Below are 72,089 nucleotides of genomic sequence, written 5' to 3' on the forward strand. Positions count from 1 at the left end.
ACTATTCTTATCCTTACGTACTATTGGGTAGTACGTAGCTCTACACAATAAATCCCAAGTCAGTACTATAATCTACAGCTTACAGTACAAACATCAAGAATATTGCAAAGTTACTATGATACATCCCAATAAATCAAACTTCTCTATATCTTATTTCTTTCAAATCAACTAATATCTTAAACTTATTTTGATTATGGTACCCACTGACACCTATCAGCAGTAATACCTTTACCCGCATCTAAGGTAGCTATATTACTATAACTTACTTTTAGGTTCTCTTGCCTTACCTAATTAGGCTTACTAATTAACTTTACAAATTCTTGTATGCTAGCAAATATTTTTCACAGACAAACTCTTCCAAAATTAATTTTAAAAAGACTAGTTACTAACATATCAAAATTTTTTTATACATATACATATCTTAATTAAGAATTGAGAAAATACCAGCCACAATGTAAGAAGTCTCATCCTCGTCCCTCTGTCGCATAGTGTATACTCTAGCTAGAGCATCACCTTGTCCTGGCTAATTCACAGTACTCTGACTTTCAGGTGTACTACCCCTGCCTCTGCCTCTGCCTCTGCCTCTGCCTCTACCTCCACCAACTGCTGGTGAACTCTTTGGGGTAGAAACTTAAGCTGATCCTTCTGACGTGATAAATGATCCATAACGGCGTGAACTTACGCAATCCTTAACAAAATGACTAGTCCTTCCACAATTAAAACATGCCCCTATAGCTCTATAACATACTCCACTATATGGTTTACCACAAGTCTCACAAAGTCGATCCGACAGTGTATTTCTGTGTGTCTGCTGAGTTTGCTAATTAGATCGGGGAGGTTTTTGTCCAGAAGATCTACCTCTACCCGATTCGCGTGAGCTAGATCCTCAAAAATGTTTTCTCTTTCCCGAACTACTTTCTGTAGTTTGACCAGTAGCTTTTTCTGTTTTCTCTTTCTCTTTTGTACTTTTTTTCACTACCCCTTCTGATTCTATCCTTTTCAATTCCAGGGCTTGTGAAATCAATTCAAAAAAATTTTGGTATCGGAACCCCACCACTTGCATTCTCAAGTTAGGCCTCAACCCAGCCTCAAACCTCTTACACCGGTCTTTAGGGGTGGTGACCAAACTTCTGGCATAGTGTTTCAGTCGAGAGAAATCCCACTCATACTCTGCTACAGTTCTATCCCCTTGCTTTAAACTTAAAAACTCTTGCAACTTCATGTCTACATAAGTATCAGGGACCCATTTTTGCCGAAATTCCCTCAAAAAGTCTGCCCATGTGAGGACTGGTAGCTCTACCAGGCTGTGGGGGATGGTCTTCCACCACTCATATGCATCCCCTTGCAATAGAGAAACAGATTACTCGAACTTCAGCTCTTCTACACACTGCAGCTTTCTGAAAACCCGTTCCATTCTCTCTAACCACTATTCTGCCTCTAGTGGATCCACAGTACCCTTAAACTCGGTGGCCCCAAATTTCATTAATTTTTCATATTGCCGAGCCGAGGGATGTGGTTGTGCTACAGGTGCTTACATCTGAGGTGGCATATTTCCTGCCATTTGTTGGAAAAATGCAGCCATCTGTGCAACCGAAATGAAAAGCATGGTCGAGTAGGACACAGAGTGGTGACCCACTCACATTCTAGAGTGCTGGGGCTTCCCCTTGGACCTCAGCCTCGACAGACTGCTCCACGGAATGATCTCCCTCTTCCATTTCATTTCTCAAAAATTTCTACTTCCTGAGATCAAACACAAGGAGGTTGACCTCCATTAGTGCATATTCATAATGTAAATATGTCATATGTATCAATTAAAGGCACTTGAGCAGTTGTACTTATGAAAGAAATATTCACATACATAGTCAAAATTTATTACAAAACCATGCTCTGATACCACTAAACATGTAACATCTTACCTCTCTGTAAGGCATAATATGATCTCATAGAATACCTAATAAACTACCGAACTTCACCTATCGATAACTCATTAAGTACCCTACAAGGGATTTTAAAACCATTTTCTTAGATTTTGGAAGTGGTGAGCATTTTAGTAGGAATTAAAAACATTTAATTAAAGTTTCAAAACTAGTAAAAATTTTTGTCCCATTTTATTTTTCCTCAAATTTTATAAAAATTTCGGCAGAGTGCCGTCTGTATTTTGAGAAAACAGTTCTTCGAAAACCTATAAAAACACTTCCAATAATTGTTTTCACAACTCCCAACACCAAAACAACTCAAGTCAACAGAATTCAACCAATGTTGTCATCTCAAACACTTCATAAATTCTTTCACATTGCATATAGTACTTAATTTACAAATACAGATCTTAATTTACAAAAAGAAAATTCAAAATAACAATATTACAATTTATTGTACAACTGCTTAACTTTATATTAATAGATATGACATTATAATATTTACATCAAATAGCTACAAGGATATAAATAAATACCCGTACAAGAAGATCAGTGAAGTCCCAACAATCAGTAGCTCACTTTACTGCTTTTTCCTTGTCTCTGTCTGCGACAGCAAAGAAAGCTATTGCTGAGTATAAAAATACTCAGTGGTGCATAATAAAATACAAAATGCATAATATAAAACATTTATGAACAATTCATAATTCAAAAATCTCACAATCATATTTCACAATTTTTCAAATCACATTTATAGCAAATCATAATTTTCAAAGCTTAATATAACACAAATTTGATCAAATAATTTAATAATCATAGTGTTGCCAATCAATAACACAACTTAGGTCATGACACAAAATTTTCAAACATGCCGTGTTGTACACAACGACAAGGCAAACTCACCCCATTAATCGAAATCAATGAGGGAGGTGGCTAGCTAGCTAATGAGTACTCATCTAAACTTACCCCTCAGACTGGAAGCCAGAGAGGGAGGAATATAGTCAAATTCACCCCATAAATGGAGGAGGAGCATAGTGATATTGCCATGCCAAGTGTAAATCAAAAATAATTTAAATCAAGTTATTCAAATATTTTATGCGAAACATAATAAATTTCCAAAGTCAAATTTCCATCCACAAAGTGGCAACACAGTAGTTTTCAAAACCCATAATTAACACAATAATTTCACAATGTATAACTGAACAGGTTTTCTATGAGAAAATGATAAATTAGGGTTTATTGTGCACAAACCTGCTGTGAGTCGCCTCTTGGCCTTGACTCAGTTTGCCCTATCCTTTTCTAGGTCTTTTTCAGCTGAAACACAAAATTTATAGTGTTTTAATATCTTATCTCACAATAATTCCAATAATTAATTTATATATATTCAATTCTAGCTCCAATATGCTTCAACTTATATTCTTGAAAATTTTCATGTTGAGGTTACTATTTATGGTACTATTCAAGTCAAAATATTAACTTTTTATACTTAATAGGTATGGGAAATCCAATTATACCCACATACCACATTTTGGTTACTTAACTTGTTGGTTTTGGTCATTTTCTCAAAACTTAAGTCTTTTAGGTAAACTTTCAAATTTTCAGTTTTGGTGACCTATTTTGCATTGTTCCATTGGTCATGTTGCTGTTAGAATTTGACTAAGGTTTTTTCATAGAAGTTGTTCCTTATTGTCTTAACTTTATTTCCCTTTTTGAATAACTCCATTTGGAGTTTTGTAGCTCAAGTTATAGCCATTTGAATCATAGCTGCCGAATTGGTCTAACCCAGATTTCTGGGCACCAAAACTGGTTCTGACAGTTTTAGGTCACTAACTTTGGGTGGCTAAATGACTTAGTTAAGGGCATAATTAGGTTTGTGTTCTTCATAAAAATTGTAGATCTATATCTTAGCTTTTTACTGGTAAAATTTCAGGTCATTTTGACCTACCTAGCCCAAGTTATGGCCAAATAAATAAACACTATTAATTTGGTCATTTTTGTACATAGTAGAACACCCATTTTTGGATTTGGCCAATTTGTTTACTATGCTATGGTCACTTTTTGGGCATGATTCCTAATGAAAAATGTGCCATTTTGTGTCTAGTTTCTTTCCCAATTGGCCTCATACCAATTGGGTTGGTAAATTTTCAGTTTTGGTCCCTGAAAGGGACTTTGGTCTTGCTGCCTACAGAATGTCCCTAAGCAATCTAAATTTAAACCTAATTCTAATACTTTCAACATACCACAATTAGTCACATATGACCATTTTTCAGCTCAAACAGTGTCAAACATACTATTTGACTAATTCTCCAATTTTTGTCTTTCAAAACCCTAGGTTCAAACCCTAATTCACTTGATTTGTTATATTTAATTGATTCCAAGCATACCAACACCATTCTCAACTCATTCAAGCTTACATATACTTTTAATTCATTTAAAATACATCATATTTTCATACAACTATGGCTAGCCGAAATTCACATATAGTCCTCCAAAGTTGTTTTCATTTCATTTTAAGTATATTTCTAGGTTTATTCAACTATAAACACAATTAATTTAACTAGAACTTCAAGTTTAGATTACTAACTTTTATGCAGAATTTTTTTCCTCTTCAAACTTCTTCCTTTCTTCTTTCTTTCTCCTTGAACCTTCTTTTCTAGTTGCCCAAACAAAGTTTAGTTATGGTAAATGAAGTTTCTATGGTGAGATTTTGTTGTCTTCAAGCTCAAAAGTGAGCTTCCATGGAGTTTTGGGAGAGAGCTTGGGAGAGAGAGATGGGGCGGCCTAGATGGGAGAAGAAGACCAAAACTAATTTTTCTTTTATTTTGTTATTTAATGTGTATTTATCATAAATTGACTTGGTCAAATTAATTCATTAATTTAATAATTATTTATGAGGTCATCCATGATGTCATGGAAGGTCTTTTTCCCTTTTTTTTCTTTTTCTTTTGCATTTATTTTTTCATTAATTCTTTAATTTAATTCTTGATTCCAAAATTTTCTTTTCTCCAATTTTATTTGATAGTTAGGTCAGGAGTCAGCTCTAGGGGTGAATTGACCAAATTGCCCCTCGCCGGTTCGATCCGGTTTGTAAATAATTTAATATTTCTTCCGGATCCCTAACCTAATTCTTTGATCAGCTTAACAATTATTTTTTGTGATTTTCCCTTTTCCACTATGTTCGCAATAGTCCTAAGGACCGCGGCGTCACATTTTACGGTTTGAAATTTGAGTTTAAATCGACTTCGCAGTCCTTCCCGAGAAGGTCACCCATCATTGTGACTCCCGGCTCATTTAACTTCTCGTGTTCTGTTCTTCTTATTTATACTTAACTAATTGACAATTACTAATTATTTGCATTCAGGGCTTAACTAGGTGTCTTATACGTGGTTCTACTTCTCTTACTTGTCCGGACCGATATCGCTCATCAAAATACTAAAATATACCAGGCTATGCCAATAAGGGTGTTACATGTTACATATTGGAGTGTTTTTCTACAGGTTTTGAAGAATTATTTTCTAAATTTCTAGCCGGCACTCTGTTAAAATTTTTGTAAAATTTTTAAAGGTTAAATTAATTTCAGATAAAGTTTATAGCATCAACTCAAAATTTTAAAAATGCTTAATTATTCCTAAAAAGATTTATAATAGATATTAGATTTGGAAACACTTAGTTTTAAATTTTATCACCACGCCAGATTATTAATTGGAAATGGTTTTGTCAAAATCCCTTATAGTATATTAAATAGATTATCGGTAGGTAAAGTTCAGTAATTTGTTAGGTATACTAGGGAATCATGTCATATCTTACAGAGAGGTAAAGTGTGACATGATTTCTATTAATTTTTATTTATGGCTTTTCAAGATGACTTAAATATGGTTCTAAATATCATAACTATCTGGACAGACACTAGTCACCGGAATAGCAGAATGTATAGGCTACTTAGTATGAGGGTGTTACAGATAGGCATAAAATGTATCACGATAATTGTAGGGTAAATATGTACTTTAAAAATGAATTGTGAACATTTTAACTCTTTTCATATTTTGAGAAGCACAAAAACTTATACCTTTTTTCTATTTCTCTTTACAGGTCTAAATCTAGTTAATGAAGCATTTAGAAATTTATTTTACTCATAATGCAATTTCTAAAGCTTATTTTGAGTCACATTGGCTATGTTAATTTTCAAATTGTAGTGGATATATTTAGTTTATTATAAATTTTATCCTGGACATAATTTTATGTTTAGCTTTCGTAATTTATTAATTATAAAAACTATGAAAATTTTATTGTATATTAATGCTTATATAATCTATAATGTTTGTTAATATTTTTACTAGAATTTATAAATGCCATGAGAAATTAATTGTAAAGGAAAAGTGGTTATATTTGCCTTTTTGAGATAATTGCAAATGCCGCTAAATTTAATATTACATGGAAAAAATAGTTGTATGACTCTTTTGTGGTAATTATAAATACTGCTAAAAAAATGATTGGTGAAAAGTAATTGTGTTGAACTTATGGTGACAATTACTCATGCATATAAAAATCAAATGATTGGTGGGAAGAAGTTTTGGTGGCACCTACAAATGCTACTAAAACAAAATCAGTTGGCAAGAAGGAGCTTAATGTCATTAAAAGTAAAATCAATTGGCGGGAAGGAGCTTTGGTTGTATTTACAAATATCGCTAAAATAAAATCAATTGGCATGAAGAAGTTTTGGTGACACTTACAAATGCTGCTAAAGACAAAATTAATTGACAGGAAGGAGTTTTGGTGGCTTACAAATGCCGCTAAAAAAAAGGTTGGTAAGAATAATAATTTCACTTTTTATGAAAATTGTAAATGCCATGAAAACGCCATATGTGTTAGCTAAATTAAGTTCTTTCCCAGTGTGATGGCAATTGAAAATACTACAAATAACTGTTGCAATTGCATTCATCTTGTAGTAGCATTTAAATGTACATATACCAATATTAAAAAAAAATCCGCTAAAACTTTAGCGAAACATAATTTAACGGCAATTACCTTAATGCTAATAAAGATAATAGCAGCATTTATAAATGCAACTATAACATTAAACAAATGCTAATAAAATGCAATTTTATTGTAGTGCATATCCCACATTTAGTGACATTAGCAGCCGCCTCTTCCATTTTCTTCCCTCACTCCCTCTCTCCTCTTGGCTTCTGTCAACTTGCACTCTCCTTCTCTTCTTGCCCACTCTCACATTCGACCAAAGATATTCAATAGAAGCTAGAACTAAGGTTACTTCATCTCTCATTACTTCATTGCTCAAGAGACTCATTTTTGGTTCACCAAGTTACCCATGTTTTTTGTTTACTTCATCTCTCTTTTTTGCTTATGAAATTTTGTTAGTTTTACCTTGTATTTTCTTCTAAATGTTGGCTTAATATGCTTTCTATTATGCTCAGTCAAATCTCCAATAATTCCTTTTTTTTTTATGAAATGCTTAATTATAGTCGCTGTGATTCATCTAATCGCCTCCCAGCGTACAGGAGAACCAATGCTATTAAAGAGGTTACTGCCATAAAGATTCATCATCTCTTCCGTTCTTATTTGGTATGAAATTCTCAAAATTTCTATCTGTAATTGGGCAATTAACATATCTTGTAGAAGATGAAAGCTTGACAATTTAAAGAATTGATTCTGAGAAGATCAGAATGTGAATTGTTTGATTTTGTTGTTAAATAGCAAAGGAAAGCATTTTATTAAATTACATTAATAATTTTCTTATAATGGAATCAGGTGCTATTTTTTTTTAATTAATTTTGTGTAGTGTATTATTGAGATCTGCACGTCTAAGGTTTGTTTTAGATTCATAAGATTCTTATTATTTTCCTATAATTTTTTAGCTTTCAGTTATATCGCAATTTTCCTACTCACATGATTAGCACACAGGAAATAAAAAAAAAAAATTCACATCATATACTTAACATTAGACACTCAAATGCTTGGCCAAGGGTTTGTCACCGAATGTGAGTTTGTCAATGTCTAAGGTTTGTTATTAACTGAATTTTGGCAAAAAATGATTTCTATAAGTATTCTTAACAAAATATTAAATTTGTTTGTGCTTTAATCCCAGTTTAAATTTTGTATCCACTTAAGCAATGTCGTGTATTTTTTTTAGCAAGTTGTGACTAATGAATCTTTATCTTGCTTGCTCTCATTTAGTAATTTTTCATGAAGTTGAAATATTGCTTAAGTATGCATTTTTACTAATATATGCAATGCATAAGACTTGTAAACATTTTTTTTCTAATGATAATTTATAATTGGCGAGCAAAAGGTGGCTAGAATCCAGAGGAGGTATGTGGATTTTTTGAACGTATTTAACTTGCACAATTATCATAGGATAGATACAAGGTTTGGTTATATGTGTTCTTATTTGATTATTGTTTATTTTTGGTGGATCTTGTCCAAGTTGGCTATTGTATCCAATATGGAATAGCTTGATATACTTCCTTAAATTATTATGGAACTAAGTTCCATTTGTTTTGCAGAATATATATTTTTGAAAAATATTTTTCATATTTTTTAATATTTAGAGTGCTCAAAAAATAAGTTAATAAAAATTTTTTTTAATTAAAGTGAAAATTAAATTATTTTTAATGAAAATGACTCTTATTTTTCGAGAAAGTCATTTTCTAAACTTTAACAAATTTATTAAAATGTGAAGATATTTATATAAATATAATATAAATATATACTATTAACCTAACATTGCAACTAAATAATAAAAAATAATTTTATAAAAAATAATTTTTCAGAAAATAATTTCCATAAAAACTATTTTCCATATATAATTTTTTTAGCAAAACAAGCGGAATTTAAATTATATTGCTATGAGTCAAATATATGAATCATTTTCCTATATCCTAAGTCCTAACCTTGTGTTGATTGATTGTGTAATACCCCTCACCCGTCTACAATGTAGTCAAGTAAGGTATGACAGATTATAAAGACTGGATACACGGGAGTATACTAGTTAGACAACTGTATGTCTAACATGTATATAACGGTCATATCAGGTACAAGGCCAGCGGGTAGGCATAAGCCAGTAATAATAAAAATTGGCACTATGGCCATCAGGCAAGCATAAAGCCAGTAGAATAATCATCTTAGACATATGTTATCTGTCAATGATAATCCCTGTAGGCAGCACTGCAATATGTAGTCCCTAATTGGTATACCAATCGATCCAAGCTATATAAATGAGTCTAGGTATACTTTGTGCAGAATAGTATTATTAAGTATTTATAATTTCATTAATTCATATTATTTTTATGCTTAACAATTTATTCTAATTCATTTCATCTTATATGCCTAGTTATTTTATGGACTTTTCTTTAGGTCCAGATTTGGTGCACTATCTTTACATGGCAAATTGACCAGGGTGTGGCCACTGTTTGGCCACACTCCCTTTATAGAATTTGTTTCTCTATGTCTTATTAATTGGAGTTTTAGAAGTCAAGTTATGGTTAAATAATCATAACTGGTTCACTGTCTCTTTCTAGGTCCAGAATTAGGCAGATTCTGGAGTCTATCTTAGTCTAATTAATTGGACCTGTTAAAGTCATTTTTGGGCTTAAAGTTCTTATAGAAGTTGTTACTCTATGTCTTATAGTCACTCAAAAATTTTAATTACAATTTTTCAAGGTTTGTAGAATTAATTATGTAATGGCCCGGCCCACTAGTGATATCGTCCGCTCTGAGCCGAAGCCCTCACGGTTTTAAAACGCGTCACTAGGGGTTACGAACCATTAACTTATAAACCTAGCATCTCTCTCGTGTTTTGCCGATGTGGGATTTGCCTAGGGTGTTACAATCCACCCCCCTTATGGGACTCAGCGTCCTAGCTGAGGTTTGCCCTACCATCGCTCAAGGTTGCACGCGGAGCGGCTCTAATACCACAAATGTAATGGCCCGGCCCACAAGTGATATTGTCCGCTCTGAGCCAAAGCTCTCACGGTTTTAAAACGCGTCACTAGGGGTTACGAACCATTAACTTATAAACCCAGCATCTCTCCCGTGTTTTGCCGATGTGGGATTTGCTTAGGGTGTTACAAATTATGATCAAATTACTGGCCTGGACTCATGTGCCCTGTTTTTTCAGGGTCCATGTTCAGGTTAGTAGCTTTGACCTTCATTTTAGGGTTCTTATGTTCATATTTCGAAGACCATGTATAAAACAAAGTTGGAGCCCTATTTCTTAGGGTTCTAGATCAGTATGGCTCATCAAAATTAGAGTTTTCTAGTGGTAGATATGACTAATTGAGTGTTTCTAGGGTCAAGTGTAGTTTGGTCAAACTCCAGGTTTTGATATGCTAAATTTTACTAACCATTTAACCTAGTTCCTTTGGGTTATGGGTTTTGGTCAAAAGACCAATATTGTAGAACTATGTCTTATAAAATTTTTTCCATTAGTTTCATTACTTTGGATTTTTATGAACCAAGTTATGGTCATTTTGTCAAAACTGGTCGAGTGGTCTATGTCCAGGAAATTCTGGGCAGAATCTATTCTGGTCAGTTTAGTAACCTAACTTGGGTCAGAAATTTCATTTGGTTAGAGGCATTTCTGGGCTTGGTGTTCTCAATGAAAGTTGTAGTCCTATATTTAATCTTTTCAATGGTATAAAATTCATATCATTTGGACCTATCTAGAGGGAGTTATGGCCAAAATTTGGTTATTTTTCTAGGTTTAGTGTTTGGATATCCAGATTGAGACAGTAAATTGACTAAGATTTTGATAGAATTTAGGCCGGGTTTCTTCATGAAAAATGGGGTATTTTAAGTCTAGTTTCACCTCCAATTGGCCTCATACCAATTGGAGTCACACAACTTCAGTTATAACTCAAATAAGACACTGGACTCATAGGTCCGAATTTCCTACATAAGAGAAGCACTCCCAATATTCCATCCTCCTTACTCCCAACTACAATTCATCATTCATAACACTTTAAATGATCAACAACCAGTCTCAACAAGATCAATCTCAAGCCATAACACCAAGGTACCAAAATTAATTCAAACCCTAACTCAAAATTTCTCAACAATCCTTTTTAATTTCTTTTAATTTTTACTTCCTTATGCAAGCTTAACATAGTTTAAAAAGAAAGAAAGAATTACATAGCACTAACCTTGCTTGAGTCAATTTCCAAGCTCTCCAAATCTTCAATTTCCTCTTTTCTTTTTGCTACTTTTAGCTTGCCCAAGGTGAAAGACTAAGTTTTAAAGAAGGAAGCTATGGGTTTTGTGGAAGGAATTCAAGGTCATGAAGAGAGAGATAGAAGAAAGGTTAATGGAGGTAGAGAGAAGGAAGAGGACTGCTGGAAGAAGAGGTAGAAGATGATAGAATTTTCTTTCTATTTTACCTTATTTTTATCTCTTTTAATTAGGTTTATAATGTGTGTTATAATATGATTGGTAGATGCCTTCTTAATGACATCATAATGATGGCATAATTCAAAGTTTAATTCATTTTTCTTTCTTTTCTTTTTCACTCATTTTTAATTTAATTTTCAGCAATATTTATTTATATTTTATGTTATATAAATTATTTACTTAATTGGATAAGTTAGTCAAAAATCATCTCTGAAGACGAAATGACCAAAATACCCTCCGTTTGACTTAAGGAGTCAAAACTGTCTGTACCAATTTTAAAAATTCTCCTAACCTTTTCTTGACATTTTAATGCTACCTAGGGCTATGTAACTCTTCTCTAGCATCCCAGAAAAATATTTCACGGGATTTCCCTCGGGTTTAGGGCTACTAGCTATCTTCACAGTAACTTCTCATTAGGTCATTCATCGCTAGGGCACCAGCTCATTTAATTTTGTTGTATTTCATTTTTAAAATTTTTCCTTAATTTTTTTTAATATTTATTCAGTCAATTTATCCCTTCTCATTATAATTGAAGTATAATTCCAGTCATCTTGGCTATTCGGCCAGACATTAATTATTAGAATAATAGAATATACGAACTACCTAAAGTGAAGACGTTACAAATTGACTAATTTTGCAGCGTCAGTTCCCAATAGTGCTTTGCTCTTGGATGAGCCTTCGACTGATATTCACTCTTTGCTTTCGTGTGATGTTAAAGGAGTTTCTCATACCTGTGCTCATATTGTTTAGTTTACTTTGAGATTTCACTCCTATTTATTAAAAAAATCTAAAATTAAATTAAAATTGATATTGAATTAAAACAAAAAATAACCTGAAATTATATTAATATATCTCTCTTTTACAAACTGTTTCGGAGGAGTGTTAAGTAAAATAATATTTTTAAATATAAATTTAGTCAAGATAAAATATTTAATTTTATTTTATTTGAAAGAAAAATATGATAAAATTAATATGATAATAATATATTATTTTAATGAAAAGTATGAAAATGTAAGATAAAGTGTGAAATGATATATTTTAATATTTAAATAAATATAAATTTAAAAATTAAAAATATATCCATAATAATATAAATAATAAAAATTTTATTACTTATTAAAACCTTTTCAATTAATTTAAAGTTTTAAAATTTTAAAAACCTCGGATAACTTTATTAAAATCCTCTTACTCCATTCCTAAAAATTCCACTTTTAACTTCCAAAACTTCCTCCAAACGTACTCCGATTTAGGGCTGACCTGATTAGGTGAAAACAGCTGGGCTACGGGAGACTCGCATAGTGGCACTGGCAACTGTGTTGGATGAACCATTTAACGTCTAAAAATCTTTGAAAAGTTCTCAACGCCGCTACTTTGCTCGAAAACAGAGTATAGTATGCCTTTCGTCTTCATCTCCAGGCCATGTATCTTCCCCAACAATCCCCTCTTCTCTGTAAGTAGATCTTCCAATATATGGTATATATGGCTGCTTTCCTGTGGGGGTTTTTATTTTTTATGTATTAATATTATTGCAGGAACTTGTTGGGAAAACAAGGGTCAGTGGATTATGGAGAAATCCTCATAGATTTTTTGTGAGGGCAGGCCCGAGGAAGATATCTTTTGGCAAAGAATGTAGAGGAGCCTTGCAGGCTGGAATTGATAAACTTGCTGATGCTGTTTCTCTCACCTTAGGACCTAAAGGTAACCTGGCTTTGCTTTCTGTTACTTGTGCATTTCTTTTGCTTTCATTTAGCTTATAGTTTACTATTTGACGAAGGCATATGTCACTGTTTTAATTTCTACAAGGACAAAACGAACAGTCAATTTTTACTTAGTTCTTTCCTGTGCATCTCATGACGAGTTACAATGTTAAGTATCAGCTCTGTAACAGTAATTCAGTAGAGAAATAGAAGACAGATGAGGAGAGAATAGAGAAAGAGAGCAGATTTAGATGAGAGAAGAATGGAGAAATAGAAGAGAGAGAATGAGTTTCTGTTATTGATTTTCCGAATGAATGAATACAGATATTGCTCATCTATTTATTCAAGAGCAGTTAGAAGTAACTGCTACCTATACCAGATCCAAACAGATTCTGTAAGCCTATCAGATCTAAACAGATTCTATTGTAACCACCTCTAACAACTCAACAAGGCTTAATTACTCCAGCTACCTTTCCCTCCAATCCCCACTCCTAACTACCTATTCCTCTTCCTCCTATAACAGGTAACAATACAAACCCCGATAGAACCTATCTTTGCTTCAACTTGATAAGGCCCATAGAACCTTGCTGCTAACTTGAGATTCTTCCTAACAGCCATTGAAGTCTGTCTGTATGGCTATAATTTGAGATAAACCCAGTCTTCTACTTCAAAAACTCTTTCCGATCTCTTGTTGTCAACATGTTGCTTTTGAGCTCCTTGCAAATTATCCCTAATGACTTGGGACATATGCTGTCTATCTTGAATAAAGTCAGCTACTGCACCAACTGAGGTATTAGGTATGGGCAAAAAGGTCAAAGGAAGAGGCTTGTAACCATACTATGCTTCAAATGGAGTCATCTTTAAAGCATTATGATGGCTGGTGTTGTACCACCATTCTGCCAAAGCAAGCCACTTAAACTGAGAATGTGGTGCTTGATAACAACAACATCTCAAATAACCCTCAAGGCTTTGATTCAACCTCTCAGGTTGGCCATCTGATTGGGGGTGATAAGCTGAACTGTAAGCAAGCTTAGTTCCCATCAACTTGAACATTTTTTTCCAAAATAGGCTAGTAAAAATTTTATCTCTGTCAGCAGTAATAGTAATAGGAAGCCCATGAAGTTTAAAAATAGTATCCAAGAAGATTTTAGCAACACTAGATGCTGTGAAAGGATGCTGCAAAGCAATGAAATGTGCATATTTTGTGAACCTGCAGATGACCACCAGAATGGTATCTTTGCCCTGAGATTTAAGCAATTTTTCCACAAAATCCATTGTAACATGCTGCCAAGCTTGAGTAGGAGCATGTAGTGGCTGCAACAAACCTGGGGAAGCACAAGTTTCTGCTTTACACCTGGCACATGTATCACAATTTTTAACCCACTCTACTACTTCTTTAAACATGCCAGACCAATAAAAATGCCTACTTAATCTGACAGAAGTAGCATTGATTCCAGAATGCCCCCTTTAATGAGAATTGTGGTAGAGAGCTAATAAATGTACCTTCAAATGCCCATTACCACCCACATACAGCTTGTCCTTACGAAATAATAGCCCATTCTTGTGGGAAAGCCTAGGCTGAGCCTTCTTATCCAGTGACAATTGAGTAATTAATTCAGTAACTTTAGCATCCCTTTCATAACTATTCAGCAAGTGACCCATCCAAGTAGATTGTAAACAAGAGTGAATGGCATAAAGATGACTATCGGAATCTGCAGGTCTTCGAAATAAAGCATCAGCAATCTTATTATCTACTCCTTTTTTATATAGAATTTTATATTGCAATCCCAACAACTTAGATACTCCCCTAAGTTGTAAATTGGTGTGTAACCTTTCCTCAAGCAAATGTTTAATACTTACATGGTCAGTTTTGATGTAAAAAGGCCCTTGCTTCAAATAGTGTCTCCGCTTTGTACCAGCAAAGGTGATGGCGAAGAGCTTTCTTTCATAAACTGACAAGGATTTGGTTCTAGGACCAAAAGCTTTAGAAATGAAAGCTATGGCATGCCCTTCCTTCTGTAACATAGCCCCCATCCTACTGCCACTTCCATCAGTCTCTATAATAAAGGGCTTATTAAAATTAGGAAGTGCCGATACAGGAGCCTGAGACATGGCTGACTTGAGATGGTCAAAAGCCTGCTGAGTTGCTTCATTCCACAGAAAATTGTCTTTCTTCAACATATCAGTTAGTGGCTTGCTGATGAGGTCATAATTCTGAACAAATTTTCTATAATATCCTATTAATCCTAGGAAGCTTTTAAGTTCCTTGACAAATTTGGGAATTGGCCATTTCAAAACTGCTTGAATTTTAGACGGTTTAGTAGCTACACCCCTGCTAGATATAATATGTCCAAAATAGTCAATTTCATATTTGCCAAAGGAGTACTTACTAAGCTTGGCATATAACTGTTGCTACTTAAAAATCTAAAAAATTGCTCCAAATGCTACAAGTGTTGTTCCCATGATGATCTATATATCAAAATATGATCAAAGAACGCTAACACAAACTTCCTCAAATAAGGTTGGAAGATATGATTCATGAGTGCTTGAAAAGTTGCTGGTGCATTAGTCAATCCGAAGAGCATAACAGTAAATTCATAGTACCCATGATGTGTCCTAAAAACTGTCTTATGGACATCTTGAGGATTCATTCGGATTTGATGGTAACTTGCTTTCAAATCAATTTTAGAGAAAATTGAAGCCCCATGAAGCTCATCTAGTAAATCATCTATGATTGGGATTGGATATTTATATTTAATAGTGAGGTCATTAAGTTTTCTATAATCAATGCAAAGCCTCCATGAATCATCCTTTTTCTTGATAAGGAGGACTGGAGAAGCATATGGACTTGTACTTTGCTGAATTACCTCATTATACAACATTTCTTCCTCTAATTTTTCAATCTCAGCTTTCTGGAAATGTGGATACCCATAGGGCCTAATGTTGACAGGCTCTGCTATAGGTACTAATGGAATGGAGTGATTATGACTCCTAAAAGCTGGCAAAGGTTTTAGATCTTCAAAAATACGCTGATACCTAGTCAATAAAGACTTCAAATCAGCTGTATAATCCCCATAAGATGCTGAGAATGCAGAATGGCTGCTGGTACTATAGATTATTGAGGTTGATACACTTGAATGCAAAATAAAGGAGTTTGAAAATCGCTGCCCTGCTTTTGCAACAATTGAGTACTGTCAAAACACTGCAGCAGCTTACACTGAGACACTAAATTCCTAATTCCTTGCAATGTTATTGTAGGAGTGGAACCATGGTAATTGGTACATTGGAGCATTGAATTTCAAAATTTGTCTTCTAGGGTTTCATGCATCATGCATTATGCCACATCTCTTATGTGCCTAATTAATTTTAATGCTCAATTGCATATTAAAACACTTTTAATATGTATTAGGATCTTCATTTGCCATTTAAAATTGTGAATTAACAAATTAATTCAATTAAACCTTAATTTGAGAGAGGAATTTGGGCACTAACCTCTTTGATGCACCATGGATGCAATTGACACCTTTAGGAAGCTCCTAGGACCCAAGTGTTGTCCCTCTAGCTTGTCCACACCAAGATCACCAATGGCAGCCTCCAATTTTGCTTCTCAAGCTTTGCCAACCAATTATAATTTGGAGTTTTGCTTTTAGAGAGGTTATATGTGTGTATAGAACACTAGAAATAATTCCTAACAATTTTAATTCAAAGGGAATGAATGATTCTCTTTGAATTGATGAAGAAAACAAGAAGAGGGAGAGGGAATAGTGGCTGTCGCCACCCTTAGAATAGTGAGAGTTATATTTTTAATTCTTTTTTCTTTCCCTTTTATAATTAGGTCAAATAATCACTTAAACCCTTTGCCACATATCACCACTACATTGCATCTTTTTTTTAATTGACTTAATCTCATTAAGCCAAGTGTCAAAGCTAAACTTAATCTTGACTTTGATCATCTTGCATGATAGGAAGACAAATGGCAAGTTTATATGGTGCCATGTGTCACCATCTTATGGTGGCACATGTCACCATGTGAAATGACCAAGTTACCCTTATGTTGTAATTTTGAGTTCTCAATCCAAAATCATTATTTCTCCTCTTCTAATCAATTTTATATCAAATATAAATTAACTAATTAATATCTATTAATTAATTTTTCATAATTAAATTCATATTTAAACACTTTAAATGTAAATTTAATTTATACTATACATCCAATAACCTAGCGTTGGTTTCAAGCCATTTTAGGGACTTTGCAATCTTATTGCAAACCAAACCTATTTAATTAATCAATTAAACTCTTTAATTAATTAATTACATCACATTTTACTTGGTGATTAACTTGTGTATGTGTGTGACTCACTAGGCTCATCACTAATTGGCAAGGAGATATGATATTAACTCTTAATATCATCAGAACTCTTTTTTACCATAAATAATTTCTCTAAATCATTTTAGGCATCTCATAGACCATGGTTGACAGCTAGCATAGCGTGTCATGTGTTTCGCTATTTTGTGACCACCGCAAGTGCACGGATCGCTAACAAGTAATAAAATGATAAGTAGAGTATCGTTCCCACGAGAAATTTTGTTTAGCAAGTATCAATCTACACAGAAATTTTGACTGTCTAGGCTATCGAATACTTAAGGAATAAAGTTTGTTAACTTTAAACACTAGAATGGTAAACTTAAAATGAAATGATTTATTTGAAACAATTTTGGAATTAAGATTTCACACTTGAATCTTACTAGGGATGTTATCTAACTTATTTACTGGATCGAGGGTCGTTTTCCTTGATGGAAATCAGCCCTGAGCTTTCCTAAATCCTCTCTCAAGGCATCTAGGGTGTATTCTAATTAACTCAAACCCTACTTTCGTGGCGATTAAATTAATTAAAATCCTTTAAGATTTTTGATCAATTTTGAAGTTTCACAAAGGTATCAGCCTATGTCTAGGTCAGAATTCCTAGGTTCAAGATCTTGATTTCTAATGTTAATCTTCACCTTTCAGTCCTTCAATTAACATCTACAATCATGGCTAAGTGGGTACCAACACATAGCATGCATTAAGATCACAAGAAATTAAATCAAGAAACAAATCTCAAATCTAATAAATAAAACTTAATGTTCATCCATAATAATAATTACAAGAGCTGCTCTCCTAAATCCAGAATAAGAAAATTACTCACTTATGGTGAGTTCAGCAAACATCATGATAAAAGGTAAAAACAATAAAAAGAAAATTATGCAGAAGAAATAAAATAATAAAAATCTGTCTAGGGAGATGAAACGAAGGAACCAAAGAGAGTTTGCAGATTTGATCTTGTGGAGTTTCAGCTGGAAAACTTCTTTTGGTACTGATATAGAGCCTAACAGCAGCAGCCTTCAGCAGCAGCCCCACCGTTTTCTCCTTTTTTTGTTGTTTTCTTTTCTATTTATATTGGTTGCTTTAGGGCTAGGTCATTTTTGAGTCCAAAAGGCTTTAGAGTCTCATTTTTATCCCAAAGCAGAAGGGGAATTCGAGTTATAAAACTGACTGCAGCATAGGACACGGCCCGTGTGTCACTACACGGGTTTGGTAATGTAGGGCCGTGTGCTTTGCTGGAGGAGAATTGCGAAATCTTGCATTGGCATAGGAAGTTGCACGGGTCTGTGCCAAGTACACGGGCCTAGTTACACAGGCCATGTACTATTGTTCCCATAAGGTGCTTCAAGCTTGTCCTCGATAGAGACTTACATGGGTCCTTGCAGATTACACGGGTCTACTTACAATACCTGTGTACTTGTGTTTCTCCTTTGATTCTCTTGGCTTTTTTTTGGCAGAGAGTTACATGGGTCTGGGGCTTGATTTACACGACACGTGTACTTTGTATCAGCAGCAATTCTCTGTCTCTTGACTTCTCCAAGCTTTCCTTTGTACTCCCATACTTTGGGGTTTAACCCAAATGCCTGAAATGATGCAGAAAACATGGAATTAAGGGCTTGACAATAGAAATTATGAAAACTAATGAAATCAACTACTATGCATGAAAATACTTGCCTAAGTGCTATGAAATAGTATACAAATGTGCTTAAAAACATCTATACAATTCAAGTGTATCAAATACTCCCAACTCAAACTTTTGCTTGTCCTCAAGCAAAGCAAAACTCTGTTTTAAATCACATTTCAGGGGATACTTAGGAATATAACCAACAACTTAATAAGCACAGAATTGAACTTCTCCAACCTTCATTCCAATTTCCTTCTTTCAAGGCATAAGGGTTCTAATAGCTGCCTGTTTAAAATCTTTACCTCCTTTCATGGTGTTTTGACTAATTATTCCTCTGTACAAGACCATTAATAGGCCACAATTAACCTGTTTTATCGGGATAGATTTGAGAAACACTAACTCCCCCAACTTTGCCTCTTTTGTGAGTAATTGTAGAGAGGTAATTCAATTCCAACTCCATAGGCATATCTCAATTTTCTATCTCCACTAATATAGCATGCACTTTTCAAAAGATCAAAAGGTCTTTAAAAAAAGGTTGTAATGGGGCTAAAGGATAATGACTTGGTTGCCAATGAAAGGTCTTTAGGGAATGCAAATATGAGGATAGCATGTATGCATAAAATACTGACTTTGTATGGAGAGGAAGGGCTTTTGGCTTTTTACAGTGCCAAGCATGCTTCCATGATACTTATCTTGGGACTTCTTCTTCTTTTTTTCTCTCTTTTTTTTTGTTTTTATTATTTTTTTTATGTCTCTTTTGTCCACTCCCCCAAACTCATTGCTTTTGCTGGGTTGGAAAGACAAATTTTTCTTTAATTTCAATTGCACACTTGCACTCTTTCTTGAGTTCTACATCCTCTCTCCACATTTTTTTGTTGCACTTAATATACTTTTAACTTATGCATTTAGCTTCCTCAAAAGGGTAGGGAGGTGTTTAGGCTAGGGGCTAGGTAAATAATATGGGTAAGCAATAAATTCTAAGGGATAAGTATAGGTTTCAAATTGGTTGCAAGAGATATATATTTTAATTAGGATGACTAAGGCTTAGTGAGGTTATATCAAAGAATGCCTTAATCATTTCTTCATCAAGCATATAGTAGGATTTCGTCTTGATAGGTTCAAGAGATATGTTCTAGAGCTAGTGAGGCATTTTTAGGTTTGCTTGTATTTCAAAAATTGTTTTCCTAATTTTACAAGTTCAATGTGATAAATTAATAGTTATGAAAATGTTCAATTAGTCTAGTTCCATTAAAGAGATTAGTTTCTTTACAAACAACGTATTAGAATCCCTTTTTCCCTATCTAGATACGTTTATTCCTCTATCCCGTGGAGTCCAATTATTGGCTTACTAGAATTTGGTTATAGTGCTAAGTTTCACAATTTTTCAAAAATTTTCAAAAATTTTGATACACAAGAATAATGCAGCTGAATTTAAACAATGTATTGATGTGCAAATGTAATGTTATGCAATGCACTTGTATCCCCCCAAACTCAAATAAGACATTGTCCTTAATGTTAAAATAATATGCAAAAGCAGAGAAGATGCACAATGATTAAAAGGAAGCATATTATTTATTAAGTATGGAAAAATTTTTGGACATAAAGCAAATAAAAGAGACCTATGATTGTAGTTTAGGATTAGGGCATGTAAGATATTACAATAAAGTTCCTATCCTATATTCCTAGATCTAAAAGGTCTCTGATGATGATGATGGTGATGCTGGTGATGCTTCTTCCTCATCTGGCTTGTCCATTATCATGTCCAACTTGTTGTGTGCTTCCTGAAGGCTATCCTCGATAGCTCGCATCCTGTTGTTGATTGTAGTCTCCATGCGCTGTAGATATGCGAGTACTGGGTCTGTAGGTGGTGGTGTGTATGGAGGCACTCGAGCGGGGAACTCTTGAAACATTGGCTCTTATCCTTCTTCTTGAGGTTGCGAAGTCTCGTCGGGTCCTTCTCTTGCTTCGTCTCTCCGAGGGATAGCGTTCCCTTCAGCATCCACCAAGTAGCATGTGTTGCCCACCTTCTATATCCCCATGGATATGCAGATAGTCTGATCTATTTTTGACGTTCCAGTGACAAAGCGCAGCCTATTATGTCCTGGAACGAAGCTGAAGTGGAGGGCAATGGTGGTGACAAGGCTACCAAGCACGATGTGCCCATTAGACTGTTGATAGAGCCGTCGGAGATGGTTGCATAAAAAGAAGCCGGTGCTGCACCACTGTCTGGTGACCATACACCACAAGAAGAAGACCTTGCTGGCGTTGACCACTCCAAGGCTGTCGCCACGGCCCATGATGGTGTGGGCGGTGAACCGATGCATATATCGCAATGCTGGACTAGTGATGCTCGTGGATTTGGATTTGCTGGAGTTATAGGGCTCTGTGTTCGGGACAATGGAATTCCAGAAGCTGATATTGTTGTAGAGCATACGGTTCTTTGAGATTTCTTGGTGGTCGGCGCTGTTAAAGCTAAAGATGGCGTTGAACTCGTCTATGTTCATTACCCGGTCTACACCAAGGAGGCGAAATTCAATCCTGCCCCTGACCTCCCTGTCGGTAGGCCAGAATGTGGCCTTGAAACTGTCCAAAATTTTCAGCGTGGTGTCCTTGTACGCTGGGAATTGGAGTTGGGCAACCTCGTCCACCCGATGCTATCAAGTAGCCCATTGATTTCATCTTGCAGCCCGATTTACTCCAAAAGAGGAAAATCCATGTATTTGGTGAAGGATATTTTTCGGGCATGAAGTCGGGTGCACATTGCTTTGTGGGTATCATCACGAAATCCCCAAGGAATAGAGATTTTGGGTTGTGGCTGTGGTTGCAGTTGTGGTTGTGGTGGAGGATGGATTTGTTGAGATGGTTGGGGAGTGACTACCTTTGTTCTTAGGCGTTGGGGTGGAGGCTGAGGCGGAGAAGGTGAGGATTCTCTTCTTTTCCTTGAAGAAGAGCCGATCCTTCTTGCAGATCTCTTTGCAGGAGCCATGGATGAGATTTTGAGAAGGAGAAGAGTAGGGTTTTGGTGAAGGGAGATGAGATTTGAGAGGTTTTTATAGGCTAGGAAGGGAGGAGATAAATGATTTTGTGTTTATGAAGAGTTTCAATGCTAGGGGTGTATTTAAAGAGTCGTTAGGACTCCTTGTTTCGCGCCCCAGGAGTTGTGTCTGCGACATGATACATGGGTCGTGTATCACTATATAGGTCCCGACATGTAGAGCCGTGTAAATTTCTATCTGAAAATTTCAAATTCTGTCGTAGTACACGGCCCGTATAAATGAGCTCTAGGCACATGTAACTTTCTGTCTCTCCCAGGTTTAAAAATGCGGGGAATTTACAGACTTCCAGAAAGTTACACGAGCCGTGTAAAACCAGTACATGACTCGTGTAATTTTCTGATTTTTCAAATTTTTGTCAAATGAATAAAAATTATTATCACAACACTTGAAATGGATGTAAAGTTTAGTAATAGAGCTACTTCTCTGGTTTTGTCCAATTTTCCCTTTTGTGGTTTTGACTTGATGATTCTTTCCCTCTCTTGATCTTTACTCCCCTTTCCAAAAATCCTACAAAATGAAATGCGAATAAGTATGAAACAAAAATCAATATGAAAAGGGAGAAAAAGAAAAGTTCAAAAAAAATATTTTTGGGTTGCCTCCCAAAAAGCGCTTGTTTATAGTCTTTAGCTAGACTTTGCTTGTTTATGGTCTGTTGGTAGGATGGTCGAGGGTGCAATTGACTCCCGTTTCTATGGGTTCTCCCTGAAAGTAAGGCTTCAGTCTCTGTTCATTGACCTTAAATGCACCTGAGGTTTCGCTCCACACTTCTACTGCTCCGTGTGGGAAAACTTGGGTGACCTTGAAAGGTCCGGACCATCTTGATTTAAGCTTCCTTGGAAAGAGTTTTAATCTAGGGTTGAATAAGTGGACAAGATCTCCTTCTTTTATCTCTTTCATTGCTATGCACCTGTTATGCCATCTTTTGGTTTTATCCTTAAAAATTTTGGCATTTTCGTATGCATCCTGTCGGATTTCTTCCAACTCATTCAGTTGCAGGAGTCTTTTCTCACCAGCAGCTTTGAGGTCAAAGTTTAGTACCTGAATTGCCTAGTAAGCTTTATGCTCAAGTTTAACAGGGAGATGGCATGATTTTCCATAAACCAGTAGGAAGGGTGTTGTGCCAATTGGGGTTTTATATGCAGTGCGGTATGCCCATATTGCATCATCTAACTTCATGCACCGGTCCTTCCTGGATCTTTCTGATTTTCTCCAGAATGCCTTGATTCCTGTTTGAGATTTCTACTTGACCGCTGGTTTGAGGATGATAAGGTGTGGCCACCTTGTGAGTCACTCCATACTTTTTCAGTAGTGTTTTGAATTGTTGGTTGCAGAAGTGACTTCCTCCGTCGCTGATTATTGCTCGCGGTGTGACAAATCTTGTGAATATGTTCTTCTTAAGGAACCTTGTGACCACTCTAGCATCGTTGGTTGGTTTCGTAATTACTTCTACCCATTTTGACACATAATCAACTCCAACCAGAATATACTTATTTCCACGGGAAGAGAGAAATGAGCCCATGAAGTCTATTCCCCATACATCGAATAATTTTATCTCAAGTATACCATGCAGAGGCATTTCATTTCTTCTTGAACTGTTACCTGTTCTTTGGCATTGATCACAGCCTAGCACAAAGGATCTTATATCCTTAAACAGATGTGGCCAGTAAAATCCTACTTGCAAAATCTTTGCTGTGGTTTTTGAGGTGCCGAAGTGTCCTCCATATAGTGATGAATGGCAGTGATAAATGATACTTTCCATGTCTTCCTCTGGTATGCATCTTCTTATCAGCCCATCGTTATATCTCTTGTACAATAGAGGTTCCTCCCATAAGTAATATTTTACATCATGTAGGAATTTCTTCCTTTACTGATAAGCCATGTTTGGAGGCAGTACCCTGCATACAAGAAAATTAACAAAGTCAGCGTACCATGGAGCTTTGGAGGATGCAAGTAATTGCTCATCAGGAAATGAATCATCAATTGGCAAATCTTCGAAGTCCTCTGTGTATTCCAGTTTTAGTCTGGAAAGATGCCCAGCTACTACATTTTCGGATCCTTTTTGGTCTTTGATTTCAAGGTCAAATTCTTACAGGAGTAGAATCCATCGAATCAGCCTTAGTTTTGCTTCCTTTTTGTTCATAAGTTATCGGATTGCAGCATGATCTGTGAATACAATGACTTTTGACCCAATGAGGTAAGATCTGAATTTGTCCATTGCAAATACCACTGCTAGGAATTCCTTCTCTGTGGTAGCATAATTGATTTGTGCATCGAGTGTCTTGCTAGCATAATAAATAGCATTGAGCTTTTTATCTTTTCTTTGCCTGAGCACTGCTCTAACTGCAAAGTCACTCGCGTCGCACATCACCTAGAATGGTAGCTCCCAATTCGTTGGCTGCATTATTGGTGCTGATATCAGGGCCTCTTTGATTCTGTTAAAGGAGACAAGGCAATTTTCATCAAAATCAAAGGGAACATCATGACTTAATAAGTTAGTAAGTGGCTTAGCTATTTTGGAAAAGTCCTTGATGAATCTTCTGTAGAATCCTGCATGTCCTAAAAAGCTTCGTACTCCCTTGACTGATGTTGGTGGTTGCTTGTTTTCAATGATTTCAATTTTTGCCTTATCAACTTCAATTCCTCTTTCTGATATCAAATGACCCAGGACTATTCCTTCCCTTACCATGAAATGACATTTTCCTAATTTAGTACCAGGTTTGATTCTTTGCATCTTTGCAACACCTTAGATAAATTAGCTAGGCAATCATCAAAAGTAGTTCTATAGACAGAAAAATCATCAATAAAAACTTTCATGATATCTTCAATATAATCAGAAAAGATAGCCATCATGCATCTTTGAAAGGTAGCAGGGGCATTACAAAGACCAAAAGACATTCTTCTATATGCAAATGTTCCATAGGGACAAGTGAATGTTGTCTTTTCTTGGTCTTCTGGGTGAATAGGAATTTGAAAGAATCTTAAATACCCATCTAGATAACAGAAAGAAGAGTGTTTCGCTAACCTTTCTAACATTTGGTCGATGAAGGGGAGAGGGAAATGGTCTTTTCTGGTGGCACTGTTCAATTTCCTATAATCTATGCACATTCACCAACCAGTGACTACTCTAGTAGGGATTAGTTCATTGCTTGCATTTTGGATAACAGTCGTCCCTCCTTTCTTAGGAACTACATGTACTGGATTAACCCATTTACTATTAGAAATTGGATATATAATGCCTACATCTAATAATTTTAAAATTATTTTCTTGACTATTTTTTTCATGTTTGGGTTAAGTTTTCTTTGGTGTTCGATTGTGGGTTTACTGTTTTCTTCCGTTTTCTTCCATGGGTATCTTATGCATGCAAATCGAAGGGTTGATCCCCTTCAGGTCTTCTATCTTATACCCTATGGCTTTGCTATGGATCCTAAGTTCTCTTAACAATTTTTCCTCTTATAACTTAGACATACTAGCATTGATTATAACAGGATAATTAGAATTTGAGTCTAGAAATGCGTACCTTAGTGAGGAGGGGAGAGGTTTAAGTTCTACCTGTTTGGCGTTTTCCTGGAGCTTACTTTCGGTTTGTTCCTCCTTTAACTTCTCCATCTCGGAAGCCTTAGCTAAGGGTAGGGGTGGAGGAGCTGCCAACTGTTGTGCACAGGCTGCTATTTCTTTATTTTCATCATCCACTGTGTGGCTGTGCACAATACATGCTTCAAGAGGATCTTTAGGATGTGTCTTATGAAATTTCTCTTTAACTCGTTCGTCAATTATGTCAACCTTGAAGCATTCGTCAGGTTCAAATTTGTGGTTCATTGTGTCGAACAAGTTGAACTCCACTTCTTCTCCTTCTACCTTGAGGGTTAATCGTCCATTTTTTACGTCTATGATGGCTTCGACAGTTTCTAAGAATGGTCTTCCCAGGATGATAGGAATTTGAATATCTACTTCCATCTCAAGGACAACAAAGTCTACTGGAATGAAGAATTTGTCCACTTTGATAGGAATGTTCTCAAGTATTCCTATAGGATATTTAATAGATCGATCAACCAATTGCAACGAGATTGTTGTGGGCTTCAGTTCTCCGATCTCCAGCTTTTTGCATATTGATAGAGGCATTAAACTGACGCTTGCCCCAAGATCGCAGAGGGCCTTATCTATTTTCTTGTTACCAATGAGATAGAGTATAGAGAAGCTTCCTGGATCCTTCAACTTTGGAGGCAGTTTGTTTTGCAGAATGGCACTGCATTCCTCTGTTAGAGCTACTGTTCCATAGATTTCTAGCTTTCTTTTCTTTGACAGAATTTTCTTAAGAAATTTGGCATAAGATGGCATCTGAGAAAGTGCTTCAGTGAAGGGAATGTTGATGTAAAGTTTCTGTAAAACTTTCAAAAACTTTCCAAACTGCTTGTCTAATTTGGCTTTCTGAAATCTCTGAGGAAAAGGTAGAGGAGGCTGGTATGGCTCTGGTAATTTCTTTGTCTTTCTTGCTTCCTCTTCCTGATCTTTCTTAGCTTCTTCCTCATTTTTCTCTGCTTGGTCTTTAGATTTTTCTATGGTTTTCTTTGTCGGTTCTATTTCTGGTTGTACTAGAGTTCTCCCACTCCTCAGTGTAATTGTCTTACAATGCTCTCTTGGGTTCATTTCTGGTTGGCTAGACAGTTTGCCAGCAGCCTTACTTGAAGAACTTGCTTGCTGAGCTATTTGATTCTCTAGCATCTTGTTATGAGTAGCAAGTTGGTCCATTTTGGAAGTCAGATGTTTAATCAATCTAGTTTGTTGTTGTTGAGCTGCTAGGAATCCTTCTATCATGGCTTCCATGGTCATTTTCGGTTAAGGTTATTGAGGTTGGAGAGGTGGCGATGCCTGTGCAAAGTTTTGACCTTTGTTCTGAAATCCAGGGGGTGCTGGAGGTTTGTACCCTTGTTGCTTGTTTATTGGCTGGTTCTGCTGATTGGACCATGAGAAATTTGGGTGATTTCTCTATCCAGGGTTGTAAGTATTTGAATATGGATTGTTGGGCTGCCTCTGGTTGAAGTTTCCTCCATTATTCACATAGTTCATCTGTTCTGTGGAGGGTTCATTGAATTTGCTATATTCTGAACTCATGTATCCTCCTCCATAGCTGTCCTCATGTTGACTGTTTGTACCAACTGCGTTGGCTTGCATTCTTTCTAGTTTCTTTGTGAGCTGATCAAACTGAGCATTTATCATTCTTAGGGCATCTACTTCCAGGACCCCTGCGGTTGTCCTTGCATTTCCTCTTTCATTTGATCACTCATAATTATGGTATGCAACCCTTTCTAGATGTTCAAGTGCTTGTGATACTGTTTTCTCCATTAGATCACCGTCTGCAGCTAAATCATCTGTGCTCCCTGTAGAGGATAGTAATCCATTATAGAAATTTTGTACTAATAGCCAATCTTCTATGCCATGGTGTGGACATTCCCTCTGCAGGTATTTATATCTTTCTCATGCGTCATAGAGTGATTCTCCTTCCTTTTGTCTGAAGGTGTTGAGCTCTAGCCTCAGTTTTGTAGTTTTTGCAGGTGGAAAATACTTTGCTAGAAACGCTTGAGAGAGGTTTTTCGCAAGTAGTGAATGTTCCAGCCGGTTGAGAAAGTAACCACTTCCTTGCTCTGTCCCGAAGGGAGAATGGGAATGCTCCGAGTCTTATTGCTTGATTAGACACTCCATTCATCTTGAATGTATCACATAGGGCAAGCAAGCACTGGAGGTGATAGTGTGGGTCTTCTGTTGGTGAACCTGCAAACTGAGTTTGTTGAATCATTTGGAGTCATGCTGGTTTTAATTCAAAGTTGTTGGCTTCTATTGTGGGTCTAGTGACACTGAGCTGAAATCCTTAGACAGATAAAGCTCCGTAATCTCTCAAGAGTCTTGGTCTGTCATTATTATCGGCCATGGTTGGGATTTCATGATCTCCTTGACCGTGCTCTTGATGTTTCCTTTCCCTCCTGATAGCTTTTAGAGTTCTGTTTATCTCCGGATCACAGTCCAAAATTTCTTCTGGCTTTGTTCTGGTCATATACCAGATCGGGCACTTGAGAGAAAAGAAAAGAAATATAACCAGTAAAATAAGATTAAATAATAAATACAAATGCCTAAATCAGCTAAATTGCCTATCGCTTGATATTACTAAAATAAAAAATTTCCCGGCAACGGCGCCAAAAACTTGTTTCGCTATTTTGCGACCACTGCAAGTGCACGGATCGCTAACAAGTAATAAAGTGATAAGTAGAGTATCGTTCCCACGAGGAATTTTGTTTAGTAAGTACTAATCTACACAAAAATTTTGACTGTCTAGGCTATCGAATACTTAGGGAATAAAGTTTGTTAACTTTAAACACTAGAATAGTAAACTTAAAACGAAATGATTTATTTGAAATAATTCTGGAATTAAGATTTCATACTTGAATCTTACTAGGTATGTTATCTAACTTATTTACTGGATTGAGGGTCGTTTTTCTTGATGGAAATCAGTCCTGAGCTATCCTAAATTTTCTCTCAAGGCATCTAGGGTGTATTCTAATTAATTCAAATCCTACTTTCGTGGCGATTAAATTAATTAAAATCCTTTAAGATTTTTGACCAATTTTGAAGTTCCACAAAAGTATCAGCCTATGTCTAGGTCAGAATTCCTAGGTTCAAGATCTTGATTTTCTAATGTTAATCTTCACCTTTCAGTCCTTCAATTAACATCTATAATCATGGTTAAGTGGGTACCAACACATAGCATGCATTAAGATCACAAGAAATTAAATCAAGAAACAAATCTCAAATCCAATAAATAAAACTTAGTGTTCATCCATAATAATAATTACAAAAGCTACTCTCCCAAATCCAGAATAAGGAAACTACTCACTCATGGTGAGTTCAGCAAACATCATGATAAAAGGTAAAAACAATAAAAAGAATTATGCGGAAGAAATAAAATAATAAAAATCTGTCTAGGGAGATGAAACGAAGGAACCAAAGAGAGTTTGCAGCTTTGATCTTGTAGAGCTTTAGCTGGAAAACTTCTTTTGGTACCGATGTAGAGCCTGACAGCAGCAGCCTTTAGCAGCAGTCCCCCTGACCGTTTTCTCCTTTTTTTTTGTTTTTTTTTTTTCTATTTATATTGGTTGCTTTAGGGTTAGGTCATTTTTGAGTCCAAAAGGCTTTAGGAGTCTCGTTTTTATCCGAAAGCAGAGGGGAATTCGAGTTATAAAACTAGCTGCAGCATAGTATACGACCCTTGTGTCACTATACGGGTCCTGTAATGTAGGGCCGTGTACTTTGTTGGAGGAGAATTGCGAAATCTTACATTGGCACAGAAAGTTCTACGGTCTGTGCCAAGTACACGGGCCTAGTTACACGGGCCGTGTACTATTGTTCCATAAGGTGCTTCAAACTTGTCCTCGGCAGAGATTTACACGGGTCCCTGCAGATTACACGGGTCTACTTACACGACCTGTGTACTTGTGTTTCTCCTTTGATTGTCTTGGCTTTCTTCTGGCAGAGAGTTACACAGGTCTGGGGCTTGGTTTACACGACTCGTGTACTTTGTATCAGCAGTAATTCTCTGTCTCTTGACTTTTCCAAGCTTTCCTTTGTACTCCCATACTTTGGGGCTTCATCCAAACACCTGAAATGATGCAGAAAACATGGAATTAAGAGCTTTACAATAGAAATTACGAAAACTAATGAAATCAACTACTATGCATGAAAATACTTGCTTAAGTGCTATGAAATAGTATACAAATGTACTTAAAAACATCTATACAATTTAAGTGTATCACCATGGCCACCCAATCAGTAACAATGAATACCTTAAATGAACCTTTAATCATATGTTATCATGCACTAGAATATCTTTGTTACAAAATTTCAATTCGAGCTGGAGTCATGGTTAATGTCAAACCCCATTTGCTATGAATATTATGTTCTCTTTTAATTCTAGTTCTTGATTAATTAGATTTTTCTTGTCGGAAACTCTTTTCTGACTAAATCTGTCTGTCCTGACTAGAAACTTGAAACATCAAGAACAATTAAATGAACATAGGATTTTATCCCTATTTACTTAGGGTAACGGATTCCATCTTGATTAACACCTATCTCCATAAATAACTAGTAGGAGCTAACACATGCCCATATACTCATGCACAGTACAAGTATGAAAGCAGTATCAAACTCAAACCACTTATATACAAGATAACTGTGTTATCTCAGGTCTAAAGATTATATGCACTGATAAATATGACAATGCATTGACAAGAGTAAACTCCATGTGCTTGTCATAAGCGTCACTGGTTCGGCCTACTTATCATGTATAAGTGCCTATCATGTTTGTTATGTGGCATGAGATTCACCACTCCATCTTATTTATGTCTCATATAAATACCTTGGGAACAAACATGATTACAATCTTTCTGGATAAGTCATATCCTGTGTGAAGTATCCTCGATTGTGAACCAATTTATGGTACTTTGTGCTAGAAATATTGTCACTCATCTTCTTAACAACTTAAGAATAGAATTTCTAATAAAATATCAATGGACATTTTCTATTACACATAAATATGTTATGTAAACGGAAAAGTGAAATTGCCTTTTATTAATAAAATATGTACAAGATACATACAAAATGATATGCTTTAGGGCATACTACTAACAGTTATCAAGGCGAAAGGTGACACTAAGGTAATAAGGGACCTTATGGCCTTTGGTAAGAGGCGAGATGAGGCCTTTTTGAAGTAAAGTGCCATAGTCTAAATTGTCTAAATTATATAAATCCATACTTTAACTAGTTTGATATATAAAAAAATGCATATTTAAAAGAAAAAAAATATTATTTATATTATGTCTATATGTAAGATAAGAGAAATTGAAAATTTTTCGTACCTGTATTTCTAGTTTAAGTAAAAGATAAAAATGAGGCTGTAAAATTAAAACTCATAGCATAAGCAATAATACAAATAATAACAATAAGAGATGTTAATATGAAAGAAAAAGAAATTGTGCATACCTGCATTTCCAATTTAAGTACAAGATAAAAGTTGAGACTATAAAATTGAAATTCATAGCAAAAGTAACAATACTAATAATAATAATAGAAGTTGTTGAATCATTAAATAGAACATGCAAATTCTAGAAGTTCAAATTTAATAAATAGAAATAAGTCATAAGTTATAACAATCCAAATGCAACAAGTACATAAAAAAAAAAAAAACTTGTCATTAAAACTACTAGTCATCAAGATTTCAAAAATCATCTTCATTTTCAATAGCCTCCATCACAAATTCTTCTTCCTTTTCATCATCATCAACTTGCAAAGAGGATGTACCGCTCATTGAATGAGACCTTTGAAATGATGGAGTTTCAATTGATGTTGATCTTGCAACCGATCTCGATTCATAATGAGATTCAGAAACTCCAGCCGCCCTACCAACATCACCCCAAGTCAACGCATCATCCATGAAAATAAGAGTATCATCATCATCATCATCATCATCATCATCATCATCCCCATCTCCTTTTTCTAATTCACTAATCAATCACTCATTACTTTCATCAATATTTGCCAAATCAATTGGCGTGGCTATATCCCCAAAGGTGTATCAGTGTAGCAACGCTCTATCATACTTCACATAAACCAATTTGTCCAAGCATTCTTGAAATAGTCGATTTCTTTTGTTACTATGAAGCTGTCATTAATTTTATAGTGACAAATAAGTTAAACTTCAAATTTAAAAGGTTCAAAATAAAATAACAAAGAATATTATATTTAATAAATTTTTTTTACTTATTTGCTTAAATACACTCCAATTTCTCTCACAATCACTTGCACTACATGTGAGACTCAAAACCTTTATGGCAAAGTTTTGTAGGCTTGGAGTTGAAGAACAATATGTTTTCTACCAAGTAGTTATTAAAGTATAGAATTAATGATTGTCAAACTCAAATTCATAATATAATTTAGTAAATGAGTAAGATGAAAATTTAATAAGAATATAAATTAATAATCTGGAGCTTTGGTTGTTCTTCTTCTAATAGCAGAAGGATAACTAAAGGTATCTGTAGCTGTCTTGTACTTCTCAATTTCATCAATAATCATGTCAACTTTTGCTGAATCTTGTTTCATTTTATGAATGCATGAAAACAAGCCTGAATTCACTTTTTCATCACGCTCAATTCTCAACTTGTTTGGATAAAAAAATTCAGGATTCAAGAAGTATCTGGTACCACGCAAAGGACGATGCAATTAAATTGACCATCTTGCATCAATAATCTCAAAAATATTCTTGTACTTCTCTTCATTGTGGGTTGGCAATAGTTTCTTTAGTCTTATCCATAGCTTCATAAATATATCCCATGGCTAGTTTTTTTTCATTATCAACCAGTTGAAGTATACGAACAAGAGGACCAGAAACCTTAAGAGCATATACAATATGATTCCAGAAGGTGGGACTCAAAACTGTTCTTTCACACTTTTTGCCTTTTACTTCTTTAGCCTATTTACTAGTTGTCCAGTTCTTTGAAATAAACATTTTTCTAATGTTGGCCTTCCGCAAATGAATCCTTCCCAATGTAATGAAGCAGTAGCAAATCTAGTTTGTCCTGGCCTTAACAATTCTACTCCTTTAGTAAAATTTCGCAACATATTCAGAACTCTTGAAGAGCCGTATATAAAACCAGTAAGCTCAATAGTTTTGCGAAATGTTTCTTCGAAAATCCTTATCTTAAAAATATCTTCCAACATCAAATCTATATAATGGGCTGCACATTGAGTCCAGTATAGATGAGGAAAATTTGCTTTCAATATTCTCATTGTCATAAACAAATAGATAATTCATTTCATTAATAATAAAAATAAATAAATAAATAAATAGATTTTTCTTTAATAGATAATATCAAATAAAAACTTTACTTGCTGTAACATTATTTGATGCATTATTTGTAACAACTTGAACTACTTTTTTAGTACCATTTTCCATTAAATCTTTCTCAATCAAACTAGTCAATAACGCTGTTGTCTTTGATTCATCACTAGCATCAATTGATTTAATAAACACGTTTGTTTTAAGCTATTAACTAAGAAATTAATCAAGGTTTTCCTTTTTTTTTATCCGTCCATCCATCACACAACATTGAACATCTATAATTTGCCCATTCTTCTTTATGAGACTGAAGAAGTTCGTTTGTGGTCTGCACTTCCTTGTTAAGTAACTTAACTCTAACCTCATGATAGTTTGGAGTTTTCATTTCCCTTCCATAATTTCCTATAGCTTGAATCATTTTCCCAAAACTATCATAATTCACAGCATTAAAAACTATTCTTACATCATACATCTATCGTGCTATGACAATACAAGCACGCTGCCTTAACTCCTCAGCTGGGCTACTTTTATCAATAGTAGTTTGCCTCACATTTTTTTATATAACAACTAGTTTGGGGGAAAAAATAAGCATTAATAGGCCCTCTATTGCTTTGTGGTTATAGAACTTTTGCTCTTTTTGAAGCACTAGTACCACTACCATGAATTGTTTCCCATTGTTTTCCACTATCAATTTCTTGTACCACATCATCATTTTCCTCTTTTTCATCAATTTCTAGTAATCCAACATCCTCAAATTTAGGTGGTCTTTCCATATTTATGACTGATTTTTTCTCTCATTTTTTACTAATGAAGTCCTGCATTTGACTCCTCACATCTTCTGGACATTTTGGACACAGAACCACATTTTTATAACCTCTAGCAAGGTGCTGCTTGTTTCTATTAACTCTCCCTTTATAAACTCTCATACAATAAATGCATTGAAGATCATTCGTATCATTTTCGTTAACTTGAATCATATGTGCCCATCCTGGGTCCGTTTTTTTCCTGCCAGTAGAAGATCTAGTTGTATTACACTTATCACTTATCTATGATTTAACCAAAAAAAAAAGTAACATAATTAAGAAGCAACAAAACAACGCTATAAAGGTTGTGCTATCTCAATTCAATACTAGCAACAAAAGCAACAAATATAAGAAAATAAGAAATTAAAGCAACAACTATCAATTCAAGCAAATAAGAAATTAAATAATTAAACATTTGATTTTTTTCAATAATTTGCATAATTATACATCATGCTATATTGTTATATTTAAAAAGCATTTATAATACTAACAATAATGCAACATAGAGAAGAAAATTACAAATTAATTAACTAAAGCAATAATTCTCAATACTTCCCCAAACTCCCAATTCAAGCAAATAAGAAATTAAAATATTAAACATTTGATTTTTCAATAATTTGCATAATTATATATCATGCTATATTGGTATATTTTAAAAGCATTTATAATACTAACAATAATGTAACATAGAGAAGAAAATTACAAATTAATTAATTAAAGCAATAATTCTTAATACTTCCCCAAACTACCAATTCAAGCAAATAAGAAATTAAAATATTAAAAATTTGATTTTTTCAATAATTTGCATAATAAGAAATTACAATTTACACATTAAGAGCATTAATACCCATTTAATAAAAACATCTCCCATAATCACAATCACAATACCCATTTAATTAGCATATCACATAATACCCATTTAATAATATAATCACATCACACTAAATTTTTAATAAATTTAACAAAAAAAAAAAATGCTGGAACCTGGAATAGGTAGAGCAGCATGCTAGCATGATATGAGAGCAGAGCAGAAAAATGAAGAGAAAAAAATGATCGCAGCAGTGAGAGGATAAGAGCAGATGAGAGTGAGAGGAGAAGAATGTGAAGATGAGAGAGAGAGAGAGAGAGAGAGAGATGACATACCTGGTTGTTGGTTTTGGCTTGGTCTTGGTGGCTCGCTCTATTCTTGGCTTCTTGCAATTGCTGGTGAGTAAGTCACGATAGATTTTTAGGGTTGCTTTTATTTTTCGGCTGTTAGGGAAACAAAAAAAAAAAAAAAACAAAACTTCCCGTGCCGCCTTGTGGCCTTGTTGACTGTCGCCTCACAGGTCCAGGGCAGCTGCCTTTTTGCAGTTGCCTCGCCTTGGCTTGGGAAGTTGCAGAAGCCTCGCCTCGCTTCGCCTCTTGACTCGCCTGGCGCCTTTGCTCGACTTATACAACACTGATTCCTTGTAAAACCACTTCCTTCCTTCTGAAAACTAATATGAGAATTCTTGAAATAAAACAGAATAGGATTGAATAATTTCATCCCATCAACCCCAAGTGTTACATCAAAGCTGCCCTTTCCAGCAATCTGAAATCAAAACTGAAGCCATATTGCTGAATTTTCCAACTAAATGTAGGGCACAGATAAGAACTTGCAATTTTCCTTCCATCACTACTGTTACAGAAATTGCAGCTATCTCCACAAGAGGAATCTTAAGCTCTTTGGCAACTTTTGCATCCAAGAAACCATGGGTACCGCCACTATCTACCAGTATCAACAACTCCCTATTCTTATGCTTACCAAGAACCCTTATAGTTTCAACTGCTTGAATACCTTCTATAGCATTGATGGAAAGAGTTATTGCTTCAGGATTCTCAGGTACGTCTCCCTCCATAACATCATGCCATTCTTCGTCTTCCTCATCTATTCCTTGCAATTGAAAAACTTCCCCTTCATTCTTAGACATTTGCAAAGCCATTAATGTTTTCTGTTTACATTGGTGGCCAGGGAAATACTTCTCTCCACATCTGAAACAAGGTCTAGGCTATATCAAAGTATTATTGTTGGTAGAATGGTTTATGGAATTGGCAGGGGTGGTCTTATTTGCTGGCTGATTATCAGAACTTTGGCTAACAGAATTTGAGGTTTGGTTACAGCATTGTTTTGTTTCAAGTTGGTATTTTGATTTGCAATTGGTGGTTTAGGTGATAAGGGTAATTTTGATTAAATGCAGTAGTTTTGTAGGTACTGGATAGTGATGAAGAAGCATTACTGGGTCTAACAGTACCCTGATAGGGTTTTGAATAAGAAGTGGGTTTTCTGGTATTGTTCAAGAACTGTTCTTGTAGTTTTGCAATTTCAAAGGCTTGAGATAGATTGGTTAACATAAACATTCTCACCACAAGTCTAATATCATCCCTCAGTCCCCCAACAAAACTTGACAGAAAATAAGCTTCACCAAGATTAGGCATCATCCTTTCCAACCTAATTCTAATATCTTCAAATTTATCTTGATCCTCCTCGAGAGTGCCTTCCTGTCTCATCCTCATCAATTCTTTCACTACATCTCCTAAACCATCATCCCCAAATCTTCCACAAACTCTTTTTTAAAATCTTCCCAAGAATGGCCTCCATCTCCCTTAATCCAGTTGTAATACCATGCATCAGCCCTTTCAATAAAAAATAAACTTGCTATTCCCACTTTATGCTCCTTAGGTACTCCATACACTTCAAAATACTTGACACATTTTCTCAGCCAAACCCTAGGTTCCTTACCATAAAAAATAATCAATTTGACTTAAGGTAAAATTTTAGACATGCCTTCCATATCAGTTGTTGATCCAAAACTGTTAATCCCTTTCCGCAGCTGAATATCATTCTCCCTTGGAGTAGGAAGAATTCCCTCCCCCCCAAGATTGATCAGAGATGCTCCAGCCTTTTCATTTTCTCCTTGATTAATTCCCCTACTTTTCTCGAGTAAATTTCCTCCAAAGATGGATCGCAATTCCTCCAAGAGAGCATTCCTTGAGTCGATTATCCCTTGCTACACACCCTTCTGTACACTCTGCTTAATTTCCTCTTTCAATTCATCCTTGTTCTTTTGAGTCTCTTTTTGCAAAGCCTTAACTACCTCTTCCAATTCAGAGATTCTTGATTCCTGAGTAACCACCCCAGACCTAGCTAGTCATTCTTGCGACACCCTAGATCCACAAATGAAGCTACTCCCACATGCAACTCAGCTCTGATACCAAAGTGTTAAGTATCAGCTTTGTAACAGTAATTCAGTAGAGAAATAGAAGACAGATGAGGAGAGAATAGAGAAAGAGATGAGAAAGAGAGCAGATTTAGAACAGAGAAGAATAGAGAAATAGAAGAGAGAGAATGAGTTTCTGTTATTGATTATTCGAATGAATGAATACAAAGATTGCTTATCTATTTACACAAGAGCAGTTAGAAGTAACTGCTACCTATACCAGATCTAAACAGATTCTGTAAGCCTCTATTAGGTCTAAACATATTCTGTTGTAACCACCTCTAACAAGTCAACAAGACTTAACTACCCCAGCTACCTTTCCCTCCACTCTTAACTACCTATTCCTCTTCCTCCTATAATACCTAACATACAACTGTTTGATGATCTGAGTGTGAGAGAGAATTCCCTCTGTTTTGTGTTTATATTTATGTGATCATAATTTTCTCATATTTTGTTCATATGGGCTTGTCGGAATATGGAATATACTTTATGTACTTTGTTCTTTAAGCTGGCATGGTTATGCCAAGGATTATTGTGCTTCAAAATCAGTGATATTATAGTTATCTGGTGATATATTTGAAGCTGTAGGAGAATGAGAAATAGAAAAGGATGCCATAGGTGGTTCATTTTTGAAGGTTGTATTTTTTTAGTTTGTTTCGTCTACCCTTATTGTTGGAGTAGAGTTTGATATGTTATATTGAGCTGAAGAACTCTTATGCATACATGTTAAAGGCAAGCATTATTTTCTATGCAAGCTGTGCTGACTGAGATCCTATGAGATTGTTTTGAGTGAAATTATTTGCCCTTTTTTGGGTTCTACTTTGTACCTGTATTGCTATAGTTCAGATTCTGTGGACTGCTCTTGGTAACTCTGATTTCACATGTAGCGCCAAAGTATGCTTGCTAAAGATTTTACTCGAGTTTCTAGAGACTAAATATGATCTAGTAGAATACTAAAGATGATGATTGAGGAAGTACATCAAATATGCAGTTTTGGATTATAGCTATTAACGGTACAATTTGCAAATTGGTTTACCAATGAGCTTCAGTGTTATATCAAGGCTAAGGATTTCCAAATAAATATGGTAATTCAAATTGTAGGCTGAATTATACAATTTCTTTGTGGTTTGGGAGATAATGAAAAGCTCCATAATGATTAGAAATGGAGAAGCAAGCTTGTGATTATAGTTGCCATCATAGTTTGCTTTCCCAAATGAGGTTTTGCTGAACTTAGGGTTGCTTGCTCCAGATTCATTTTATTTTGTTTCAAGAACTAACATTTGACATTGTTCAGCTTCAGGTTTCAGAAGCACTTGAGACAGTGATTCTGGCTCTGCCAAATTTATTTAGGGAACAGGAAATTAACATCATAATTATCAGACGCTTATGGAAAAGTAGTTGCAAATACTGTACAACTATTTCTTGTTTTCATGCCATTTCTTTTGCTTTTACAGAACATCTCAATTAGACCATGTATAAAACAAAATTTAAAGCAACTTTCTCTTATAAAAGGCACCAAGGAAATTGTAACACCTAGATTTTGAGAGAATTGTGGCCAGTATAATTATATCAAGCATGAAAGAAAACCAAAGTTACATTATAAAGAGTTATATAAATATTTTATCTTTCACCTATGTATATTTCTCGTCTTTAATTGATTTGAAAAATCGTTGTTAGGTTTTGTTGTCATGGTATATGTCCTCTGTTTGCCTTAAACTTGGAACCATTAATGCTTCATGTCCATTAAGGCCAAAGTAATGGCTTTTGTCATGTAATGCGCCTTATTTTATCTGTGAAAAGCACAATAATGCTGCAAGAAGCTTTTTCTTCTTCTTTGTTTTTGGGTTTCATTTTCTTTCAATTTAGGGTTAATGATGGCGGAAGAATAGCAACTTTGGCGAAATTAATAATATTGGTCATTTCTTTAGAAATGCCTTACTATGGCTTCAATTTCATATGCCTATTATGATTGTTTACAATGCCCAGAATCCCCTTAAAACTGATAACCTTACACATTAAACCTAATCATAGTTATCAAAGGTGTGCGCGAGGGGCAAAGCACGCCAGGCGAGGCTCTTAGCACTTGAGGAACCAGGAGGCGCACCAAGCTGCCAGGGTGTGCCTCACAAAAGCCGCCCACACCCATGTAATAACAGAAAGCAAATTAGAAGCAGAAGAAGATCTGAAAAATCTGACTTGATTGTATCCTCTCCTAGGCTCGAGCTTATCTAGTTTCTGATCTAGAACTCTACGTATGCATTTTTTTTCTTCTTGCTCCTCTCTCTCTGCTAGACCCATTTCCACCTGATCCATTTGGGTTTTCATTTCCCGTTATCTTCTATACATTCTTTTCTTCCTCTCCCTTTCAGAGTCTCAGATCTACAAGAGTTCATATGGCTTCATGCTGGCATGCATGCTCGCCTTTTTTCCCCTTGGGTGCTGTCTTCTGAAAGCAGCTGTGCCCTTTTGTGATTGTAATGAGCCAAAACGAGCTTAGCTGTTTCAGTTCAACTTAGCCATTCACAACTTTAATAATTTAATAGTTGGAATAGCTTTATTTTATTATCTATAATAATTTTCTATTGAATATTTTTTAGAATTATCTTATAAAATCATTACATTACTATAATATATAATTCAAACTTTTCTCAATTATTTTTAATTGAAACTATTCAACTTCAATTAAATCAAATTTTAATTCAAAAAGACTTGATTTAACGTGCAATAAATCAAGAACCGTTAAACTATTTTATGAATTTCTTTCTTATTATTTTCATATTTTTTTTGGATTATATTTATAAGGTCAATAAGATAAAACTATTTTTTGATAGCAAATTAAATTATAATAGTTTTCAACATATACAAGCTAGAATAAGAAAAGTTGAAGCAAATTTCAATAGGAACTATTGTGTATTTACATTAGAATTTTGATGGATTATTCATATCTTTATCAATTAAATTACATGCATTAGTAAAATAAATACATAGTTATTCTTAATGAATTTATAAAATTCAATTTAAATTATTTTAAGTTATGTTTAGTAAGGTATTATTAAATTAAATATATAGTAAATATTATAATTATAATGCAATAGAAAATTAAAATTATCATTTTAATATTATATTTGGTTAAAAATAAAATTCATATATTGCATTTTAATCATAATTTTTGCTCATATATGTAATTTAATTGACAGTGATAGTGGTACAATAAAATAAAAGGGTAATTTAGAATTTAGTCCCTAAATTAAACTATTTAGTTCCTGACATTTGCTTCAGTCAAAATCGAAGGTTTCTCTGTCAAATTTGCCTTTATTTTAAGAGAAGAGCCAAAAATACCCTTAATGAAATTAATTATTAAAATAATTAATCAAAGTAGTGAACAAAGCTCCAATTGCAAAATCTCTTGAACCCAAACACAATTCACCACCACTGCCATCCATGGTTATAAGTAACGGCCATTATGTTATGAAACGACCTTTATTTATGGGTTTTTCAAGGGGCCGTTACCCTTTGCCCAGCTATTTAAAGACAGATACCGAGTTGCATTGGTAACGGGCATTACCATCGTTACATAACGGTTACAGTAGTTATTTACCATTAAGCAACTTTAATGGCCATTACCTCAATAATTCAGTCGACAAAAAACTTATGCATGTAGTGTTTTCTTCAGTTTTTTTTATTCTTTGTTTGTTCTGGCCTTTCAACTATTATTTCTATCACATTTCTTTCAAAATTTCACCTAAAAGAATTGGTTTGCATGATCTATAGGTTTATGTGATTTTTTTCTAATTTGAATTATTTTTAGGATTAATTTTACTTAAATATTTTATTAATAACATCTAATTTGATGTATTTATGCTTATTATATAGTTGTACATATTAGTTTTACTTGTATAGATAAATATTTACTCTTTTTATGAATTTTCCAAAATTTTCAAAAAAAAATTGCATGGTGCCAGACTGTTATTGTTACATTACAACCGTTATAGGCTTGTTTCAATTACCCTTGACGTTGACTGCAAACGCAAATGTGATTACGATTGCGATTTAAAACTATAATGCCATCTCTTAACCTAGCAACCGAGCTCCCCTCTTCCTTCGCCCATTCCCCAAATCGTCCTTTACCCAACCAAAAACCATACGCTAGAGGATAAGAAATCAACATGCATATACTTTAGCCATTGCCTCCCCCTTCCTGCAATCTTGATGCCTTCCCTTCCTTCCTAAGTGGTAAGTTCTTCCTTTTGCCTTTTTGGTCAGAATGTCTGTTACATCTCTGTAGCAAAGCTTTAACCCATGTGGTGGGAACTGATGGTGGTGATAATTCTCCATTTGTTGAGCTATCTATGGGAGAAGATGAAAACCTCTGGAGGTGAGGCAAAGGTGCAATGACGTGCAGAGCTGCAATTAGTGCCGGTGATTCTCAAAATCCTTTTATGTTTCTTATCTTTCAAATCCGTCACTCTTAAATTATTCTTTTATGTTTCTTATCTTTCAAAACCGTCTAAAAAATTTGAAATTCAACTCTCATTCACGAAACCAATGGGACAATAGGTTGGAGTCATTGACGATAAGATCATTGGAATCGTTGCTGGTTGGAATTGCATGTTTGGACAACGTAGGGGATGATAGAAATCCATTTTGGATTTCAAGAATTGTTGAGAATATTGGGAATCGCTTGTTTGTTGCATTTGGATTTCACTATTGGAGCTATGTAGAATATTGGGTTTGTGTAGTTGTGTGGGTTTGCATGTGGGTTTTGTGGTTTTGTCTTTGGTGGAGTTGAGATGGTGGCTATGATGTCCAATGGCTACGAGGATGGTGGTTCTCTGTGTGTGTGTGTGTGTGTGTGTGTGTGTAGATATGGGTCAAGTCACGAGAGAGAATGGAGGTTTAGGTGAGATGGGAGTGGGGAATGAGTGTGACGGGGAATGGGATAGATTGATGTGAGATTCTTGGTGTTGTGTAAATGGTGGTTGGGGGGGGGAGAGAGAGAGAGAGAGAGAGAGAGAGAGAGAGGGAGAGAAACCAGGAGAGAGAGATTTGTAGAAAGAGATGATTCTCCTTAATTTCAATTAATCTGTACATGGGTATATATATACAATTGATTCCTATAATTGTGTTCTACTAATTAGGAAGAAATCCTAAATAAGAAATCCTAAATAGGAATACAGAATACAGAATATACAAAGAAATAATATAGTGATTGACTTTCCATAACACTCCCCCTCAAGTTGGAGCATAGATGTTAATCATGCCCAATTTGTTACAAATGTAGTCAATCCTAGCTCCATTCAGAGCTTTTGTGAAAATATCTCCTAACTGCTCTCTAGTTTTGATGTGTCCTGTTGAGATGATCTGTTGTTGAATCTTTTCACAAACAAAGTGACAATCAATCTCAATATGTTTGGTCCGTTCATGAAATACCGGATTAGAAGAAATATGGAGAGCAGCTTGATTATCACACTACAATTTTGCAGGCAGGGAGGTCTTAAAACCTGTCTCATCTAGTAATTGAAGTATTCACATTACCTCACATACTGATTGTGCCATGGCTCTGTATTCGGATTCAACACTAGATCGAGAAACTACACTCTGCTTCTTGCTTCTTGCTTCTCCAAGACACCAAATTTCCTCCAATAAAAACGCAATATCTAGTAGTTGACCTCCTATCAACCTTAGATCCAGCCCAGTCAGCATCTGAAAAATATTCAACATTCAAATGCCCATGATTACCATATAACAAACCTCTTCCTGGAGCGCCTTTCAAATAACACAAGATTTGTCTCAAGGCTTCCCAATGAGCAACAGTTGGGGAAAACATAAACTGACTTACCACACTAACGGCATAAGCAATGTCAGGATGAGTGACTGTAAGGTAGTTCAATTTTCCTACCAATCTCCTGTATCTCTCTAGATCTTCAAACAACTCACTATCCTCTGCTAACAGTTGTAAATTTGGAGTCATTGGTGCACTACAAGGCTTAGCACCTAATTTTCCTGTCTCTGTCAATAAATCGAGGACATTTTCTTTGAGACGAGAAAATACCCTTCTTACTTCTCATAACTTCAATACCCAAGAAATACTTTAACAATCTCAAGTCTTTGGTCCGAAACTGGGTTTGGAGGAAGGTTTTAAGAGATGAAATACCTGCAGAGTCACTCCCAGTGATGACAATGTCATCTATATTGACTACCAGGAGAATTAGACCAGCCTCAGATTGCCTATAAAATATTGAGTGATCACACTTACTCTTTTGCATACCAAATTCCTGTACTGCTTCACTGAATCTCCCAAACTAAGCCCTAGGACTTTGTTTCAAGCCATAAAGAGACTTCCGAAGCCTACAAACTTTACCCAACTCCCCTTGAGCAACAAACCCAGGTGGTTGCTCCATATACACCTCTTCCTGAAGATCACCATGAAGGAAAGCATTCTTGATATCTAATTAGTGTAGGGGCCAATCATATGTAGCTGCTAAAGAGATAAACAAGCGAATAGAAGTAAGTTTAGCTATAGGAGAAAAAGTCTCAGAGTAATAAACCCTATATGTCTAAGCATATCCTTTTGCTACAAGGCGTGCTTTTAACCTAGCAACAGAACCATCGGGATTTACATTTACTATAAATACCCATTTGCAACCAATAGCTTTCTTACCAGTAGGCAAAGGTAATAGTTCCCATGTACCATTAGCATCTAAAGCCTCCATTTTCTCTTTCATAGTAGCACACCAGCCAGGATGAGACAGTGCCTCACCAACAATATTGGGGATAGGAACAGAGTCTAAAGAAGTAACAAAACACCGAGAACAAGAAGACAATTGATTATAAGAAACAAAAGAAGAGATAGGGTAAGTATATGAACGTTTACCTTTACGAAGAGCAATGGGTAAGTCTAGATCAGAGTCATGATCAGTATGAGGTACAGGATCTCCCAACGAAGTAGTTGGTGGAGGAACTGAGTTAGGAATCTCCAATCTCCTGGAATAAACATGAACAACGGGAGGTCGAGTAGGTCTAGAGACAGAAGGAACAGGCTGTGGGAGAGGACTAGACATTGGCCGGACAGTATATATTAAGAGATCATCCTCCTCCCCCTGACTCTCATACATAGATGATTGAGGAAAAAATAGAGTGGACTCAAAAAATGTGACATCTGCAGAAGCAAGATAACAATTAAGAGTAGGAGAGAAACAGCGGTACCCTTTTTGCAGCCGGGAGTACCCAAGGAAGACACATTTGAGAGACTTTGGATCCAATTTAGTAACCTGTGGACGAACATCACGCACAAAACAGGTACAACAAAAAATACGGGGTTCAACAGGGAACAAAGATTTTGTAGGAAACAAAGCAGTATAAGGAATATCCCCATTAAGGACAGAAGACGGCATACGATTGATAAAAAAACATGCCGTAGAAACTGCATCCGCCTAAAAGTGTTTAGGAACTTTCATATGAAAAAGAAGAGCACGAGTTACCTCAAGAAGATGCTGATTTTTTCTTTCGGCTACGCCATTTTGGGATGGGGTATTCACACAGGAAGAATGATGAAGAATGCCATTTTGTGTCATATAAGACTGAAATTGTGCTGAAAAGTATTCTTTGGCATTGTCACTTCTTAATATGCGCACAGAAATATTAAATTGAGTTTTGATTTCATTACAAAAGGCACAAAAGATAGAAAACAACTTAGAACGATTCTTCATTAAATATAACCAGGTAACACGAGAGTAATCATTAATAAAAGTAACAAAATAACGAAATCTAGTTTTAGAAGTAACAGAACAAGGACCCCAAACATCAGAATGAACTAACTCAAAAGGGGATGAAACTCGTTTATTGACTCTAGACACAGAAGGCAAACGATGATGTTTTGCAAACTGACACGATTCACATTCTAGTACTGATAAAGACTGAAATTGAGGACATAGCATTTTCATGGTTGACAAAGAAGGATGACTCAATCTACAATGAGCTTCAAGAGGTGTTAAGGTACTGGAGCAAACAAGCGACCGCGGTACATGATTTTCCAGAATGTAGAGACCACCTGACTCACGTCCTCTACCAATAATCTGCTTCGTCGTAAGATCCTGAAACAAACACTGGTCAGAAAAAAAAAGAAACAGAACAATTTAAGGTACGAGTAAGTTTACTAACAGAAAGTAGATTAAAAGAGAATTTTGGTAAACACAAAACAGATGACAAAGAAATTGACGAAGTCGGGTTCGCAGTTCCAGAACCCATGACACAAGAAGTAGAACCATCAGTTAAAGTAACAGTAGAGGAAGTGAGATTAGACTGAAAAGCAGATAGAAGACTAAAATTACTTGTCATGTGATCTGTCGCACCAGAATCAATAACCCATTTGGATGAGGATGACACAAGGCATGTAGTGGATTTACCTGACTCAGCGATCGCAGTGACAGGGGAACTGGTAGTATTTAGAGATGCCTGATACTGGGAAAACTATGCAAAATCCTTTGCAGATACCAAAATAGTTTTCTTAGAGGAAGACACTATAGAATCCTTTGCTGCCATATTTACCATCTGTGATCGCTGATTTTTCCTCTGAAGTTGCAGACAATTATATTTTGTATGGCCAGGCTCATGGCAATAATAACAAATGACTCCTCTTGAGTCTTGATTAGAACTAGCCTCTCCATTACGCTGATTACTTCTGTTGCCTGTAATTCCTCCTCTACTTCCCCTTCTATTACCCTGTTGTCCATTTGGATTACGGCTAATAAGAGCACTACTGGCAGGCTGTGAAGATTGGGCACTCTCTGTACGAAGGACCCGTGTGAACGTTTCATGCAAAGAGGAAATCTCAGAACTGGAGAGAATCTGAGATTTAGTAGTCTCATACTCTGAATGAAGGCCTGCAGGAAAACTCATAACAACTAGTTGCTCTCATTGGGCCTGCTGAACTTTCACATCAGGACTAAAAGGCAACAATACATTAAGTTCCTCATATACCCATTTAAGATCCATAAAATAAGCCGTGAGAGACTTATCCTCATATACCCGTTTAAGATTCATAAAATAAGCCGTGAGAGACTTATTCTCTTTCTCAGCACGGTAGAATGCCTTACAAACATCATAAATACGGGAGATATTCTCTTTTCTAGAATACAAAAAATCTAAGTAATCCATCAATTCCTTAACAAATTCACAGTGATTAATTAAACTAATTACCTCACTGTGAATCGAGTTCCGAAGCTGCAAAAACAACCGAGCATCCTCCCTTAGCCAAGTTTGTCGTGTATCATCCGTAGGTGAATCTTTAGTAAGGTGATCATCCTTATCAATGCTACGCAAATAGACCCTAACAGTCTTACTCCACTCTAGGTAATTCGAATCATTAAGTTTGTGTTCCGTGATCTTAGTCATCAACTGAATCACATCATAAATAATGTTCTTTTTATCTGCCATTTGTTGAGACAAAGAAAACTAACCAAAACGCTAATCCAAAGTGTTTATAACAGCAAAATAATCAAAAATCACAAATCAAGCAAATACCAAAATAGGATCTGAGAGCCAAACCTCAGAAGTCCTTTAATGGTATACTGGATCAGGCAACAACACACAGTGGTGGAATGAGGGGGTTGAGTCTTGGCGATGTTGATCGGAGTCAAAACGGCCGGTCGGCGGCCAAGGTCTCTCCTGAGCTGGGTGGTGAGAACAAATAGTCACCCAAGATAGATAACCTGACTCTGATACCATGTAGAAAGATATGGTTTTCCTTAATTTCAATTAATCTGTACATGGGTATATATATAAAATTGATTCCTATAATTGTGTTCTATTAATTAGGAAGAAATCCTAAATAAGAAATCCTAAATAAGAAAACAGAATACAGAATATACAAAGAAATAATATAGTGATTGACTTTCCATAACAAGATTAAAGAAGAGAGAGAGAGAGAGAGAGAGAGAGAGAGAGAGAAACTAGAAGAGAGAGATTAAAGCAGAGAGGGAGGGAGAGAGAAATGCAGAGAGAGAGAGAGAGAGAGAGAGAGAGAGGACCTTCAACATTAAGGTATTTTAGTCATTACGAAATTTCTCTTTCCAATGACCATGGGAAAATTGTTTGACTAACGGCAAATTTGCATTTCTTTGGACAAAGGGACTTTTAATTTTAACAGAATCAAAACTGAGAGACTAAATAGTTTAATTTTCAAAATCGAGGTACTAAATCGTAATATCGGTCGAAACTTAAAGGACCAAATAATAAATTTCTCAAAACAAAAATAAGTAATGATTAATGAAATAAATGATATATTATATATACTTTTATATGTAATTAATATTGTCTTAATTAAATTCATAGTACTTATAATATAATTTATTTTTATGAATTTTTTTTTTTAATTTTTGTGCCTTACCTCGCTCAGGTGCGCGCCTATGCCTTGCGCTTAGGCTCCAGGACCTCTTGGCACCTTGGTGCATCTTGAGCCTTTAATAACTATGAACCTAATAACTATCATAATAGGTCTAAAGTACCATTTATACATTGTGTTAAGAGTATTGGGGTTATATGCAGCAATTGTAACTGATACATTAATGGCCACATCATCACCTGGAAGGGAATTTTACTTAGCTACAATTTAATCAATTTATGAAGTATAGGCCATAATTATGCATTTAAAAAGACAAAGTTGGTATGTGTTTTTGATATGTTTTGAGCAAAGTTGTGCAGGTCGCAATGTTGTTCTTTCTGATTCTAAGACATTAAAAGTAGTCAATGATGGTGTTACAATAGCTCGAGCCATAGAGCTTTCTGATGCAATGGAGAATGCTGGAGCAATGCTAATCCAAGAGGTCATTCATGGTTGCTACATAATCCCCTTTCTATACTGTATTCATTCATGATCTGATAATAAGTGAAAAAAAGGGTTAATTTAGAGTGCATGCTTGCAGGTTGCAAGTAAAATGAATGATTTGGCTGGTGATGGTACAACCACTGCGATCATTTTGGCTCGTGAAATGATCAAAATTGGCTTGTTAGCAGTCACTTTTGGGGCCAACCCTGTTTCTTTGAAGAAAGGAATGGATACAACTGTAAAAAACTTAGTTGAAATCTTGAAGGAGCAAAGTGTTCCGATAAGAGGAAGGGATAATATAAAAGGTCTTTATTTCACCTCTAGATAAATTTTGTTAAAAATTTGTTTTTTATTTACAAATATCTCAAAATTTAATACCTTCTTTTTCCCCTACTTTTTGCAGCTGTTGCTTCAATTTCTGCTGGGAATGATGAATATGTTGGGAACTTAATTGCTGAGACTATAGACAAGATTGGCTATGATGGAGTAATCTCTATTGAGTCATCTTCGACCTCTGAAACCTATGTCATCATAGAAGAAGGAATTAAGGTGATTAATCATATTCTTGTTTTGAAAGTTGTTTGAGTTGTGCTTTAACTGCTTATGTTAGAACTCATTCTTAAACTACTCTCTACCACTAAGACATTTTTCAAGAGAATGCATGATCTATGGCATGAAAGAATAAATTATTTGGACTGCAAATGTTAGATGCTTTAGATGCTATACTTCCGTTTTGCCATTTTTTCCCTATATCCTCTGCATCTTAGCCCATGATATTTTTTTACTAAATGGTCTCTGGTTTCTTGTGCATTAATATATTTTTTTCGGAATTTTGTTTTATTTTTTGTTCTGTGAGTCATGTTGTTTGTTATTATTATTATTATTATTTAATGTTTTTAACAGATTGACAAGGGTTACATGTCATCCCAGTTCATAACAAACCAGGAAAAGTCTCTTGTACAGTTTGACAATGCCAGAATACTAGTAACTGATCAAAGGATTGCAACTGTCAAAGAAATTATCCCTTTGTTAGAAAAGGCTATGCAGCTAAGTGTGCCACTGTTAATCTTTGCTGAGGATATCTCAAAGCAGGTATTGGAAACGCTGGTGGTGAACAAAATGCAAGGTTTATTGAATGTTGCTGTTGTAAAATGCCCAGGATATGGAGAAGCGAAAAAAGCTTTATTGCAGGACATTGCTCTTATGACAGGTGAACTTATATCTTGCTTTCCAATATAAATTTTGTTTAATCTAAATATTTAGATGTGTCAATGACACAGTTAATAGTTCTCCCTTTTTAATTTTTTTTTATAAGATTCTGTATTTAGATGTGGGCATTAATGTGGGTGCATGTCTTTATTAATTAGATTGATTATATATGCATGTTTGTGTGATGTGTGCATATACTTATACAGTTATGGGTTAATAAGGCTGTTTATGGTGATAAGAAAATGCCTTGATGGTTTTCTAGCTTTCATTTATAAAATTTCTTACCTGTTATGTAGATAATTTAGAATTGGTTCAATTCCTGATGCTCATTATGTAGATAATTTTAGAATTGTTCATTTCCTGATAATCATTGAGATTTGTCTTGGGGTTCATATGTAAGAAATAGAATAACCGTCATATTTGGTTGAGATTTAAATTATTTCCTTTTGGAAAGAAATCTTACATACCATTCATTGGGCTACATCTCAGAATATTCTTTTTCATTTGTCAAATGTGGTAAATTGAAGCCCTTGTTCTTCTTGTGTTCATCTTCTCTTTCTTTTCTTATTTTCTTGTTACCAGTTAGCTTTTATACCCTTTCCCAGTAATAACGTCTCTCTTTTAACTTCCTTTTCCTGAAAGACGAAAAGAGTTTGGAAGTTGTGCATATATGAGTTTCTTCTCCATGCCAGAGGTTGAGTTTTAAGAAATTTATATTCTTATTCCCATGTTCTAAGTCTTATCAAGAAGGGAATAAATCTTTAATCAATAATAACACATCTTTGTCTGTTGGTCCCTCGTCTCTTAATTGTCTGGTGGTAACAGTTCTAAGTGCTAGGACAAACAATTATTTCACCTGCAGTCATATTTGTGCAAAGGAAATATGTGAGATCTCTTTCCCATATGCTTGTCAAGACTGTAGTGCTTTACCTCATAGTACTTTGCTTCTACTCTGTTATCATTGATTTTATCTTGATAACTTCAGGTGCTGATTTTCTTTCTGGAGATTTTGGTCTGACTCTCCTAGATGCAACCTCAGATCAACTTGGTGTAGCACAGAAAGTTACCATAACAAGTAATTCAACAACCATAGTTGCTGACCCTTCAACTAAGGCTGAAATTCAGGCAAGAATTCTGCAGATGAAGAAGGATCTTTCGGAAACAGATAATGCATACCTGTCAAGGAAACTCTTAGAAAGAATTGCTAAATTGTCTGGTGGTGTGGCTGTAATTAAGGTTTGTAATTTATCTAGTGCTAGAAATCTTTGGAAATCCATGTCCTTTTTTCTTTCTTTGACAATTCTGGATCTGCTGAATGGATAATTCTTGTTGCAAATGCATCTTCTGCACTTGCTGCTAAGTGATTGAGATTTGAGTTTAGTTTAGCTTAGTATAAAGGTTAGGTTCTAAACAAGTGTAAATAAGATTAAGCATGCATCATGATTGATAATTGACGATGGAACAAAGTCTTTTTGTAAATATAGTTTTCTTTATGAGTGATCTCTTATCTATTTTGATTTGCTTTTCTTTTTGTTTTCTATTATAAAAATCAAACTTGTCATTTGGTTTCCACCTTGTCAATCATTTTTTAAGGAATCCTCTGTCTAGGTAAAAAATAGATTTGCTTGAAATTTTCTGTACAACTTATGTTGTTAGGGAGCTAGCTTTTGTTGACTTCGAAACAGTAAGAACAAAATGTATATTAGGCTACATCTCTGGGGTGTTAGTAATTTACTTATCATTGTTTGATATGAAGGGAAAAAATAAACCAAACAACAAGGTTTCAAAATTTCGAGTGTTGTGGACTTACCAAGTGCAAAAGTTGCAATCGGTGCCAATGATTTTTTTTTTCATTTTTTATTTTAAAACGTGCCAAATGATTCAAATCAATTGTAAAGTGTAACACAAATTCTATTTGCATGAAGGTTGTCTTCTAATTGAGTATTCAGAAAGATCCAGGTTGTTTTACTTATCACTGTTCTAGTCTTGACACAAAAGTTCCTTCCATGGCAGCTACCTCTTGTCTCCCTATGAACTTCCAATGTAGGAATATGAGGAACAGCTGTTCTATGAACCTGTGTTGTTTAGTAGGTGATTTGTTAAAGTCAAAACAGTTACAAAAATAGTATGTTAGTTGATGATGTCAGCAATCCTTTGTTTCTATTAACAGCTTTAACTGGAATTTAGGAGATTAATAGAGTTGTATTATGATCAGTTTTCTATTCAATAAAGAAAATCTGCATCAAGCAGTTCTCTGCTATTTTCCCTTCCTTTCCAGCTGTTTCTCTCTCTCTCTCTCTCTCCTTCCCTCCTCCTCCTCCTCCCCCCCCTTCCCTCCCCCCCCCCTCCCTCCTTTCTCTCTGTCTCTCTTTCACATTATCAGCGTCAAAATACTTCTATTAGCACCTAATGAGTACGGGTCCTAACACTGCATTTCAATATGCATCACCTAGTAGTCCTTAATGACCTTTATGTGCCTAGTAATCTAATATCCCTTTTAACTGCTGTTCCCAGGTTGCTTCTCTATTATGATATTTTTTTCCATGCTAATATATATTTTACCCACCAACTTTAAATGGATTTTACAAACTGTGATGATTGAGATTGGCCCTCTTGAACAAAAATCCAGCCTTTCCATTCTTGTGGAAGAAGTCTTCCACTTATGCAGAATTCTTCTAGGGCTTATGCGTTTTATGAATAACTTCATGGTACATGAAATTTAGTTTTTCTAGATATGTTCAACTGCCGATTGAGCAAGTTGAAATCCACGTTATTCTGGTTCAGTTTGCGTATTTGAGATGAAATGATGTTTTGTGATGGGGAAATAATGAAAAATGATTTAGTGATCCTATATATTTCCGAAGATGTAGTCCTAAACTGAGTGAAATGGAGGGGGGAAAGCCATATGTTCAACTCTGACTGATTTTTTATTAAACTCGAGTTGAGAAGAGAAGAAAAGCATATTTAGAACCTGGCCATCATTGTTAGTATTTCCCCGTAGGCATGTTTTGCATTTTCAGATGTTTGGTAAAAGAGAGAACTAGTTTGTTTTTAAGAAAAATGATTTTGTGCTTTCGAAGTGGGAAATAAAATTTTCATCTTCCACGAATTGATGAAAAGGATAAAAATATATAAATAAACCACGTAGTCATATGCTCACCATCTCACTCTTCATCAACTGCTGCAGACTGTTACTGGTGGTGGTCAGTCACTGTTAATGATCCTGACCACTATACTCAATTCAACTCAATTAAACTTTTATCCCAAAATTTATTGGGGTCGGCTATATGGATTCTCTTTCTTCACTCTAAATGATTTTGGGTTAAATCCTCGAAAATGTATAATACTTCTAGGTCGTATTGTACTACTCTCCTCCAAGTCAGTTTAGGTTTACCCCTTCTTTTCTTTCTATCCTCTAACCCAATGTGCTCTACTTGTCTAACTGGAACCTCTGTATGTCTACTCTTCACATGATCAAACCATTTCAATCTCCCTTCTCTCAACTTATCCTCAATTGGCATTACTCCTACCTTTTCTCTAATACTCTCATTACGGACTTTATCTAGTCTAGTATGGTCACTCATCTACTTTAACATTCTCATCTCCGTAACTCTCATCTTAGACACAGACAGCTCCTTCATTGCCCAACACTCACTACCATATAACATAGCCGGTCGTATAGCTGTACGGTAAAATTTTCCTTTCAATTTAGTGAGAATCTTGCAATCACATAGAACTTCCGTGGCACGTCTCCACTTCATTCGGTTTTAATCCTATGACTAACATCCTCCTCACATCTGCCATTTACTTGAAGGATTGAGTCGAGATATTTAAAGTGATTACTTTAGGGCAATACTACTCTATCTAAACTAACTCCTTCTCTATCACCATTTCGGCCTACACTGAACTTGCAATGTATGTATTTTGTCTTGGTTCTACTTAAAGCCCTTTGACTCTAGAGTACTTTTCTAGAGCTCTAGCTTTCTATTGATTCATTCTCGTGTCTCATTTATTAAAATTATATCATCCGTAAACATTATGCACTAAGAGATACTCTCTTGTCAATTTATTTATAACTAATGTAAAAAGGTAAGGGCTCACATTTGAACTTTGGTGTAATCCAACTGAGATAGAAAAATATCTTGTATCCCCTCCCACTGTGCGCACAATAGTAGTTGCTCCTTCATAAATATCTTTCAACGTTTGTATGTACTGAATAGATACCTTCTTTTGTTCTAACACTCTCCATAAAACATTTCTTGAAACACTATGATAAGCTTTCTCCAAATCGACTAAAAACCATATGTAGATCTTTCTTCACATCTCTATACTTCTTCATCAAGTTTTTAATAAGAAAGATCACTTTCATAGTTGAATGATTGGACATGAAGCCAAATTGATTAGGAGAGATAGAAGTGTCATGACGTAGTCGATGTTCCACAACTCTTTCCCACAACTTTATAGTATGGCTCATGAGTTTAATTCCCTTATAGTTTGAGCAATTCTGTATGTCTCCCTTATTTTTAAAAATAGGTACTAAAATACTTTTTTATTCATGAGGCATTTTCTTTGAGTTTAGAATTTTATTAAACAATTTAGTTTACCATGCCACTCCACAACTCCCAAACACTTCCACACTTCAATTGGTATTCCATCGGGTTCACAGGTTTTACCCACTTTCATTCTTTTAAGTGCTTCCTTTACTTCTAAAGATTTAATCCTTTTAGTGTAATTCACATTCTTTTCTATTGCTCTATAATTTGTATTCATGCTATTACAACTTCGACTATTATTAAAGAGATCATCAAAATAATTTCTTCTTTATCCTTAATGCACCTAACTTGATTGAAATCTTGGCATTTTTTTTCCCTCCTTGCTAATCTATAAATATCTTTATTCCCTTCTTTAGTTCTAAGTTTTTCATATAACTTTTCAAAGGCCTGCGCTTTTATTTGACTAATTGTCTTTTTTGCCTTTTTTCTTGCTATCTTGTACTGTTCATAAGCCTCATTATTATCACACTTAGGTAATTTCTTATACCATTTCCTATTTCTCTTTACTGCCTTTTGTACTTCCTCATTCCACCACCATCTCTCTTTTGAGGGTGGTCCATGTCCTCTAGACCCTCCAAGTACTTTGGAATAACCTTGCAATCCTTGCATAGAGCTTTATTTGTCTTCCTGATTAAGAGGAAGTCAATTTGACTTATATGTTGTCCACTTTTGAAAGTCACTAAATGCGACTCCCTTTTTATAAAGTGGGTATTCGCTAGTATTAGGTCAGACGCCATGGTAAAATCTAGGATGCTTTTTCCTTCCTTATTTCAGTTATCAAAACCAAAACCTTCATAAACATTCTCATGACATTGTCTATCACTTTCTACATATCTATTCAAATCTCCACCGATGAAAACATTCTCTTCATTCGGTATGCTTTGCATTAGATCATCCATATCTTCCCAAAACCTTTGTTTACTCTCACTATCTAATCCTATTTATGGGGCATAAGCACTAACTACATTTATTGTTTCTCCTTCTAATACTAGCTTTACTAGTATAATTCTATCTTCTACTCTTTTAGCAATTATTATGGCATATTTTAATGTCCTGTCTGTGATCACACCCACTTCGTTCTTGTTCCTCTCATTTCCGATAAACCACAGTTTGTATCATGAATTATCCACTTCCTTGCTTTTCTCTCCTCTCTCCTACCCATTTAGTCTCCTTAATGCAAGCAATATTCACCTTTTTCCTTTCCAAGGTATCCACAAGCTCTATTAATTTTCTTGTAAGTGATCTAACATTTCAAGTACTAACCCTGATTCGCCTCTTATCCTGTTCTTTCTTAATTGATCTCCTTCTATGATATTTTCTATTGTTCTCTATGCCTATCTTTTGTTCTGTTCCACTATCTGTTCTATGAATTAACTTCTTTACCCACACCCGTTCATAACGTGGGAACCCTTGCTCATTTAACATCACACCCGGGCGCTGGTATGGTGCGTCGTTTTCGGTGTACGCCTTACACCCTTGCATATTTCTCACTACACTCGGGTTTCGATGTAGCGCATTGTAAGTACAGGACGGTCCAACGTTTATATTATAAGAATTCATATCATGAGGTGTGACTAAATTTTTACACTGGTTGTCACCTACAGCAATCCTCCTCCTTTATCCTGACCACTATACTCTTGTTTTATTTATTTATTTTTGTTCTCTTCCCTAGTGAGTCTCCTATCCTCAAATATATATGGGAAAAAATGGGGGTTTGTATGTCGAAATGTCTTGAGGTCTTTTTTATTGAAGAAAGTAGTTTTCCATTGTAATTTAAACACTAAAATAAAATTTCGTATTAATTTTCAATGTTACAACAAAACAATGGAAATAATTCATTTTCTCAAAGAATGTTGTCCAAAAGACTTTTCACATGCAAGTTATTTTCTGCAGAATGAACAGGACCTTTTGGGTATATAAAGACTTTACGATTTAAAGTTGAAGATTTATCAAAATGAGGAATCATTGGAGAATCGTATTTTGCCCAAAAGAACTGAATTGTATTGAAATGGGGGCTGCTTTCTGTATTCTGAGTGCAACATTGCCCCCCATTAAGATCTCAGAAATTTCAAGTTAGTTTAGTTACAATTTATGAAAACAGAATTTGTTAATATTTCTTTTAGAGGAATATGACAAAACTGACAAGCATGAGAGTAAATGGAAATCTTGAGAACAATAAATAAGCCTTAATTCCAAACTAGTTGGGTTGGCTATGTGGATTCTTTACCTGAAAATCTTTAGATTCTCTGTATTTTATTTGAAATTTGACTTTTTTAGAGATCTGGTTGTAATTCAGGTAGGAGCACACACAGAAGCAGAATTTGAAGATCGGAAACTAAGGATTGAGGATGCAAAGAATGCAACATATGCTGCCATGGCAGAAGGGATTGTGCCTGGTGGTGGTGCTGCATATGTACATCTCTCAGAGCATATTTCTGCCATACAAGATTCCATGGAAGATATAAACATGCAGGTTGGTGCGGACATTGTGGCAAAGGTATGTTCTAATGTACTTTTGTTTGCTTCGCTTATAGTTTGCTTGCTCTTTTATTGAATTGTCCAAGGATTTTATTAAGAATGACATAAGATGGAAGAAGAAGATTGGGCTTTGAAAGCTTGATCATTCCTTCAAGCTGTTGGGGGTTATATATTGCTAAAATATAATAGGTATGGAAAGACAATCAAATCAATCATTCCTACAACAATTCTGGCCCTAAACCATAGCACACAATCACTGTTAGTATCTCTACTCCCTCTCAAGCGAGAGCACACATATAATATGCACCCTTGCTGCAAATGTAATGAATCTGAGAACCTCTTAAGGCATTTGGTAAGGAGCTAGTAGCAATATATCCTAATTCAATCAGCTAAAGAAACACTAGATGAAGTTGCTGAAAGGCAGATAAAAAACTAGAATTTACTGTCATATGATCTATGGCACTAGAATTAACGACCCATTTGGATGATAAAGACACAAGGCATCTAATTGATTTACCTGACTCGGGAATTAGTAGACACTTGATATTAGGAGAGCCGGGCATATTTGTCCGCAGAATGCAGATACTCGGACAGTTCTTTCTGAGGGTGAGGGTATTGTAGTGGCACGAGGGTACCTTTTTTAGTGGCTAGGTTATAATCTATGTTGCAAAACTTGTAATCTGTTTAATCGTTTATATTGCCAAAAGCTAGCTGTAAATAATTATTGAAAGAAATTCCTTCAGGTGTATAAGAAACATTTATGATGATCTGTTGCAGGCACTTCTTGCACCTGCAAAAGCAATTGCATCTAATGCTGGGGTTGATGGAGCAGTTGTGGTGGAAAGAATTCGGACTTCTGATTGGAGAAATGGTTTCAATGCAATGACTGGTGAATATGAAGATCTTTTGGATGCAGGGGTGGTAGATCCTTGCAGGGTTTCACGGTGTGCACTTCAAAGTGCTGCCTCAATTGCTGGATTAATTCTAACAACTCAAGCCATACTGGCGGAAAAAATAAAGAAGCCAAAACCTGCCATCCCTCAAGTTCCCGGGATTACACAATAAGAGGGGGGAAAAAACCTTGAGCATGGAAAGGAACTGAAGAAACTGTTTTTGCATTGGTTTGAAACAAAGACTGCAAGCTGGAGCCTGAAAGAACGTTTATTTTTTTGAAGGAAGGCTTCTCAATTCATGGATTTGCCCGACAGCTTCTACTTCTTATAAAGTAGACAGGTGAAACAAATGTGTTCTTCAGGTAATGTAATGTTGGTGGTGAACTGATCTTCCCCGCTGCTTTGTTCTGAAGCCTTTATTTATCACCTTCCCCGTCTATGCTAAATCCCAAAATAACTTGCACTGGACATTGGTTATGACTGGTTTTGCCAGACATACATGTAGGAAAATGTTGTCTTGTTTCTGAAATAGCTTCAAAGTTGGGTTTTTTTTTTTTATTTTTTATTTTTTATTTTTTTAATGCTTAGAATGACATAATAGAATGGACAATCACTAGTCAGAATTGTTCAGAGCTGTGCCTGTAAAATACCATATGATATTAATGGTAAGATCAATTCAACCATATCATCTGCCAATGTTTGGTAAGCCTATCTCTAGATAGTATTTTTAGACAAGCTTGTTACCTTTGGAAGTTTGACAACTTCATCGATGGGAAGAAACACCCAATAACTTTATCTAAAAAGAGGTATATTTGATCATATTTGATTGAAGCTGACTTCTTGCTTTCAAGTACAATTCATAGATTTATAAATTTTGGTTAGCATAACAAAAATTATAATAAACAATTAATTTCAATTTTATATAAAGTTTAACACAACAACATCAGAATTATACTCATTTTCTGGGGAACTTTTAGAAAGATCATATTTTATTCATAGTTATTTATCAAGAATTAAATGATTTAATGTTGGCGTAATGACCTTAAAAACGAAAACATTGTGTATTTTTGCAAGTTATTTATCATCCTATATTATACTTGTTTGCCAAATGAATTTTAGGTTCCTTGCTTTTATGGTGCTAAAGAATGGTCATGGCTCTTTAGATCTATTTATGCTCTCCCACTTTTAATAATGAGCTTTAGGAAGACGTGGAGCCTTGGGTAGAATTTAATTTTTAGATGTTGATGTCATTAATGGATTATTTGACTTCTTTTTGTTAAAGCAATATACTTTGCGAATTTACTTAACATCAATTCTTTATACTAAAACATGATCTTTTATGTATAACAATTTTGATAGATCCATTTGAGACTTCATCTTTGGACTTGCAATTTCGTTTTCCCTCTTTTTGTAGCTTACAAGTCACAACTTACGACATGACAGTTCCTTTAGCTATTTTAGAATTATAATTTTAGAGTTTCATGCAGTCTATAATTTGATTTCATTGCGAGAAATAAATGCAATTCTATCTTATTTATTTATTTAAAAGTTTAGATTGAAGTTTTCAGTTTTAGGTATAAGTATAAAAATAATATTTTTATAGTTTCAAGCTTTGATATTTTAGGGTTTGTTGTGTAATATATATTATAGTGGTTCCCATTGACGACGTGGTTAGCGCTCATAAGCTAAATTATTCTATTACTGTTAATAGGTTGATGTAACATTATGATGCGCTCGTTTTTATTAGCGAGTGCATCTTTATTATTTTTAATTAGTTATTTTTTAATTATAATTTTTATTTATAATATAACTATTTTAAATTTATTTAGATTTATTTTTGAATTATAAATAATATTAATAAATTTAATCATATTAAATTTTATTTTTAATTTTACTTTTTACAAAGTGTATCTTCTTTCGACAACAATTATTATTGAATAAATTATTAAATTTTAATTTAATTTAATTTTAAAATATATAAAGTAAGTTTAAAATAACAATATAACATATGATTTATTTAATTAAATATTTATATGAAAATATTATATGCATTCTTAGGTAAAAAATGTGAGAATATATATCAATAAACATCATTAGTAAAAATTAGAAAAAAATTACAATTTAGACTTTATATTTTAATAAAATTAATTATTTAATGTTTGTATTTTGAAAAATATACTATTTCGTTTATTTATTTTACTTTCATAATATTTTAGTGAAAGTAATCAGTTAGTTTTTATATTTTAGAAAATACTATTATTTAATTTCTTTATTTTAATGAAACTAATTAGTTAGTCTATTTATTTTAAAAAACATATTATTGGATGAAAAATGAAAATTTTGCTACGTAGAGGATAAATTTAAATTTTCATTTTTTAAAACTGTTTAAGTATTTTTATTTTCTTTTTCTAGACATTATTTTTATATTTTCTCTATTAAAAAAATATTTTTTTTTGAATTATTGCCTTCATTATTTAGAGATCCAGGAGTTTTGATTAAACTTTTTGTGCATATAGCTTGTACTATTTCCTATCAAAAAATAAAAAATAGATAGAATGAAGGGGAGAAGGTTGTGGGTATAGTGAGGAAGAAAGATAAGGAGAGAGAAATAAGGAAGAGTAAGAGAGAAATAAGGGAGAGAGGGTTAGGATAGTTTGGGTATAAAAAAATAACTAAAGAGACTAAATAGTTAATGGAATCGAATTACAAAAACTAACTAATGTATTTTTCAAAATAAAAGGAGTAACCAGTTAATTTCACTAAAATAGAGAAATTAAATAATAATTTGACTGGTATTGAAATTTTAGACAAACAAAAAAAATTCACAAGTAAACTAAATAGTTTAACATATTAAAAATAAAGGGGTTTAATAATTTTTTAAAATAGACCAAATAAATAATTTTGATAAAATATAAGGATTAAATAATAATTTTTCTAACAATTATTGTTGGTAGTTCAAAATCTTCCAAAAATCATTTTAGTCAAGTTTCATTATAATTATTTTCTTTAAATTGCATGTCATAAAAAAAACTTTTGAAAATTCATTTTACACTTAGTAAATTATATTATTGGGATATTTCCCTTTTACTTAACATATATTAATTTTCAAGAATAATGTTATTTTGCCTTGGCCAATTCATTATTTGCTATCATCTCATTCCAATTAATAAGCAGACACATAGCATAATAAAAATAGATATCACAAAATCAAATAATGAGAGTTCACAAATTGGTCATAAGGTGTGCAATTGATTGATTTGGTTTTAAATTAAATAAAAGTGAAAAATAAAAAATTTAAACTGAATCAAATCGATAATTGATATTACAATCTTTAAAATAATGCTAAGGAATGAGTAACAGATAACTGAGTGAACGGGTAATAAGCAAACTGAACCAGATCATCATACCCGGACACTTGGGTAGAGAGTTACTTGTCCAAATATGTAATACCTTGAACTTCCGAGTTATGAATAGTACCATTTTTGGTCTGTGACTAGTACTATTCAAAGACATATTGAGGATAAAAAATAAATAGAAAATTAATTGAGATAGATACAATAAAACTTCAAGTAACCAAAAAATATAAGGACTCACCTGGTATATTGTAAAAGAGGGATTATGATCTGATAAGGGGTATTTTGGTCAATTCACTTTAAAAGTTGATTTTTGATCAAAATATCAATTTAATTAAATGAAAATAAAATATTGAATTATGAAGAAATATTGAGGGAAAAATTAGAGTAAAAGTGAAAAAAAAATAAAAGAGGCAAAAATCTAGAATTTAAATTCCATTTTTAATCTAATTAAAATTAATGACTTATGGGCTTTTGACAATTAAACTTAATTATTTAATTAAAAAGGAATAAATAAGTATAAAAGAAGACAAATCTCCTTCTTTCCCTTCTTCCATGCCACCACCCACTCCTCTCTCTTCCTCTCTCTCTCTTTTTCTCTTCTTCTTTCACTTCTTCCCCTCATTGATTTCCCCTCCCAAGTTTTAATTTCCTTAAATTCCCCTCATAAATCCCATAATCCACTAAAAGAAAAGATCAAAGAGAACTTATGATGAAATTTCATAAGAAATTGAAAGAAAACATGCATGGAACCTAAACTAGGGTTTTGGCCAACTTAGGGAAAATTTGGGTTTTGATGTCTTTTACTTAAATTGATGATAAATCTAAGTTAAATTGAGGTAGTCTGCATGATTGGGAGTAGTAAGATTTCAAGGGATTGCATAAGTTGAATTATGGAAGATTAGGGTTCATGGGAAAATTGGGTTTTGGTGCTAGAGAGTGAAATTGGTGTGTGTAGTGTTAAATTATGATCATTTGAGGTTTATTTAGTTTGAATTGATTGATGAATGGAAGTAACAAAATGGTAGGATTAGGAAAAATTGTAAACTTTGGTGTTTGAAAATTGTGGGTTTTGTGTAAGGAAGTGCTATTAATGTGTCAATGCTAAATTATAATCATTTTGGGTGAATTAAATATGAATTGAGATTGGTTAGAGGGAACAATTGAAGAAATGAAAAATTGAACTTAGGGCAAAATTTTGCTGCAACATCCTCACTTTAGCTAGTCCATACAGTCTACTATTCCAGTGACCAGTATTGGTCTGGACAGCTAGAACGTCCGGAAAAATATTTAAACTAAAGTGAGGAACCATAATTAACTCAAATATTAATAAGAAAAATTTAGCAAAAATTTTAGAAATAAAATACAACCAAGTTAAATGAGCTGGTGCCCTGGCGATAGGTAACCTAGTGAGAAGTTACGGTTCTCGCAACTAAGAGCCCTAGACCTAGGGGAAAAATTATAAAATAATTTCTGGGACTCCAGAGAAGGGTTATTGAGGTTCCTATGACATTAGAATGCCAAGAAAATACTTAGAAAAATTTTTTTAATCGGTACAGACAATTTTGGCCCGTTAAGCCAATGGAGGGCATTTTGGTCATTTCGTCTTCAGAGATAATTTTTGGCCAACTTGTCCAATTAAATAAATAATTTATATAACATAAAATATGAATAAATTTTGTTAAAAATTTAATTGAAATTAAATAGACAAGAAAAGGGTGAAAAAATGAAAGAAATTAGAATTATGACATCATAATGATGTCATTAAAAGTCTCCCACCCAATCAAGTGTTGACACATGGCATAAATGTGTTTAAAAAGACAAAATGGGCTGAAAATGAACAAAAAAAAATCAGATCTTTCTCTCCCTTTCTTCTTCCTTGCGTGAACCTTCTCCATAACCACTATTTTCAAGCTTTTTCAAAGCTTGATTTTACAAACTTCTACCCAACAAAACCCTAACCTAACAACATAAAAATTTGTTCTTACATCCTAGTGAAGCTTTTGGGAGCAAAAAGAAGAGGAAAACAAGAATTTGATCAAGTGGGAAATTCACTCCCTTAGAGGTTAGTGACTTAAATTAGATTTTCTCTTTAAATTCATGTTGAAGGAGCATGATTGAGTGTAAAAATGCAAAGAAATTTAATAAATATCATGTGTATGCCCATCCTATAATTTTGGCAGCCATGGATGTGGTAAGGTTTTGATGATTTTCATGGAGCTAAAAGGGTAATAGGGCTGCCTTAACAATAGTCTCTCAAGTAAAATGATGAAATGCTAGTTAAATGCAAGATTGGAGATGATAGGGTTAGGGTTTGAGTATAAAATGAAGACTTTGAATATGTAATGGTGAAAGTAAATTTTAATGGTTAATTAGTGACCATTTAGTGATGTGTAAACAAGAAATGAAGTGGTTTGTGTAGTGGGAATTGAGATTAGTGTGGCTGCCCTTGGTGACCTGCAGAATTGGATATGAGTCCAGCAGGTTTGGGTAGCAATAACTTGAATTATAGAGGTCCAATTGGTGCAAGGCCAATTGTACATGAAACTAGACACATAATGGCACAACTTTGGTGAAGAAACCATGCCCAGAAAACCAAACCAAGTTGACCAAAAGTTTGCCCTAATTCAGGTGACCTGCAATCTATCTGGGTAAAATGACCAAATGAACAGTATTTGGTCATTTGGCCATAACTCAATGTAGAAAGGTCCAATTGACCTGAAATTTTACCAGTAACAAGCTGAGATATAGACCAACAACTTTCATGAAGAAACCTGACCCAAATTGTAATCATAACCTAGTCAAATTGCCAACCAAACTTAGGTTACCAAATCTGACAGAACCAGTTTTGCCCAGAATTTTGGAATCTGTCCAATCCGGCCAGTTATGGTGTTTAGGCCATAACTTGAGCTACAAAACTCCAAATGGAGTGATTCAAAAAAGGAAATTCAACTAGACAAAATAAGGAACAACTTTCATGTTGATCAGTTTTCCAAATTCCCACTGAAAAAGTGACTAATGAAACAGTAAACCCAAAGCTTGAAAACTAAAAATTCTGTCCAATTCACATTAAGCTTAGAGATGGTATTGGCAACCAATACCAACAAGTTTAAAATGCAAAATGTGGTATGTTAATGATATTTAAACTAATTTACCTATTGCCAATGCAAAAGTCAACATTTTGGTTGACCAATGAAATGAATAGTAATCATAAAAATTCAATTTCAAAGAATTACATAAATGAAAAGTGTTAAATGCCCTAGTAGGCCTAATGTGATTGGTTTGGATAGGTTGGCATGCCAATAGGGTTCTGTTAGCAGTACTGCATATGGCTTCATGCCATTCTGTATTTCATGGCTTTTTATGCCATTATGTGACATAATAGCCTTTGGCTATGATATTGAGTTATTATACTCGGGTTTAATCCCTGATAATTATTACAGCTTATTAGTACATTTCATGGTACACCGGAGACACAATGTGACCGATGGTGTGATGGTCCGAGGTACTTAGTACCCAGTACTAGTTTACCCGTTTATCCAGTCCAGTCAACTAGTATAGGTTACTCTGGCAATATTAATAAATCTTACCAAACTTTAATTGAATAATATTGCAATAAATATTTGAAATTAAGTCTACCCAAAAATGTAAATATACATTCTGCATACATGTTTTTATTTTATTTTATTTTATTTTATATTGTCACCACTAAGCAGAATTGCTTAGCGCGTCGCTTTTGCCACGCGCAGGTACTGGAGACATAACTGGGGAGTCCAGCAGACCTCATACAGGGTGAGTTTTCAGATCTGCACTCAGAGTTCAAAGTCACCTCACAATTGCAGTGCATTGGTAGGACATTGGGCTACCTAAGTCTTTTGTATTTGTAAACTTTTGTTATGTATATTATAAACTCATGTAATCATATTTTTGCTGTAATTACCCATGAGCTGTGTTCAGAAATAAATATGAGTATTTCTCATTGAATTGGGTGTGATATGAGATGAATGTGAATTTTGAGATACTGAATTGATTTGAGAAATTGTTGAAAAATGTTGGTGGTTGACTGAGATTGAAATTATAATTATATTGGAAGTGTTTTTAAATAGGTTCAGAAGAACTGTTTTTCCAATTTACAGTCGGCACTCTGCCGGATTTTCTATAAAATTTGCGAAAAAATTTAGATTTATCAAAAATTATAAATAAATGAATAAAAAGGGATTAATTGAAATTGAAACATGAATTGGTGTTCCGACACACTGAGTGGCATAACTTGCTCGGCTACACTATAGATGGGTAAGGGGTGTAACATTTAGTGGTATCAGAGCATCGGTTTAGGCGTTTCTGGGCCTAGATAGAGTACATACCATTGCATTGCATTTGTAAGTGTTGAGGTGACACTGATGCAGATCTGTTTGTTTTCTTATTTTGAATAGGACATGGATCCTGCTTCGCAAAGAGCAGTTGATGAAGAGGTGGAGAGTCATGCTCCACCAAGGGCTGAGTCTGGGGCCTGGGGAGAACCTACTCCACCAGCAGCTGAGGACCTGCTCAACCTCAGTTTGCTCTATTTCAGCAAATGACCGAATTCTATTGGCAAATGATGGGGGCAATACCACCACCACAACCACAGCCACAACCTCCACCAGCACCACAGAAATCTCATCTGGAGAAATTGAGAAAGCATGGGGCTATGGACTTCTTTGGAAAGAGGGAGGATGATCCCATGGCGGCAGAAAACTGGTTGGATAGAACCATCATAGTGCTGAAACAGCTAAATTGCACCCCTGAGCAGAACCTAGTGGCTGCTGTGTCCCTACTTCAGGATGACGCATATCAGTGGTGGGACACAGTAACCAGTGAGATGCAACCTGAACGGATCACCTGGGAATTCTTTCTTACAGAGTTCAGGAAGAAATATATTAGCAAAGTGTATTTAGAAGAGTGAAGAAGGGAATTTATCAGTTTAAGACAGAGACAGTTGTCAATGGCTGAGTATGAGCGTGAGTTTGTCAGACTGAGCCGGTATGGGAGGGAGATAGTCCCTACCGAGGCAGAGAGGTGCAGACGGTTTGAGGAAGGGCTCAATGACAACATCAAAGTCATGATCACAACACTGGAGATCACAGATTTTTCTAAACTGGTGGATGCTGCATCAAAAGTGGAAAGGGTCAGAATCAATGAACAAAATAGAAGGGAAAGACAGCAGAAGAGGGGTCCGGGTCAGTCTAGTGCATTTTCTACTCCCAGTAAGAAGAGTAAGGGTCCTCCTGCTCAGAGTTTAGGACCACCACAGGGTCAGGGCCAGTCTCAGGGGCCTAGACCACAGTTCACACCTAGGAGAGGCCAGTCCACACCATTAATGGGCAGCTCTCCAGGGACGGTGTTTAGGGGACCAGCCCCTGCATCTTACGCTTGTCGATCTGGCCGAAGTGGCATAAGGGGGAATGTTGGCGAGTGACTGGTGCATGCTTACGGTGTGGATCAACAGAAAATCAGATCAAGAATTGTCCGAAGAGGACTACTACAGTTGCTCCAACACAAACTGACAGACCTGCTCCTGCACCACAAAGAGGTAGGAAGCCTGGTAAACCTGAGGCAGCTGGTCCATCACTCAGGCCTGCATCCGAGTCAGCTGAGAGGCCAGACACTAGAATACCTGCCAGGGCCTATGCCATCAAAGCTCAGGAGGAGCAAGATGCCCCGGATGTCATCAGGGGTATGTTTTCCCTTTACAACACTTCTGTGCATGCATTGGTGGATCCAGGATCCACTCATTCCTACATTTGCATTAAACTAACCCATAGAGAGGGGAGTTCCAGTAGAGGAGAGTGATCAAGACATTCTGGTCACAAATCTACTAGGCCACAGTGTGGTAGTGAATAAAGTGTATAAAGGTTGCCCATTGAGGATTCAGGGGTATGAATTCTCGGCAGACCTAATTGAGTTGCCCTTCCACGAGTTTGATGTGATTTTGGGAATGGACTGGTTGTCACGTCATCAGGCAATAGTTGATTGTAAATTGAAGAGAATTTCTCTGAAAACTTCTGAGGGTAATGAGATCACTGTTGTGGGTGAAAGAACAGATTTCTTGTCCAATGTTATCTCAGCCACAGTTGCAAGAAGAATGATGAGAAAAGGCTGTGAAGCTTACCTAGCACACGTGGTTGATACTAGGCAAGCTAAGCCAAACCTGAGTGATGTACCCACAGTAAGAGACTTCCCAGATGTATTTCCTGAAGAGTTGCCTGGTTTACCACCAGAAAGGGAAGTCGAGTTTTCTATTGAGGTAATGCCGGGTACAACACCCATTTCCATTTCTCCTTACAGGATGGCACCCACTGAATTGAGGGAGTTGAAAACTCAGTTGCAAGAGTTGCTTGATAAGGGGTTCATATGCCCCAGTGTGTCACCATGGGGAGCTCCGGTGCTATTTGTGAAGAAGAAGGATGGAACTTTGAGATTGTGTATTGATTACCGGCAGTTGAACAAAGTAACTGTGAAGAATAAATATCCATTGCCCAGAATTGACGATCTGTTTGATCAGTTGAAGGGAGCCAGTGTACTTTCAAAAATTGATCTCAGATCAGGGTATCATCAGTTAAGGGTAAAGGATGCAGATGTGTCAAAAACTGCATTCAGAACCCGGTATGGGCATTATGAATTTCTAGTGATGCCGTTTGGGTTAACAAACACACCAGCAGCATTTATGGACCTTATGAACCATATCTTCCATTCATACTTAGATCGGTTTGTAGTGGTCTTCATTGATGATATTCTGGTGTATTCCAAGACCAGGGAAGAACATGATGAACATTTGAGGATTGTTCTGCAAACCCTGCGAGAAAAGAAGCTGTATGCTAAGTTGTCCAAGTGTGACTTCTGGATGAGTGAGATCTCTTTTCTTGGACACATAGTGTCAGCTGAGGGGATTAGAGTGAATCCCAAAAAGATAGAAGCAGTGATGGAATGGAAGCCTCCCAGAAATACAACTGAGGTCAGAAGTTTCTTGGGGCTAGCTGGGTATTACAGAAGATTTGTGAAGGGATTTTCCTTAATAGCTGCTCCAATGACCAAGTTGTTATACAAGAATGTCAGATTTGACTGGAATGACAAGTGTCAGGCTAGTTTTGAGAAGTTAAAGGCTATGTTGACAGAGGCACCAATGTTAACACAGCCAGTGTCGGGAAAGGACTTTGTGGTCTACAGTGATGCCTCTCATAATGGGTTAGGGTGTGTATTGATGCAAGAGGGAAAGGTGGTCGCTTATGCTTCCAAGCAGCTAAGGCCACATGAACAGAATTACCCTACCCATGATCTAGAGCTTGCAGCAATTATCTTCACGCTGAAAATATGGAGGCACTACTTATATGGTGAAAAGTGCTACATTTACACAGACTACAAAAGTCTAAAATATTTGCCAACTCAGAAGGAGCTCAACCTTAGACAAAGGCGATGGATTGAGTTCCTGAAGGACTATGATTGTGTGATAGATTATCATCCTGGGAAGGCAAATGTAGTGGCTGATGCTTTGAGCAGGAAGTCCATCACAACTTTAAGATCACTAAATGCTTGTTTGTCCTTAGCTCAAGATGGAGCTATTTTGGCTGAGTTGCAAGTGAGGCCAACCCTACTACAGCAAATACAAGATGGGCAGAAGGCAGATGAAAAACTAATGGCCATTGTGGGAAAAATTCCTGAGGGGAAGGAAATTGAATATGAGGTGAAAGAAGATGGGTGTCTATACTACAGAGGAAGAGTGTGTGTACCAGATGATGGGGAACTGAAGACTAATATTCTGAAAGAAGCACACACTAGTGTTTATGCTATGCATCCCGGGAGCACAAAAATGTATAATGATTTGAAGCCTCATTATTGGTGGCCTAGTATGAAGAGGGATATAGCTGACTATGTGACTAAGTGTTTGACATGTCAGCAAGTTAAAGCAGAACATCAAGTTCCATCAGGATTGTTATAGCCTATAAGCATACCTGAATGGAAATGGGACCGGGTCACTATGGATTTTGTTAGTGCTCTACCTCTTACCCAGAAGAAGCATGATGCAGTGTGGGTGATAGTGGATAAATTGATAAAGTCAGCATATTTTCTGCCAGTTAGGATTGACTACTCATTGGAGAAGCTAGCAGAATTGTATATCAGTGAGATAGTTAGACTGCATGGAATCCCACTTTCCATCATATATGACCGAGACCAAAGGTTTACATCGAGATTCTGGACAAAGTTGTAAGAAGCCTTGGGCACAAAACTCCGTTTTAGCACTGCTTTTCATCCCCAGGCGGATGGACAGTCAGAACGAGTAATCCAGGTAAACCTAAGAACTAATTGAATTTTCGTAATTAATAAATTGAAATGATAGTAACAATGTGAATTATGTGATAGATCCTGGAGGATATGCTAAGGAGTTGTGTCATTGAGTTTGAGGGGAGCTGGGATAGATATCTCCCACTAGCAGAATTCGCATACAACAATAGCTACCAAGCTAACATCCAAATGGCCCCGTATAAAGCACTGTATGGGAGAAAATGTAGAACTCTAGTGTGTTGGACTGAATTGGGCGAAGATAAGCTAGTAGGACCAGACCTTGTGAAACAGACTGAGGAGAAAGTGAAGATAATCAAAGCTAACCTGAAGGTTGCCTCTGATAGACAAAAATCATATGCTGACTTGAAGAGAAAAGGAATAGAGTATGCAGTTGGTGATAAAGTGTTTCTCAAAGTCTCACCGTGGAAGAAAGTACTGAGGTTTGGAAAAAAGGGTAAGCTAAGCCCTAGGTTCATTGGCCCATATGAAGTCATTGAACGTGTGGGACCAGTGGCCCATCGGCTAGCTTTACCACCAGAACTGAATAAAATTCACAATGTGTTCCATGTTTCTATGCTGAGAAGATATCGCTCAGACCCTTCACATGTCATTTCCATGGAAGAGATTGAAATCTAACCGGACTTGACATACATAGAAGAACCTATACAAATCCTAGCTCGGGAAGTGAAGGAACTGAGAAATAAACAAATTCCACTGGTGAAAGTGCTTTGGAGGTACCACAACACTGAAGAGGCAACTTGGGAAAGTGAAGAGATAATGAGGCAATAGTTTCCTCAACTGTTTGCATCAGGTAAATTTCGAGGACGAAATCTTTATTAGAGGGGAAGAGTTGTAACATCCTCACTTTAGCTAGTCCATACAGTATACTATTCCAGTGACCAGTATTGGTCTGGACAGTTAGAACGTCCGGAAAAATATTTAAACTAAAGTGAGGAACAATAATTAATTCAAATATTAATAAGAAAAATTTAGCAAAAATTTTAGAAATAAAATACAACCAAGTTAAATGAGCCGGTGCCCTAGCGATAGGTAACCTAGTGAGAAGTTACGATTCTCGCAACTAAGAGCCCTAGACCCAGGGGAAAAATTATAAAATAATTTCTGGGACTCCAGAGAAGGGTTATTGAGGTTCTTATGGCATTAGAATGCTAAGAAAAAACTTAGAAAATTTTTTTTAATCAGTATAGACAATTTTAGCCCGTTAAGCCAAACGGAGGGCATTTTGGTCATTTCGTCTTCAGAGATGATTTTTGGCCAACTTGTCCAATTAAATAAATAATTTATATAACATAAAATATGAATAAATTTTGTTAAAAATTTAATTGAAATTAAATAGACAAGAAAAGGGTGAAAAAATGAAAGAAATTAGAATTATGACATCATAATGATGTCATTAAAAGTCTCCCACCCAATCAAGTGTTGACACATGGCATAAATGTGTTTAAAAAGACAAAATGGGCTGAAAATGAACAAAAAAAATCAGATCTTTCTCTCCCTTTCTTCTTCCTTGTGTGAACCTTCTCCATAACCACTATTTTCAAGCTTTTTCAAAGCTTGATTTGACAAACTTCTACCCAACAAAACCCTAACCTAGCAACATAAAAATTTGTTCTTACATCCTAGTGAAGCTTTTGGGAGCAAAAAGAAGAGGAAAACAAGAATTTGATCAAGTGGGAAATTCACTCTCTTAGAGGTTAGTGACTTAAATTAGATTTTCTCTTTAAATTCATGTTGAAGGAGCATGATTGAGTGTAAAAGTGCAAAGAAATTTAATAAATATCATGTGTATGCCCATCCTATAATTTTGGCAACCATGGATGTGGTAAGGTTTTGATGATTTTCATGGAGCTAAAAGGGTAATAGGGCTGCCTTAACAATAGTCTCTCAAGTAAAATGATGAAATGCTAGTTAAATGCAAGATTGGAGATGATAGGGTTAGGGTTTGAGTATAAAATGAAGACTTTGAACATGTAATGGTGAAAGTGAATTTTAATGGTCAATTAGTGACCATTTAGTGATGTGTAAACAAGAAATGAAGTGGTTTGTGTAGTGGGAATTGAGATTAGTGTGGCTGCCCTTGGTGACCTGTAGAATTGGACATGAGTCCAGCAGGTTTGGGCAGCAATAACTTGAATTATAGAAGTCCAATTGGTGCAAGGCCAATTGTACATGAAACTAGACACATAATGTCACAACTTTGGTGAAGAAACCATGCTCAGAAAACCAAACCAAGTTGACCAAAAGTTTGCCCTAATCTAGGTGACCTGTAATCTGCCTGGGCAAAATGACCAAATAAACAGTGTTTGGTCATTTGGCCATAACTCAAAGTAGAAAGGTCCAATTGACCTGAAATTTTACCAGAAACAAGCTGAGATATAGACCAACAACTTTCGTACAGAAACCTGACCCAAATTATGACCATAACCTAGTCAAATTGCCAACCAAACTTAGGTTACCAAATCTGGCAGAACCAGTTTTGCCCAGAATTTTGGAATCTGTCTAATCCGGCCAGTTATGGTGTTTAGGCCATAACTTGAGTTAAAAAACTCAAAATGGAGTGATTCAAAAAAGGAAATTCAACTAGACAAAATAAGGAACAACTTTCATGTTGATCATTTTTCCAAATTCCCACTGCAAAAGTGACTAATGGAACAATAAACCCAAAGCTTGAAAACTAAAAATTCTGTCTAATTCACATTAAGCTTAGAGATGGTATTGGCAACCAATACCAATAAGTTTAAAATGCAAAATGTGGTATGTTGATGATATTTAAACTAATTTAGCTATTGCCAATGCAAAAGTCAACATTTTGGTTGACCAATGAAATGAATAGTAATCATAAAAATTCAATTTCAAAGAATTACATAAATGAAAAGTGTTAAATGCCCTAGTAGGCCTAATGTGATTGGTTTGGATAGGTTGGCATGCCAATAGGGTTCTGTTAGTAGTACTCCATATGGCTTCATGCCATTCTATATTTCATGGCTTTTCATGCCATTCTGTGACATAATAGCCTTTGGCTATGATATTGAGTTGTTATACTCGGGTTTAATCCCCGATAATTATTACAGCTTATTAGCTGTTCTGTTGTATACCGAGAGACACAATGTGATCGATGGTGTGATGGTCCGAGGTGCTTAGTACCTAGTACCAGTTTACCTGTTTATCCAGTCCAGTCAACTAGTATAGGTTACTCGGGCAATGTTAATAAATCTTACCAAACTTTAATCGAATAATATTGCAATAAATATTTGAAATTAAGTCTACCAAAAAATGTAAATATACATTCTGCATACATGTTTTTATTTTATTTTATTTTATTTTATATTGTCACCACTAAGCAGAATTGCTTAGTGCTTCGCTTTTGCCACGCGCAGGTACTGGAGACATAGCTGGGGAGTCCAGCAGACCTCATACAGGGTGAGTTTTCAGATCTGCACTCAGAGTTCAAAGTCACCTCACAA

At 35.3% G+C, this 72,089-nt stretch overlaps 1 protein-coding gene and 1 long non-coding RNA gene across 4 annotated transcripts; both read left to right on the forward strand.

Annotated features, from left to right (window-relative positions):
* The first annotated feature begins 12,497 nt into the window (after positions 1-12,497).
* On the forward strand, positions 12,498-57,615 carry LOC110670274 (chaperonin 60 subunit alpha 2, chloroplastic). 3 transcript variants are annotated; one of them, XM_021832251.2, is made up of 9 exons: positions 12,498-12,765; positions 12,848-13,013; positions 47,676-47,797; positions 47,897-48,104; positions 48,203-48,348; positions 48,730-49,009; positions 49,994-50,244; positions 55,858-56,058; positions 56,817-57,615. In XM_021832251.2, the coding sequence occupies exons 1-9, from the start codon at positions 12,709-12,711 to the stop codon at positions 57,102-57,104; spliced, it is 1,719 nt and encodes a 572-aa protein (XP_021687943.2). In that variant the 5' UTR covers positions 12,498-12,708; the 3' UTR covers positions 57,105-57,615. The 3 variants fall into 3 exon arrangements, with proteins under 3 accessions (XP_021687943.2, XP_021687941.2, XP_021687944.1); XM_021832249.2 differs by having other exon boundaries at positions 12,500-12,765; positions 48,703-49,009; XM_021832252.2 differs by lacking the exon at positions 12,498-12,765 and having other exon boundaries at positions 12,989-13,013; positions 47,676-47,807; positions 48,703-49,009.
* On the forward strand, positions 31,565-37,792 carry LOC131179282 (uncharacterized). Its single transcript, XR_009148253.1, has 2 exons — positions 31,565-35,599; positions 35,729-37,792. It is a non-coding gene; the product is annotated as an uncharacterized LOC131179282 (long non-coding RNA).
* Positions 57,616-72,089: the final 14,474 nt, after the last annotated feature.

This window comes from Hevea brasiliensis, chromosome 4, assembly GCF_030052815.1.
Source record: "Hevea brasiliensis isolate MT/VB/25A 57/8 chromosome 4, ASM3005281v1, whole genome shotgun sequence".
Taxonomy (NCBI): Eukaryota; Viridiplantae; Streptophyta; class Magnoliopsida; order Malpighiales; family Euphorbiaceae; genus Hevea; species Hevea brasiliensis.

Excerpts from the sequence above, each read along its gene's own strand:
- LOC110670274 (XM_021832249.2), top strand. The coding sequence starts at position 12,709 with ATGCCTTTCGTCTTCATCTCCAGGCCATGTATCTTCCCCAACAATCCC. Across the intron at positions 47,798-47,896 it reads GAGCAATGCTAATCCAAGAG|GTTGCAAGTAAAATGAATGA; the intron begins GTCATTCATGGT and ends GCATGCTTGCAG. Across the intron at positions 49,010-49,993 it reads GGACATTGCTCTTATGACAG|GTGCTGATTTTCTTTCTGGA; the intron begins GTGAACTTATAT and ends TGATAACTTCAG.